Raw genomic sequence first — 61,849 nt, forward strand, 5'->3', positions numbered from 1 at the left:
TAGTATGATTAGTTTTTCTATTTGAATTCAAGTCATTGTAACTAATTAATTATGATACGTAAAGCAATGAAAATTTTAAGGTACAGCAACCTGTACCTTGCTTGGTACAGACAAAAAACGTGAAACGAACATGTAGCTATTTTATAAAGAACATATAGTTATTTTATAAAGAACATATAGTTGTTTTGTAAAGAACATCCAATTTTATGTATTTTTTTTTTTAATATCTAAAGAACATCTGTTTTTTTGTCATGCATTGTTGGGCGTAATAAATAATGTTTATTACATTAATTATACCCAACAACGCATGATTTTGTCATGCATTCTTAACTTAATAATATTTTAACCAATATAATTATTCCTTATCTAACGTTTCGGGGCGCTCGTTAGTAAGATTCAATTTAGTATTCCGTATTACTGTATTAGTGTATTTATACATAGTATAAGACAAAAGTGGGTAAGAAAACCATAAAAAGCTTTCAAGAAAACCAACTAATCAAATAACTAGGACAGATATTTGATGTAATAACCTTATGTGAACTTTACATACTGTATATTAATGGATACAAAGATATATAACTATTATGATGACTACCATTCCAAGATTTCCAACCATGGCAAACATCATATTTACCAGTCAAGTTATGCAGCACGCAAAGCCCAGGTTCGTATACTTTCCACCAACATTTTACCGAACAAATATGGGCATCTCTATTCTCGTCATATATATCAAACCAATGTAATATGTCGTCAAATAAAAACCCACAAAAGAATAGAGTATCTGCCCAAAAGCTTACCTTAAATTGAAATTATGAGTATGAACCGTATTGAAGTTTATGCACCCCTAGATCGTCGTTCTTTGATTTGCAATGAACTTGCATGTCATGCTTTCTTTGATTTGCAATGAACTTGCATGTCATGCTTTTTATATAAAAAGTTAGTCATTCGAACATGCACTTTGTCCGTCAATTTCGGTGCCTCAATTGTACGAATATCACCTAATAACATCAAAATTATTACGATTGAAGGAATAATAACATTTTTGTAGGCTTCATTATCCATGATTGATAGATTAAAGTTTTTGATGAGTAACTTTGTTTGATATTTTGGAGATGAAGATTTATCTCACATTTTATAGTCTTTTTTTTTGAAGCAACATTTTATAGTCTTAAACTAACACACATCCTAGTTAGTTACTTTGGGAAGTTATATATTCATTAAATGCATTTATTATCCAAAATCAAGTAAGATATCTTCCCAAAAGTCTCCGCTTATTGCTGATGGTCTCTCCATTTTAGGGAAATTATAAAGGTTATGCTTACTACTCCATACTAGTCTTATAGGACACATGTATAAGGGGTATATGGATATATTACGTATTGTTTAGGTGTTATTGTTACTCCTTCTGACCTTTGTGCTAGAATAATGAACACGTTTGAATCTTTTTATTTCACTATTCAAAAACAAACCTTGATGATGAAGATACACTCAAGGTTAATTTCTATTCATTTTAAAATCTTAACACGAGTTATGGCGTTAGCACTTAGCAGTCTCGTGGGAAAGAAAACCACGGACAAAATTTGATATTGAATCTTAAGTACTAATTCAAGAATGCAAGTTATAGATCGTTAGATCATCTTAGATCGAGACTATAAAGTATAGGAATTAATGTGTCATGCATTATGTCATTAAAAGGGCAAAGAAACAAAATAAAAGAAAAAGGAAGAAAGCAAACACATTTATTTATTACTTGTATGATTTACTTGTTTGAACAAATATAAAAACAAGCTTATTAATCAACATGCACCTATAATCCATATCAATTACATCCTTAATTCCTCGAGTTTAGCAAGTTTAAACTCCTGATGTTCGTAAATTTTCCACCAACATTTCAAACAACGATCTCTATTTTGAACATAAATATCAAACCAACGTAAGTTGGTATCAAATGTAAAGCCACAAAAATAAAGGGTGCTATCCCATATGCTATCTCGAAATCGAAACTCATAGTAAGTGTTATATGGTATTTGTTGCACCCCAAGATCGTCATCCTTTGATTTGCAATGAACTTGTAGATTATGCTTACTATCTAACTCGTTAATTATTCCAACTTGATTTTTTTCACGAAATTCTATTGCCTCTATTATACCTCCACACAACATCATAATTACCATGGTTAATGTAATTATAGCACCATTTCTATAGGCTTGATTCATATTTTATTTAATAATAATTTGATGAAATTTTTTGGTATGTAATACTTTGAGATTAAGAGGATAGGAATTAGGAAGAGGAATGTTAGTTTGTAAATCATACCTAGCTCACTTTTTAGTTTTATAGTCTCCAACTAGTGCCCAAATGACCACTTTGGTTTTTTTGTTTATTTTTTGGTTTTTTTTTTTTTTTTTCCGTATGAATTTTTACTTTGGACAGTTCTAATGCATGCATTGGTTTCATTAGATGCATTAAGTTTCCTAAAATTAAGCAAGATATTATTCCCAAAATTTGGTTAATCAGTTATGTTCACATCACTTATGACACAAGTCAAGATATATAATCCCAATTCCCATACATATATAAAATGCCACCTCATAATAACCCTTGAAAAATACGGGTTTTCGGAATAAATAAGGGAAAGGGTCGAAGGGAGGAGTAAACTATTAGTGTTCAAACTATGGAATGTCCGAAATTTTTCTGTGTACTATTTAGATAAATACAATACTTGAAAATTTTAAATTAACCAAAAAATGGTAGACCTTACCAAAATTGAAAAAGATACTCCGTATAAAAATTGACATTTATGGCATACAAAAAAAAAAAAAAAAAAAAAAAAAAAAAAAAAAAACTGAGACAATTACTCCGTATAAAATACAATTGCTTTGTTGATGTCAACTAGAGTTAGAGTCTTCTTTCAAAAAAAAAAAAACTAGAGTTAGAGTCTTGGGTGGTAACCGACCCATAAGGCCATAAGAAAGTCAAATAATTATTAGGAAAATATTTATCATAGGACAGTTTTGCAATGGCCACAATAAAATTGTAGCCATTGTAATCTTTCAATCTGTACCTTTAAAATTTGGTATCAAATCTTGACCATTCATAAAATTTGACTACAAAATTATTAAAATGATATATTTGTATACAATAAAAAAATTAATAGTTTTATTTGAAATTAAATTAATGATGATAATGGATATCACATTTTAAAAAGTCGATCTTAAAGTTTGTTTTCAAATCCTTTCTTCCATTGATTTGTTTGATACCAAAACTCGATTTTCTGTAGGATGTATTTCGTATGACAATAGTGTTGGGTTATATTTATTTTTGTGGAAAAGATGATACGGAGTTAAGGATAGAATATCTAATATTTTGATTCTTGATGATTATACAAATTTAACAATGGTAGTATGCTGCTGTACCATTAATGGAGATTGAGAGATTTGCTTGGTAGAGGAAGCGAAACTACTTGATTTGGCGACAAAAAGAGGATTTTTTTAAAAAATTTTTTTATAAAAACAAGTAGTTTTAAAAATAAATCAGTTTTATTATTCAGTTAAATATTTCATCAGTCAAATAAATAAATGAATAGGATTTATCCTTAAAGTTTTAATGGTTGAGATTGAAAACAATTACAATGGCTACATTTTTATTGTAGCCATTAAATATGCTGCCGTGAAGAATAAATCTAGTATCTTGTTTCAAGTTCTTCCTAAATTTTTTCTTACATGATCATACATTCAACATACATTATGTTGAAGCTTTATAGTTTATACTCATAAGAAAATATCACAATTTTTTAAAAAATTGACGAGAAAAATAACAGAAAAATGTAAAAACATAAGCATTATTGGAATTGTGTATGAATTGGAAGTATATTCTCAAGTAATAAATTACATGTCATTATACCATGTATATATGTGTGACATATGTACAATGTACACGGTAATACATTGTATGATGCTAATTGGGTCTAATCTTAAGAATTAATCTACTCTTAAAATTCAATTGGTTACCTACAAAGAATCTGGTATAGGTAAAAAAGATGAAGTAAATAACGTACCAAAGGAAATAAAATCAATTAGAAGCCTTGAATATGGTACCTATATAAACATACAAGGCTTGTTTTTCTCATAAAATTCATTAATCCCACAATCGTTAAACAAAGATGGCTAAACACACTAAACATTATATTATCATGATATTCATGGTTTTTGCCATATTTATCTACCAATATGAGGCAGTAGATCTTCGAATTTACAACGCATTGGAAAACAATAAAATACTTCAAGTGCATTGCAAGTCCAAGGATGATGATCTTGGATTGCATCAACTTAATTTCGGGGAATTCTATGAGTTTCACTTCCTCCCTAATTACTTATTTCCTAACACATTATTTTTCTGTGGTTTTGTGTTTGATGATACTTTGCACTGGTATGATATCTATAATCAAGTACGTGATCAAGAACGTTGTCCCGATAGTTGTTATTGGACTATCAAAGAGCCCGGGCCTTGTTTACTTGATCTTGGGTATACTGCTAATTGCGATGTGTGGAATAAAGGATAATAACTTCATATGGTTAAAGCTATCGTAAAAAATGTTATTGGGTTATCAAAGGGATCAATGGAGCCTTGTTTACATGTATGCATGTGTGTGTTTAACTATTTTATAAGTGCAACTATCACAACTATATAAAATAAGTATTTTATTAATATGTGTGATACACTAGTATATATAATATATCGTACAGTACAAATTCTAACAATATCTCGTGCATTAGCAAGAGTAATCGATGAGTATTGATGAATATTTTTCAATAAATTCCATTAAAATGCCAAGGAAAGCAATTATCATATTGTCCGGTTGACATATTGAGCAAACAAAGGCCAGTTTCATAAACCCTCCACCAACATAATTCGTTGCAATTTACGTAGTCAGGCCCCGAATCATAAACATTAAACCAGTGCAATTGGGCAGGCTCATAGTCGTCAAATACAAAGCCACAAAAAAATAGTGTGCTCCCCCCAAAAAAAATCGGAGTGAATTCAAATTTATAAGTTTCTCCCGACGGAACTTGGTGCACTCCTAGATCGTCGTCCTTCGATTTGCAATGAATTTGAAGGTTTCTACCATCGCTCAATGTATTCGTCACCCGTAAATCGACTTCAAATAGTGCTTCAATAACCGGGGCATCAAGAATTAGCAAGATAAGTAACATAGAAATTGGTACATATGTAACTTTGTTAAGTATACTCATTATTCTTGAATTTTTTTTATGGTGGAACTATATTTGATTTGATGAATAAATCAAATTATACTGCTAATAAGTATTTTGAATAGTATTATGTAAGAATCATTTTGTATGAATTAAGCCAAACTATGGCATGGTTTTTATAGCCTCATGGAAACATTTTTTTTTTTCCATAATTGAATTTTAATATTTATGGTCTATAATAATATAATTTCGGATAGATAATGGCTTGGTAATCTTTAAGGATGCTATTCAGTGTATTCACCTTATTTTGAATAATAGAATTGATTTCGCACGTAAGTGTTACTATTTCTTTCTCATTTTATTGATGATTTTCTTTCCTTATTATTTACATAATCATTTACTTGGGGTGTAATTTATTTTAGGCAAATTAATTTAAATTTTCCATATTAGCAGATTACCCTTTTTTCTTATATTATGTTTACACATTCACTGTTTTGGCTCTTCTCCAGTCATATGTGAGTTGTCTGTATTCTATTGTACGGGGTAATGAGTTTAACACTGCATCAAAGTAAAAACAAAAAACAGTGCACTCGGATGTATATAACAACGTTTATGAGTAAATCTCTTTTATAATTAAATTACTTATTAGCCTTGATTACAATTAGAAAATAATATAAATTCAGGCATAAACATATTATAATAAAAATCCATCACTCTTAATTATCATAGAGGTTCATTTATCTAATATAGAATGATAACCCTTATTATTTTAAGTAAATAAAACATACATACAATAAATTAATAAACGAGTCACTAATTCTTAAGGGGTCGCCATTCAAAATCTTAGCTTAATCAACCCCAAGTCTAAGTATTAAGCACTAGAAATCAGAATTATGTACATATTCAAAATCAGAATTTCAATCTATGTTTGTAAAAAATCACTACTAAACTTGATGATCGTATAAAGTAAGTAACTTATGTAAAGTGGAAAGCAAGCAAAAGAATCGAAGTAGGCACACTCAACGTAAGCAAAGCCAAGGCACCAAGGGCAACACTTGGTCGAGTATTCATCAATTGAGTTTGAACCACACCTAAAATCGCGCATATACACTCATCATATTGACCATACATTTGTTTCTCCCATACCATCCATTCCTTAGGAGGCTCGTAATTTCTCTCAATCACCTTCATTTCATGGATCCTTTTTCTTAAAACGATCATATTTTCATCCACTAGACGGCCTTCATATTGAGACTCGTAAGAGTTACTCCTCCGAAGAGCTGAGACTATACTAACATTATTTTTGGTATTTCTCGAGTTGAGTTTTGAAGTTTTGGCTAGGGGAGAAAATGAGTAGAGAGGATTTCTAATTGAAGAAGAAAGAATTGTAGTTTCCATGATGCTAACAACTTTGGTGTAACAAGTTTGAAAAGGCTAAAATGTTCTTATGATCATATATCTCTTGGAACGGTCCATATATATAGGCCAAATACAAAGAGAATGTATAAGCAATCAATCCAAAAGTATTAATATTATATTGGTTAATCATGGTTTATTATATTAGCCGACATTTCAACGCGTTGAATTGTGATTTGTGTTTTTTGCATCGATATAGTTTGATGGTAGTTAATAGACGGCTTGTTTAGCGTAATTAAGAAAATAATATTTGAGTTTTAAATTTTTAATAATTTTATATGAAGATTAATCATAGAAATTATGAAGCAAATGCGAAGAAAAAAAAAATTATTGAAGAAATTTCCTCATCGGTGATGTATATGGTTCATTAGATGCGGCGAACAAGGCGGCATGGCATATTGGGATGCATCGATCACATGGAAGGAGGGCTTAATTATTTGGAATTAGTAGTTATTGCAACAGTATTTTGTTTGTTTATTTAAGATAATGTACTTTCTAAATCATAATTAGAGTATTGCCTTACCACAAAGTCGTAGTTGACAATCAACATATGTGGAATCCAATCATAGATTCGTTGTAAATAATTTTTGATTACGAAATACTCTTCCATTTGAGAGTTTGAAAAAAAGAACAAATGTAAGAGAGCTTGTCAATCATCTTCATTTTATAGACTAACAAATGAATATATACAACAGTATCGAGACAACTGCTATGTTGTAAGCCTGTTGGGCACTTTGACACATACTCGTGCCAGACATGGGTACTCGACAAAGATTGTATTCTAATATGTTCAGACATTTTGTCCATTGCTTGCATTAATATTCACAATTGAACGCTACAAGTGCAACAATGTGCTCTTACCCAGCTCCTTTACAAAGGTCAAAAGCTTAATTCAGTAATGATCTTAAATTTGCTGCAGGACTATCAATCATCATAAGATGAATGAGGGGCTGATGTGCATCCGCGGTCAAATGCGTCTTCTGATCCACAACAATGCCAGTACTGCAAAACTTGGCCAGAGTTAGGGGTGTTCATCGTGCCTCCTGTGTAGACGCTCTCAAACTTCCTTTTTGTCTCTCCTGCATAAGGTGATGAGAAGCAAATAAGGAACAAGAAGGAAAACTGATAGACCAGATAAATATTCAATGTTATTTCAAGTCTTCTTTTTTATCAACCTTCAGGCTTAAATTACACCAAAAAAAAAAAAAAAAACAACATTGCCTGCATGAGGAACTCATCTTTGTCATCAAGGAGTACACACAAGCACCACATGTCCACATGTACGTCCTCAGCAGCATACAAGGCATACAGAATTTTGCAAGAAAAAAAAAAAGAGAGAGATAGAGAAGAGCCTAATCACGTCATTTACAAAATCTAGAGATAAGTTAGTGAAAAAGTAAGTCTTAGGTATAACACTCCTGCTTCATCCCAGGCATCCAGCATCCAAGACTTTTCCTTTTCAATCCAGAAGCAACAAAGTCAGAGTCGGCATAAAAGTAAGCAAAAATGAAGAGGGGTTTGACTTAGCAACATGATGTTAATGAAGTCACCAACCGATTTCAAATAAAAGTGTAAAATGGAGAAGTCTGCTAGTATCAGTAATGAAATGGGAATAATACTCTCTTGCAGACGGGAGTACATGTAAAGCACAATATGGGAACAGGAGCCTAGCTCTGATGCATATTTTTTTTAGTAGTGTAACAAATTCACTTAGAACAAACTTGAAGCAAGAGACTATATTTGCTGCCATCGTAAACTAAAGAAAGAGTACATAAACTCTTGTCTCTTAACTCTCAAATCCATATCTTCTTGATATGCCTGATGAAAGAACTGGGAATACTATTCAATAATCTTTAAAGCCAACAATCTATCAAAAAAACAATCAAGGAAATGGCTCTCCAGATACATGAGGGGACACGAACTCTCGGTAGAACCTAACATATCATCAACAAGAGTTGCCCTCAATCCAAGGATCATAAGCAGTCCACAAAAGATGCAACCAATGTCAAAATTCAATGTTTATGCCTTATAAGTTTTAAGGTAATACATCCACAATTACAACTTATGGATCATATTATTGTCTCTCCCCTATATGTTAAAATAACACGCTTTTACTAATTCTGCTTATGATAGTTGCAGCATCCTTAGCTTCTCTCCATCACAAGCTCATCGGAGCTCTTCAAACGAATGAATGAGCAAGAAATACTCGGCGTACTCCTAGGTGTATAATGGAATCTCTGATAAATTCCCTACAAATTGAGTAGCAAATATAATCCTAACTTAATATATATTTGGGCTATCCTAGTGGAATGAGCATTTGCATTGTAAAATGTGGTTCTTTTAAGCAACATAGACACATTTCTTAAGCACCCCCAACAAATTCCTGCAAAAGTCAAGAGTTTGAGACGAGTACTGAAAATAGCAGTCGCAACAAAGGTACAATAGGAGTTTGGACATTTGGTAATTACTGTAATCATATATAGTTTGCATCTCCAATCCTACATCATCTTGTTATCTATACAGTTTCCCTCATCAATCATTCAACTATTTCCACAAATATAAACACCAAGATTCAATTGAAAATACCAATTCTATACAGAAAATTAACAGCATTAAATAATTTGATATATGATTAAAAAAAACCCAGAAACATGAAGAAGAAAAAAAATAGATAGAAACAATTAAAAAAAAAAAAAAAAAAAAAACTAAAAAATGTTGTAATTAAAAGGGTACCTCCAAAATGGGCAGTGTGAAATCGGCAAGCAAGAGGGTGATTGAGAGATGGATCGAACTGGGTTTTGCAATTTTTGCAAGTCCTTAGGGTTTTAATTTGTTTTTCGGAACAACAATTGATTTTTTGGCGGAATTTGTTCTTCGTTTTTCCAGTGGGAGATTTCAGAGAATTAGTCACTAAGCAGGTGGAATCTAGTACGAAAAATGGAGGATGAATTCTGGGAATTGAATGGAATTTGAGGGTAGAATTCATTGATGAGTAAGAAAAAGTGTGTGAAGTTGTGGGCATTTCGGATTTGCGCCAATTTTAGTCGTGGTCTTACAAGAATGCAGCTTTAGATGAGATAATCAACTCATGAAAGGATTTTTTTTTTTTTTTTTTTTTATTGCTCCAAGAAAACACGGATTCAACAAAATTGACAAAATTCTGGTACTTACATACCGAGTATATATTGAGAGACTTGAGACGATTCCAATAAGTTTTCATACAACATTTAATCATAAGGCACAGGCATTGGTCAAAATGATATACAATACAAATACACATTAGCATACATTTATACGAGTTACTCGATACCTAAAATGAAGTATGTAGTAACATAGAGTGGGAGGTTTTTAGACAATAGAATGGGGAGACGAAACTAACACCAATAAAATTAATATGTACTAACTCCGTTCCTTAATCTTCTAACATTTTACCTTTTTCATGCTTGCCAAGGCAAATTTTTAACCATAAAAACTTTAAATATAAAACTATAAAAATTGATATTCTGAATGTACAAATTGAGACGAATCTAAAAGATCCTACATGAATATATTATTGCTAACAGCAGTGGACTTAATAGCAATGGAACAACTACAATACAACAAAATAAGATCAATTTCCTCCCAAAAATTGCAAAGTTTTTATCATATATCTCAAATGCACTACTTCAGTAGCACAATTTGGATAAAATAGTGTACACCGGGCAATTCTGGGTTGTAGCCCCTAAACTGAAGTTGGAGTTTCCTTATCTTGCTGAGTACCCTTGTCCTCGTCGCTTTGGCTTCCAGCATAACCATTCCTTATCATCTTGAGCTCAGATGGAAGATTCTTCCTGGCTTTGCGGCTACCCTCGATCTTCCATTGATCCCACACCTTTGTTTTTGGTGGTGGGGAAGTATCTCCAATGGGTGCAACCAACCCTGGCTTACCATCATCGATAACATCGTCTACTAGTCCATATTCTTTTGCCTCCCATGGGTTCAAAAAATTATCACGATCAGTGTCTTTTTCGATCTGTAAGGAAAAGGAATATAAAAGACATGTTATAGAACTCTACACAAGATGTGAAGGGTTAAAATTGCAGCTAGATCTCTTTCATATTACTAACCTGCTCCTCAGGCTTTCCCGTAATTCTGGACAAGATTTTGTTTAGCTTGACTTTGTGATACGCCATTTCTCTTATACGTATGCTCATGTCTGTTGCCTGGAACGACAATCGAGTAATTATCAACGCTCATGAAAAAATACTATGCATAAATATCGACAGCACAAGGACTAATGATTAAGCTAGCTTTGAAATTAGAGAATTTAACAGATTAATCGATAACCATAGCATAAGATGTTGAAAAATGGAAAAGGAATACAACAATATGTAAAAGACAAAAAAAGAGTAGCATCAAGTGCATTGTGCTAAGTTTGTATACAAAAAATAGACAAATCATATCATTAAAGCCAACTGGAAAATGAGTACCATTTAGAAGTATAAACTCTTTCTTACTGGGTTATAAATGGATAAAGGGAAATTGAACAATGTATACTGCAGACTTGCAGCAGTTTTGCTGCATGGCGTTTTCTCTAAAAATATACTCATGCTACTCAAAAAGAAGCAAGGTAACTAGAAGACACAGCAAAATCAAGCATTCAATGACATGAAGTTCAATTCTCTGCACAATAATCACATTCTCTTCAACTCTACTTTAGCTTGAAATGATAATAAAAATCAATGGTCGTTTGATTCAAAAAGCTAGAATATATCTTGAGAATCCCCATACTATGCTAAATTGTTTGGTTTAAACTAGAAAGGATTTGTATTTAGTTAGAATTTGCAGGAATATATATATATATATAGGGCGTTTGGCATGAATATTGAAATTGGAGTGGAAAGGAATCATTTAACTCTTACCTTTTTATTTGTTTGGTTTAAACCATGGAAAGGAATTACTTAAGCCTAACTCCTTTCTTTTTGTTTGAGGAAGGTAAGGGTAATTGTTACCATAGGTTATAGAGAGGTAACAAATAGCCTCATGTATTTTGAAAAGCCAATGTATGGCTGTTGTAACTAGAACAATATGGAATCAAATCTTTAATTCCTTTTCTGTCATTCTGCATATTATGCTGAAGTTCTTCAAATGATGAACCACTTCACCTCCTCCGCTACCTTTGAGGTTTAGGCATGCATCTCCTGGCTTTTCTAGACTACTAGATGTAGTGAACATCCTCATTTGACTGCAAATTTGTGTACATCTTAAATATCTACTAGTTTTTTTTTAAGTTCTTATCCTATGTAAACCTATAAAAACACTTTGTTTATGCCAGGGGGTGTCACGCCATTACAAAAAGTCGAAAACTGTTACATTAACCAGCCTATGAATTGATAAATTATACTTGTAATAGATTGAATGAAATAGGTGGAAATCATTACACCTAGGTAATGGTTATTGTTACCCAAACATTTTAATCAAACATTTGGTAATAATAATGGTTTAATTGAATCCGTTTCCAACATAAACACTGTTACCAAACATGCTCTTAGAATCATAGGGGGTGAGATGGGTACAAGATTATAGGGGGTTGGATGGGTACAAGAGTTAGATATTAATAGTATGAGGTTTCATGGACAAAATTGCCTAGCCAAACATTGAAATGGATTCTACTCCATTTCAACTCATTCCAAAAGGCCCAACCAAGCGCCCCTTCAATTTATCACTTAATATGCAGACTAATCCACTATATCTGAAACCTAAACCAGAAGAACATTAAATAAAGTGTCCACAAAATATCAAAGGTCTAAATAGAGGATAAAGGTTGAAGTGTTACTAAAACAGAAAAACATTACAGCATCTATAAAGACAGAATAGTTGACGATCAAGATGCAAAACAAAAGACCAAAATATTTGGAAGCTCAGGGAAGAACATTATATAGAAAGAGGATAAAAGAGTCACATTTTCCCAATTAGAAAGGGGGTTTATTCCTTATTGGAATACTTGAATCTTAAAACAAATAGAAGGCCGGAAATCTACCTTGCCACCAGCTGTTCCAAGAGGTTGATGGATCATCACTTTTGAGTTTGGCATGCAGAAGCGCTTGCCTTTACTGCCAGAAGCAAGAAGAAATGCTCCCATGGATGCAGCTAATCCCATGCAAATAGTAGATACATCTGCCTTGCACTGTTTCATAGCATCATAAATTCCCATCCCTACAAAAGTGAATAGACCAGCTGAAGAAATTAACTGGAAACAAGAGAAATTAACTGTTTCATAGCATCATAAATTCCCATCCCTTTACATTATAAGTAGAGTGATCTTCTCGACTTTTGTCCTGATTTCCCACTATTGGTTAAACAAGAGATAGTTTCTAAATTGAGCAGATTAAAAAATTTAAAAAAAAAAAAAAAAAAGGCCAGCCTGTTGTCAGCATAACAATTTGAAGAGACAAACATCTGAGTAGAGTAAAAGTGTAATACATAAGGTGTTTTCACATCATTCTCTAGATACAATCATACAAAACTTTTAAAGAAGAAAGACAGTGATTAATTAATGATACATGGAATAACATTTTCGCTGTTACAGAGAGTTTGAGCAGTTAACAAGTTCACCAAATATGGCAAGTTGCCTTCATACTTGATCAGAGCAACAGAGCTACCAGACCTCATTGGAACCATTAGCAAGCTCAAAGAAGTACCACTTTTGACTTTTCTCATGCAAGTAACCAAATTATACTCCACATCATCACCCCACAGTTCCCACCCCTTCTAAAAAAAAAGTGCTGAAGAGAAAAACGAGCTAAAATTTCAATTGTTACAAAAGGATTCTGGGACTACTAGCTGTCTAGGTTAGTCGAACTAAAACAATCTACAACATAATACAAAGGATAACATTGCTAAAATGGTAAACGAGTCATACCTGCAGTCACCGATCCACCAGGAGAGTTAATAAACAATCTAATATCTTTCTTGGGGTCTTCTGCATCCAATAGTAAGAGCTGGCTTATGACGAAATCTGCTGTAGTGTCATCAATCTGCAGACCATCACATCAAAAAGAAAATTAGCTTATCAGCCTACAGATTTTACTCTGTAATTTTATATCCCAATATAAGCCTCTAGCTTTATTCTCAACCCTGTTGAATCCATAATACTTGAATTAAGGTTGTACTCTATTCACCTGATTTTCACTTTGTAGAACTTATCTTTACTAATTTGAACTAATCTAAACTTCGGTAGCCCCCTTATATACAGGGAAATATTCGGGGGTGGTGAGGAGAGGGGAGGGGAGGGGGGTTACTAAGCACAAAAATCAAATCACATCATGAGCTGCCAAGACTATGGCACCTTGTGAAAAGCAGCTTACAAACTCTTGTTCTAAATGTTGATAGCCAGCCTCCTAGCAACTATCAATTTGAATCTTGCAGCCTTCCGTTCCACTCCATACAAACTTCGGTAGCCCTTATATTTCTTTAACTTCGCTTATTTAAACTTAAATTTCCTAATGTTATCTTCTTTCAACTTATTTTTCCTATGATAAAGTGAAAATAAGGTGAAGAGAACAAATCTAATTCTCCAACAATTCCCCCCTTTTGTCCCCTCCAAATCAAGAAGTTTAACATCAATAACAAGCTCATCACAAAATTCCCACAAGCAATCCCAATATTTCATTAAATTTCAACTCAACTTAGCACACAATATTTCATTAAAACAAGCGAAAAATTGAAAACTTTGACATGAAATTACAAGCAAAATCCCTAAAACCTTATCAAGCAAAACAACCTTCATCACATGTAAAAACCCAACAAATTTCCAACCAATTATTCCATAAAAAGATAACAACAATAAAAAAATTAAATTAAAACAAATAAAGGGGGATAAAGTTACGAACTTGAGAACCCAAAAAGATGATTCTTTGACGAAGAAGCATATTTGTAATATCAAGTTGTTCAAATCTGGGCAACCTGGGGGCAAGAGTGGCTGAAACATCCCAATTAGAAGACAAAGTATTGCGTTCAATTGATCCTTTTAAGGAATTAGCTTGAATTAATCTGTTTCTGGTTTGATTGAATGACTTAATTCCAGAAAAAGTTGAAGGCTTGAACTGTTTGAAACCATGGTTGAAGAAAGTGAGTGGTCTTGTTGAAGAAGATGGTGTTGTGAATGTTAAACTGCTCAGTTCCATCTTTCTCTCTCCTCCTCTTGCTGGGTTGGAGTGAAGGGGTATACACAGTAGAGGAATTTTAAGAATTTGGGTAAACAAAGAACGTTTTTGGTACTACTAGATGATTTTTTTTATTTAGAAAAAACTGTATTATAGCCTATATTTTGGATTTGTTTTTATTAATTATTCACAAAATAATATGCATAACTTGTGGTAGAAGTGGTAAAAGAAGCTTTCCTAATCCTACACTATATCAAATTACTATAAGGGGCCGTTTGGTTCGCATGAGGGAATCGGAATGGAATGAACAAAGGGAAAGGAGAAGAATGGAATGAAAATACCTTTTTTTGCTTTGTTGTTTGTTTTTAAAACAAAGGGAATCAATCCCACCACTACACCACCACACCACCACCACCACAACCACCACACCACCACACATTTCATCTTTCTCAGCCACCAAACTCCTTGTCGGCCTTCCCCTGCCCCTCGCCGGCTCTCCCCCTCCCCTCGCCGCCCTTCCCTTCCCCTCGCCACCACTAGTTGCGTGAGCCACGACCTCCCCTCCCCCGAAAAACCTCCCCTAGCCCCGACCTCCCTTGACCCCGAAAACCGCCGCCCAGCCTCCCACCACCCTCGAAACCCTAGCGGTGGTGGGAGGCTGGGCGGCAGTTTTCGGGGTCAAGGGAGGTCGGGACTAGGGTTTTACGGGGCTAGGGGAGGTTTTTTCGGGGGAGGGGAGGTCGGCGAGGCTCGGGGGAGGGGAGGGCGATGGTCGGGGAGGGGCGGCGGTGGTCTGGGTAGGGGCGGCGGTGGTCTGGGATGGTTTTCTAGTGGTGATGTGGTGGTGTGAAGGTGGTGATGTGGTGGTGTGAAGGTGGGTAGGGAATGGGAAAGTCTTAGGGGGGGGGTGGGGAATGAAGTTGGAAGGATTTGGGGTAATGGGGAGGGTAAAGGGAATGATTAAAAGTGGTAAACAAACATCAACAAAGGGAATCGAGCCAGTTGATTCCGATTCCCTTTCCTGATTACCCCCAACCAAACGGCCCCTAAATATATCTTAGAATATCGTTAAGAGTCTTAAGACATATTATTATCCTAAATAAATAAATATATGTGGGAAATACATCACAATAATATAATTTCCTATATTCCTAAATCCTAACACTAGGGTATGTCAAAAAATATACTTCATATATCATATCTAAAAATTGATCCAAATCTAAATGAAGAAAACATAATTCATAAATCAACTTTTTTATCAACATAAATTGAAATTAACTCGACCTAAATACCCATAAATTTACAATCAGGCTGATTCAAAATTTGGTTTAATATAAGGGTAGTGCTATATGCAATCCTTGGTTCAAGTTAGATGATGCAATGGTAAAATTTGGTTTAAAATTTGGTTCAAGTTAGATAATGCAGTAATGCGATGGTAAAGCACTAGAACTAACATATGGTCCACGCGAGATCAAGTCCCTTCATGTAGTTTGTTTAAAAGATTTTTAAGATTTCTTTATTAAGTATTTGGATGTTTATTTGTCCCCTAAATTTAAAAATTCTGATTCCGCCACTGCTTTTACCCTTCCTCCCAACTTTCAATAGACCTAGTTAATTAATCCAATGTACTGGTTGCGTTTTTTTTTTTTTTTTTTTTTTTTTTTGAAAGGAAGTACTAATTGTGTCTTGTTCCGTTGTTATCAAAACTTAACTATATTTGAGTCATCTGACCTTGTTCGTCATTTACCAACCTTTTAATTAAAAAAACCGAAGATTAATCCCACTTTTAACGCCCCCCTTTCCAAAAAAAAAAAAAAGTGAAACGTGCCACCATTACCGCCACCACCCCCTCCAATTTCTGTTTGTGGGTTAATCTTAGAAGTGGAATTGAGTGTACCCTTAAATGGCGAGATTCTCCATGAATTCCAGAGACTCCTACTCCGACTCCGACTCCGGCGTCGTCCTTCTCCGCTTTCCTAACCCTAAAAGAACAAGAACTTCCCACACTTCTCCTGCCTCTTCTTCCTCTACCTCTAGTCCTGCCTCTTCTTCCTCTAACTCTGATCATCAACAATCATCACAACATGAATCTAATTCCGATTATGCAGTCGCACCCACCAATCCACCTGTCTCGGTACCCACCAACCCGCCTGTCTCGGCACCCACCAAGCCGACACCCACCAAGCCGACACCCATCAAGTCGGCACCCATCAAGCCTCCTGCCTCCACTTCTGTTGTTCTAAGCGACCCGGATGTCTTGGATTGCCCCATTTGCTTCAACCCATTGACTGTTCCTGTTTTTCAGGTATTCTTCTATTCAAGCTTTAATCTTTTCTTCCCTTTTTAGTTCATTTTGATTTCGATGATTGATTTTTGTTAATGGGTTCTTAGAAATGATTTTGCTTTTTAGGGTTATAATCTGCATTTTTAGGTCTTGTGTTATCTTAATTAATGAGAGTCTGCAGGAAGAATTGAAATTATGTATTGGGGGTTTTTGTTTTGGTTGGGGGTGTGTTGGAAAGTTTCAATTTTTAAGAATTATTGCTTGCATTTGGTGGTAATTTGGGTACCAGAAGTGGTATGAATTTTCAATTGGTTATTGTGGTATGGTATAGGGATGGAGGTGGTGTCTCAACTAGTTATTGTGGTGGTATTTAGGAGGCTGGAATGCATTTGGTGTTTAGCCAGGAGGAACCTATCAAAATAAACAAGTAACTTTTTTGGGCTTGTTTGTTGAGGATTAAGGTTAATGCTATGTGGTTTTATATAGATTAGTTTGATTTTGCTCTACTTGGGTATGCAAAATTGCAAATGCAACATAATGAATTTGATGGTGGAGTGGCAGTGTACAACTTTCTCTTGTAAGTTCAAAAGGACTCGTGATTGGTGCCTTTGTGGACTTTATGGTGTGAAAGATAGAGGAGGGTTGATGTTCTGTGGTTTCTTGGAGCATGCATCTTTTCTTGGTCACGGACAAGTTATTATGGAGGGTTTATGTCTTAGGATAGTTGATGGTTGGAAATGTTAAGACATGGACAAAAATATTAAGATTTGTAATATAAAGATTTAATATGATGTTAGGTACTTGGACAATGATTCACTCGGGTTATGTACTTCTTCCTGTTATTATTGGTTATCGTGTATAGTGATTTACAAGCAAGCTTCAGTATCATGCTCAGGCTATCACTACTTTAGTAGTGCAGGAGTTTCTTCCCTTAGAATGACAATGCCTTCTTGTTCTCTTGTAGCATTGAATGAGTCGCAGCATTTATTCCATTAAGTAATTATTAAAATCACTACAGTGTGATTATCTTGAAGATATGACTTAGATCAGATTATTGTTATTTACCCTTGTGTGAAGAGTATTATTCTAGGATTGATCTCAAACATGAAATTTTTGTTCGTTTTACTATTTTAGGTGCAAAATTGTGATTTGGCCGGATGAGCTGTAACTTGTGGTATCTGCAGGATTGCTTTCTTTTTTTTTTTTTTTTTTTTTTTTTGGGGGGGGGGGGGGGATTTGTGTGTATGGCTGTTACTTCACTTCAGGGTTTAGACTTTCCAACTTTTCGTGACATACTTGTGTTGCTGTTTAGTTGTGTTAGACATGAATAACTGGAGATAGATTGTGCTTGCAAGCCTTTTATTATATGACGTAATATTGTTTGCTTGTGCAGTGTTACAGTGGGCATATAGCATGCTCCTCATGCTGTGTCAGCCTTAATAAAAAATGTCCCTCATGCCGTGGGATAATTGGAAGTATCCGATGTCGGGCCATTGAAAAGGTTATTGAATCAGTACAAGTATCATGCTGTTATTTAGGGTACGGTTGCAAAAAGAGTATCAATTATTGTATAAAACATGAGCATGAGGATAAGTGCATCTACGCACCGTGCTCATGCCCTTTTTCTGGCTGCCTCTTCCGGGGTTCACCTATGAGACTTTCCAGCCACATGTCTAAAGAGCATGTTAATCTTGTGACTCGCTTCCGTTACAACTCTGTCTTCACTGTATCTCTGGGGACGGATAAAAAATTTCTTGTTCTTCAGGAAGAGAAAGATGGCTTTCTGTTCATCTTGAATCAAGGAAACTCAATAGCAGTTAGATGCATTGATCCAAGCCCATCAAATGGAAGATTTGCATATGAACTTTTATCAAGGGGAGGCACCACCTCTCTTAAATTTAAATCTTTCACACATTGTACCACAAGGCATTTCAGTGATCCTCCTTCTGTAGATTATTTTCCAATTCCTGATTATTTCTACCACAGTGGTGGGTCTGATGGCTCCCTCAAGTTGCAAATTTGCATACTGAGTAAAGCTGCCTCTCGTGAAGTCATCACTGGTTTTGGCCATTTAAAATAACTGAGCTCAGCGGGTTATCTGGCAGTTAAAGGATGCTAACAGTTGAAAATTGCAAACATGCTAAGGTTAGTGTTCTGTGCGGTACTACATTCAATTTGGCCCCCTTCAAATTTTAGGCTTTTAGCTGAATTCTCAAGCAAGGCTTTCACAGTTTGCAATTTACGATCATTTTGCATCCACACTGCTTTATTATGACTAGTTGGAGTGCGATGTTTGATATAAAATCTCGATGACTTTGACATAGCTGGAGTTTCGAGCACCGTTTCACCTTCTGCTTGTTCTATGATTTGTGCCTTTGCCTCCCCGAAGAGGGGGGAGGGGTGCTAAGGGTGATTTTTTTTTTTTTTTTTTTTGAAAAAAGTAGTGAACTTGATTTCATGCTCTTTTAAGCCTTACTCATTTTGGGAAAGCAGTGGTCCGACGTTCTTGACTGTTTGGCGTAAAATCTACAAGTTTTTTTTTTTTTTTGTTAGGAAATGGATATGTATATATGTTATATTTATGTACTAGTAATATTTATGAAACCTTCTGGATCAATGGAGAGACAGAATGCTTGTCGTGTATGTTCATATTTTCTAATAATTTAATCAGTGATTTAAGGCATGTACTATACTGTTAATAAGCCTGCACTGAAGAAATTTGCATCTTCATTGTTAGCTGACATTTTCTCCTGGTAGATTCTCTTGTAAAGCTATTTGAATATGCTTGGTGACAAGTTTGTTTGCTAGTGAAGTGCAGCAATTATTTGCTTGTTTTAACGAAATTAGAAATACTTCTTGATAATAAATTAGTAACACATGTTCTGCCAAAGAGGTTTGAAATGAGGCTGCCCCTACCCACCAAAGAAGAGATGAAGAAAGTTTGAGATGTACTCACAGGATTAGCATGAACATGATGCAATGAAATGCGTCAAATTTCTTAGTTACAATTCTCATGAGACGTGTTTTGATAGGTAAATATGTAGCAATGGCTAAAGGAGTTAACCCATTTTAATTTTTGAAATGGGGTTCTCAAAGGGGTTTTTTTTTTTTTTTTTTTTATCATAGGTGCCCCTCTACAAGTTGACTATCTTCTTTGCTCAGATATGTGAGGAATTTATCTCTATGTTTGCTGATAAAGATTTGAATTATGACAACCTCAAGGGAGGTAGTATGTGTGAATCTAGAAAGTGAGGGATAGTTCAAATGGTTAATTCTCATCATCCGTTTTTGTAGCTCTTTTTTTTTTTTTTTTTTTTTTTTTTTTGTGTTTTTTTTTTTAAAAAAAAAAGTATGTGAATCTAGCAAACGAGGGTACTTGTATTTGCTGCCTCGCTTGTAGAAAGTTTGACAAACATGAGCTCATCTCAAATCAAAGTTCTCTTCTAAAGCCAAGGTGTGAATTAGATTAGATCACAAGTTGGTCTTCGGTAGCCCCTTAAGAACATCGAGAAACACCTCGATGCTTAACATTGTCGAGTGTGACAATGTGTCGAGTGTGACAATGTTCTCTGGAGGACAAATATGAAAGTTTTGATATATGAAATAGTACCATTTTTGGAGATTCAAAACCCTGTAACGAAAGTTGAAATAATGGCAAGGGAAGCGTCTCAGGGCCTATAACATTGTTTGAAACTACATACAACTATTTTTCGGTCACATATGGGCATGTGGTGTCCTTGTGTTGTTTAAGGAATAGTTAACTGGATAGGTAAGAAGTAATGTGGATGGTTCTAAACTTCTAACCACCTAAATGGTCTCCTGGAGTCTCGTTGGATGCATGAGAAGCACCTCATTCTCTTTCCTTTCCGAGCCCAAAAAATACAAAAATTGAAGTCTAGAATCCATGCTTTTGAACCAAATTCATGAAATTTTTCCAAAATTTAAGTGAATGTAAGGGGTGTCCACTGATGTCATAAAAGTTGGCTTGAAACCATGACAGGTCTATGTATTTTTGAATTAAGGTTGTTGCAAAGGAAGTTAAGAGGTGCAGGAGATGATTCCAATAAACAACCAAATTTTTTTTTTTTTGACAAAGGATACAAACAATTACATATTAATACTAAAGCAAATAGAATTAATCGCCGCTTCTCCAGCAATTAGATGAGCTCTCTGAACGCGTCGACGATCCGCCTTATGGATACTAAAAACCCGAAAGGTTGAGCCAAGTTGTAAAATCCTCTGAATGAGCCAAATGTAAGTGACATTACCTTGGCCCTCCCCACGAAGCAGGGTAACAAGATTATATGAATCGGTAAAAACCGTGAGAGACCGAAACCCTCGATCTAAAGCCCACTGTAGCCCATACATGCATGCCAACGCCTCCGCGTGTAAAGCTAAGGAACAAACCCCAAAGTTACTACCACTACTGATCCGATCATCTAGTGGGTCATCGTTATCCAAGCACCATCCCATTCCTGCTTGTTGAGAATCTTTGAACCAAGAGCCATCTATTTGAAGAGAAGGCAAAGCACTCCCATGGGAAGTCAAGCCAAGTTGAGCAATGTAAAAACCCGGCGGAGAAGAGGCCCCTCCATCTGTTGCCACAACATTAGGGGAACTAGCAAGGCCGTCCAAGTTGACAAAGATTGTATGATTATCCATAACCTCCGCAAACAGAGAATCAAAGGAACGGGAACGCAGAAGAATCCCTAAAGATTCTGGAATTACGACATAACCACAAACTCCAAAGCGTACCCACGAAGGTACCTAAGCGAGTACTAGAAGGTCCATCATGACTAATAAAAAGTCGGATATAATCTTGGACCCAATCTAAGAGAGAAAGGTCTCCATTAAATTTTGAGCGAATGCCGAGGCATCCACCCCTCCAAATTGATCGCGCACTATAGCACATTCTAAAGAGATGTTGTAAATCCTCTGGTTTCGAACGACAGAGGTCGCAGAACACGTCTTGAATCAGGACCCCTCTATGATCAAGTTCCACCTTAACAGCTAGAGCGCGATATTTGTTGATTATACAACTATTTCGCTTATTTGTTGCAATGGAAGCCAAGAAGTGCAAGAAATGATTTCAATCAGTTGATGCATAGTGTCGAGCCATTTATTTATGTTACTTGCAATAATGCATTTGCGCATATTGTCTTTACAAACACGCATATTGTCTTTATAAGCACATCAGATTTTAAGACAATTAGTTAGAACTTGGCCTTTAGCATATACTGTACTTTGTTAGCAAGCTCTGCAGATCAGTTATTAAAAAGAATAAGAAAAATCTGCTCCAAAATTTTTACATCATTGCCTTCATTGGTACCGTAAAACTCAAAAAGTTTAACAAAATTTCAATATTGTTGCTCTCTTTTCCACATTGAAGTAGAGCATAACTATAGTTTTGTGTATGACTTTCATTTTATCTTCTGTTTGGCTGATGACTTTTCATCCACGTACGGGTATTCAGGAGGGGCAATCCAGAGCCCCCATAGTATTACCAAGTGGATGCAAAGAAGAATGCCGGATGAGTAGCTGTTTGACGGATAAACATTCAAACAACACTCAACTCCCACAAACAACGCAACGCTGCAATATGAAACACAGAAAAGTAGATTAGATGCTGGCTTCACTAGTCACCTTGTAATCTAAACAAAGAACAAATAGATACCGCAACAATGTAGGGAAGGGTGTCTTCCACAACAAATAAGGCACGCTGAAGAAGTACCTATGACAAAAACAAATCGTCGTGATAAGATACACTGCTATATGGACAAATTTATACATAGACATCAGATTATGCAGAAACTTACCAAGAGTAGAACTGATAATGTAGTGAGCGGGCACAAACGATACCAATGAAGTTGCCAACAAACATGGTAGTTACGATATCTGAAATTGAAACATGTGATTCAGTGTTTAATTAATTATGAAGATGACATTTATCGTGTCCCATCAATCCCAGAGAAAGCCAATTGCATGGATAACTTACGCTCTTCCTTTAGTGTTTTTGAGGTTGTGCCATACACGTAAAGTCCCTTGAGAGGGAAGCAACTTACAGTAGAAATGTAAGCAGAATGCAACGCTTTCAGAAGTCCACCCTCATGCCTACAAGACAGTAAATGATTTTCAACACTCCTGATCCTTAAATACTCTCCATTGTCAAACAAATACTACTTAAAACTGCCACTACATTATGAAAAACATGATTGAGGTTATATTTCTAGGAACAAGGCAGAGCAGATTTCTCTACAGCTCTACCCCAGGCTTTTGTCCAAGTAACAAAATCCTACGATACGTTTAGTGATTGAATTTAAATAGCCCAGCCAGCAAACACAGAACATCAAGCTAGCCTAGAATAGTCATTAATTTCCATTATATTAAATGTAGGGTTGTAACAAAGAAAGTTCATGATTTAGCATCTCATCGGAAATCAAAGAGATATTAAGACCATGAACACCTTTCTCTACCAGAAAAGCAGAAAGTGAGTTCTTACTTGCACCACTTCTTGTGAGCAAAAATAGCCAAGAGTCCGAGATGTAAAATCAGCAGTGTAACTGCAAATGCCTTTGAAACAAAGACTGGCTCTGGAACAAATTTGAAGTTAACAGACCTGAAAATGAAGCATAAGATTGAGGAAAATAGCATTAAACAATAATAGATAGAATTACCAAAGGATCGCGGTTTAGAAAGTAAACAACGAACACAATTTATCATATTTCAACTATCAACATTGTAGTGAATAAAACGTACATACAAATCCAGGGAAAAAATTATGGGGAGGGAAAAAAAAAAAGGCATCAAAGATATATAGTGCGTCATTTGCTAACATATGCTCAGAAGAGAAAGGGGCACACATCAGGATGTATATATAACAGTAAACAAACACTCAATATACTTCCTTCGTTTCTATTTAGTTACACTCGATATACAAGACATGAAATCTGAAATACCCTGTCAAATATCACAGTGAAGGTTATAATCCTCATACATTTAAAGCCTATAATCCATCACACCAAGACCAAATTACAACCCCACTAAAGGTAATAGTCCATGAATGAACAACCCACCAGAATGGCAATTCTGCATAATCTAAAATCTCACAGGCTTTCTAAATACATCCTAGTGTCCCCTCAAAAATCTGTCATCCACCTAATGGACCACATTATGAAGGCTATATGTCATGTTTATGAGACACTTCCAAGGCACATGGCAACTGTAGACTCAAATTGCAGGTAAGCCTCCTGTGGTATCTATCATTGGGTCTGGAACTCTGGATGCCACATTAGACCAAAGATTTATTTCCGGCTGCAAAGGCCGTAAGTCATGCCCAGAAGACAAGACTTAAAATCAATATCGGAAAGCTCGACAGAACCCAAAATGGAAATTTCCTAGAAACACAGTCACAGACATCCTCTCTGTCACCCGCGGCCCAAATTTTCCATTTGGACAACAAAAAACAGCCTTGGTAAACCCTGTTTTAAAAGCTGTAACTCATGTGCAACCTTTCTGAGAACCCACAGGAATTGTTGATGCAAGATACTTCCTTGATTTGCCTAATAGTCACAGGTTTATCTTCACATTTGAGTCAAATAAACCCCCCCCCCCCCCCCCATGTAGACAAAAGTCATATTAAAAAGACCCTTTGAGAACAGTTTAGGAAGTTTCAGTAGAAAATGGATTTAGAACTGGCTAATTAAAGAAATGCCAAAAATTATGATTTCCTAAGCCACAAAAGTCACACCTTGTGTTGTGTTTAATAAAACATCAAGATGAAGGAACACCAATGTGAAAAAATACCAGACTTTGATGTTCAAGTTCTTATTTTTTATTTTTATGGTGCCTTCTCCATGCCAAAAAAAAACTAAGAAAATACTGAAGGAACCTACCTCCCACAATTCTCAAACATAACTAGAGCAGTAAGCCATGGATTCTCAGCAACATCTATCCCTTAACCCAATACTCAGCATTAGGCAAAATTCCTACTGGGTCTGTCACACTTTCTTACCTAGCAAGCGAGACAGCCATACATATATTAATGACTAACAAGTGTGGACCTAATAAATATAATAACTAGTAAAATCAATATTTTATGGATCCCAGTTTCTAGCATGCAGCTAGGCATGTCTTTCTCATGTGAGCTTCCGTGAAAAGGTCCATATAATTTCAACAGCAGTTTGAAAACGTACCAAAAGTGAATGAAAACACGTCCAAGATTGAAGGCTCTGGATATGTAAGCTACTGGATATGATACTAAAAAAGGAAACCCAAGCAGGATCTGCAGAACCATCATGAATTTGAATGGATTTATCATTTGAAATCAATGCACCTGACACAACAGCAGCAGCACTTGACATCTTACCTAACAATACATAGCAAAAGCAAAAGAAAATTAAGCACATCCCTATGAACAGAATCTCTAAGAGAATTTCTTGAGCAGGAAAATAATCAGTGGGGGAAACAATGGTTTGAAGTTTGATCAAGTTCAAGATTGGATTGTTTTGGTAACAGAAAACCAGTATTTGCAGTTTTATTGCTGATTTACTCTCAAGCAATACAAGCTTAAGCACATTAATAAGAATTATCTATTGTTTGACCGCATGGTTGAATATGTTGTATTGCAATATAATGCATGAAACTGATAGGAAAGCACGAACTTAGACCTCATGATTGAAAAGTTGGTAAAGCATTCCAAAGTATTAACAGAATAAGAACCGGCAGTTGGACAATCAAATTAATAATTAACATAAACTGAGGTTGAAATATCTGCTAAAAGCACTCAGTAAAATCTTGAGATATCTGGATCCAAAAATCAATCAATACTATGACAAATACCAGTATGTGGCTAATAGGTTAGAGCAAGCACCTGAACTAATCCTGCTCCTCCAAGAGCCACTATTGTTCCACTGATATCCATAGCCTGTGGCAAAAGTTTCTTAGCTTTTAAGCAACAGAATATGAGATTAAATAGTAGAACATAAGGTATGTATCTACCTTCAACAAGAGTAGTAGTAAAGAAGGCGCATAGAGTAGCACATTCATCTTTATTGACACAGCCAAGCTGCACAAATACAAAGGACATAGTAAATCAACTCATCTCAAATACAAAGCCTCACATTAGTAAATTCTAAAGTCTGAACTCTGAACAGAACCTGAATATAATTAACCCCAGCCACCACCTCTGATAAAGAAGAATTGCTAGTGCAGCATGAAGAAGTGTTGTAGCAATGCAGTCATTGAAAAGACGAAGTACAAATATGGAATGCACCCTCTTTGATAAACAAAGAAGGCTAAGAGCCCACCAAGGAAGCTGTACAAAAGTAGCAGCACAAACTCAGATTAATATCCCATCAAAAACATATTTCATGTTATAGACCCAAAACTTTCTACAAGTCAGTCAATACCTCATCAAGTCAATCTATCCATAAAATAATTGAAAGGAAGACTAGAGCATAGTACAAACAAATCTGATGATCTAACTCTATCAGATAAACATGATAATCTCCTGAGACAAAAGCCTTCAGTGATTTCAAGTTCCCTCATTTAAAACACCACACCAGCATACCTAAGTCTCTTTTAAAAAATTTCAACAAAATAGTTTAACTATCTGCTCTCCTTTAACTACTGACTCGAAAGTTCAGCCATACAAATGAAAAGACAAGGCTACCAATATGTAAATCCTCAAGCCACGGTGTTTGGATGTGATTCCTTCCTAGATCAAAAGGCTTGAAATCAACTAGGCATTTCAGTGCTTTCAAAGTACTCCTCTAATTCAAATTACAGGGTTTAACACTTTAACAAGCATGAGTCGTGTTCAAAATTATTTAACTTTCTGCATGGGAACAACTGCTCGTCAGCACAGATTAATTCAGATACATTATTTCAGAAGTAAATGTAAAACCCCTCAAAACAATGAGTTAAATGAAACTCTAAGTCTCAAATCACATTTTACCTAGGTATTTCAGTGTCATTTCAGATTCAAAAAACATACTAGTTTACATGCCAAGAATCGCAGTTGCTTCCAAATTCCACATGAAGCAACTCAGTTTAATATTTTGAATGACAAAATTTTGCAATTTGCTTTTAGCTCACGACTATTCCCTTCCAATTTCCCCCAATATATTAGCAAAATAGCAAGTCTAGCAGATATGGTGAGTAGAGACAAAGTAATTCGAAGTCAACTTCGAAAGCAAATTAACTTCCTCCCTGTGCTCTAGAATTTCACAATAATATCATCAAAATAAGCTCAGGAAAACAACCTGTAAATTTTAGAGTATGATACCTTCCAGCCATAATTTGAACACTTCAATCTGTAAAGGAGCAAGTAGCCTAGAGTTCTCAGAATACGGATATGTAAGGTGTATCTACAACTTGTTGTTTAAACAACTGGTCTATGTATAAGTTTATGATACTTCAGTGGCCAACACAAAACCAATGATACATAGCAGAGCAAGCATTACAGTAGTGTGGGGTACAAAGTTACAAACGTACAACAGGAGGAAGAATTATACCACATCAGTTTTGATATAGATGAACAGCACAATTGCAAGATTAATAATGTACAGAGCACCAAATAAAATCTGCAAAAACAAGAAGTTCAATGTCAGTCAGTAGTACAGTAGCACAAAGCAAGAGATGAGGAGAAAAAAATATTTAAAATGATTGAATACTCCGTATTTGATTTGCATCCTTATAATATATTTTCAAATGGTTTCAAATTATAATTAACAGATTAAAAATTATTTATTATCTCAGAGATTGTGAATGAAAGCTTTGTCTTAAGTTTTTACATACAATATTCTTCCTTTATCCTTAGTGGTGGTTGGCGGACAATTGTGCTACAGAAAGAGGAAATGGATACCAAATTCTAGCACTGTTACAGTATGCAAATGATGAGCCATGATACACTCAAGACATCACGGACCTTCCTCAATGCCACAAAAGACTCAATAGCTCACATGATCAATGACCAATTAACTAAGATGACACAGAGAGGGAAGCACCTGAGCAGGATGGACTAGTCCTCCTGTGATGTACTGAATAGCTGAATATACATAAAGAAAACCAGCCGGATAGACAAGAGGTCCCGTGTCACCTTCTATGTTACTATAATCTCTCTCTCCATTTAGAAATTGTGATACCTGTTTGAGAATATTATAAGTCAATACTGCAATTACTACCAAAAAGTCGAGCTAAGCTTCTTAAAACCACATTACTAAGTTCATGCTTTAAACATACACACCTGTGACATGTAAGCATCCCAATCAATTTTTGTGTCTGACAAAGAAACCGAAATCTCTTAGAATAGCCAACCCAGCAAAACACACAACAATGTAGCAAGAATTTAAGATGAACTTACAAGGGACGTAAGCAATTATACAAAAGAGGAGAACAGCATCGAACACAAGAAGCGCACAAGCAAAGATCACGGCTATATTCTTTTTAGCTCTATCCAATAAATCCGGGGGCGTTGTCGATAGCTTGTGATCGGTCACAGGACTAACTTCAAGGGATTTTCTTGCTTTTGATCTTAACTTATCACCCATAGCTCATTCACCAAATTTCCAGCAATTGAATCTTCAGCTAATTATCACATTACCCAATAAAGTATTAGGTTTTCATAGCCATTAAGCTTAAAATGTCTGAATTAATCATAATTATTGCCAAAAAACTGAAACAAACTCCACCCCTCAATAATTCGGACTAATCTAACCAAATCAACCACGAATTTCTTATTTTCGAGCAATATAATGAGGTTCAATTCAATTCACAAACAAAAAGAACCAATCTTTAACTTCTAATACATAAATTAGAAACAAACCAAATCAAATCAATCAAAATAATTATACTATATGATGAGCATGTTCTATATGAATTACATAAAAGCAAAACATTCGGGAAAAAAGTTAGCGGAAATTACAATTATGAAAGTTACAATCAGAATAAATGAAATTAAGTAAAGAATGATGAATTAAAAAGCGGGTATTAGAAGGGAAGTTGAAAACCTGGAAATTGGAGAATTCCCAGAAATCTTTGCTGAGAGTTGAACTGTAAAGTCTTGAGCTTTCTCCGTTTCGCTACTTTATGTTGCTTTAGCTGCAAGTATCTAACATCTGATTGAACTAACTAAACTTCTTAGCCAATACTGATAGTCGTACTCTATAATTTAGTTGTAGATTGAACTTTGTAATCCTTTCACAAATCACAATCCTTTTGAAAACCTTTTCTTTTAAGGGATCTACGTATGTCTTATTATAAATTTGTAATAGTAGTTCGACTTTGATTTTGTACTCGGTTATGGTCATATTATACAATTGTACCAATGTATAAAAATAAGTTTTATGTCCGATAGGGTAGAAATACTGCTAGATTACATATAGAAATATATGGATACCATATGCTTCGGATAAGTGATGCATATTTAGATTTAAATTTGCTTAGGATTTTCCTAATTTCCCAACAAAAAAAGGTATCTCCATTGATTCAAAATTCCTATAACGATCACAATTGTATTTAAAAAGATTACCTCATTTAATTTAATAAAACAAACCAAAAGGTGTCCAACTTTTCAAACTAATTGGTCTTTTTAATCCAATTTCACCAAGCTAATCGACGTTTAATGTGTGATTTACTGTTTCAATTCTTTCAAATATTGTGAGATTTACTTGTTTCAAAATTTTCAAACTTACTTTCGCATTTTCGGTGTGACATGGGTAAAGAGGAGGTATTGTCATACATATGGATGGGTTGGGTTGATAACCCAATGATAATGATGTACGATAGACTACCAAGTCTTGCAGATCATAATATCATATTGTTTATCAACAAAAATTATCCCTCTAAAGTACCAAGCCCGAAATGAGTTCAGAATTCACAGGCAACTATTGTTTTTGTTAGGAAATGCAACATTTATCTACCCCCAAGGTAGAGAATACCGTCTCATGACTCCTATCCCAGTCTACTCTATTCACCTTCATTCATGTTTCTGCTTGAAGTTTACTCGTAACCAAAATTGCAAGCTGATAAACGGAGTACAATTTCCAGAGAAGAACCCACTTTATTTATGGACTTGCTAAAAGCTTTTATTAAAAGCCGAGTATAACAAATTGAAGAAAATACACCATCACCGAGCACAAAGCAAGAAAATGTGAATAAGTAGATGAATAAATTTTACAAAGGCCATCTCTCTCTCTGGCCATAGTTAATAATGATACACAAAATAGCAGAAATTTCAACTTTCAACTCGCAAAGCCGACCTTCCTCTTTGTTTGAAATCTTTGAACACCCTGGGAATCGACATCCTAGTACGAATGCTGCTATGCTACAAAAGGGGTTGTTCATGCGAACAATTTATCAAGACTCTTGAGGAACCTCAAACCTTGAAGGAGTATCAATGCCCATCATACAGCAGAGGCCCGAGATTAATATTATAAGCAGGACTATAGCCTGAAATTAAGAGGAAATTTTTTTTATCAGCAAACAAAGATTTAGCACAAGAAAGCAAGTCAGTTGAATCTTCAGGTATGACTAGTACAAGTATTCTCTTGACCTCTCCCTCGAATCTTAGATTTAGTTTGTCCAGAAGTATAGCAATCACTTCATAATTCACCACTTGAGAATTCATAGCGCTGGCTATCTTAAGTCTTACACAGCTTTCCCTGTTAAGCTAGGAAGTGTCCAAGTTTCATGGACATCTAATCATTTTTCTTATCATTGTTGATATAATAAAAGAGCAGTCACAAGTGGTGAATTAGGAGACACATACATAAAAGACAAAAGGTGGTAGAGGTAAAGCAGGAGCAAGTGAACACAAATCATAGTTTCATCAAGCAAAACTGGTGAAGAAGACTTACAACAAAAACTGCCTCTAGAAGGGTCTTTTTAATTTGGCAAACCCCGTCACAGAAAACGGTAGAATTCAAAGAAGCATTTCCAGGAGACTCAGCAAGCAACCTTCCTATTTGATGGCTGGATGGATACTGAATGGGGTTATATGGATCAGAAACATAAAGGACGGTGTACTTTGCTCCAGAATGGTCCAATGAACTAATCAACTCCGAAAAATATTGACCTGAAATGTTGATACACTTTAGACCTTCCAGATGGAGAAAATTTAGAATGCTCAGGTAACCATACAAGAATAAAATTATATTTATATATATAAATAAATAAAGCATATTATTTCAAAGAATACCTTCAGAATGCAGCTTGTCAAGATTTTTCAATGAGCTGAAGCCTCCACGACAAACCACAAGCAAATCAGTTTGTTCCTTGGTTCCTTTCTCCATTGTTGCCAGATACTCCTGCAAATTGATCAAGTTGGGAATACGTTATAACAGAATTGAAGTAATACTACCAAGTGCCAATGTAGCAGATTAGAAAGATTAACCTACCTCCACCGCATGCATGTCTGCAAGTTTGGAATATCCTTTGTCCTCTACCAAGCAAGAATCAGTGACAATAACATTGCCAACTCTCATTTTATGGCCACAAGATTCTTCAAACTCTTCAATCAAAGAATTTTCAAAGGTCTCCTCCTTTACCATTGATGACACATAAGGATACGCCATTGAGAAATTGGACTGTGTGAAGGAGTCCTATTTTATACATAATAAAAAGAAAAATGAATTACCATAAGAAATGGAATATCACAACGATTCTAATATGATGTCAAGATTTACTTTAATAAATTAAATTTAAATATTACCTTGAGCAAACCCACAAGCGAAGCATCATTCAAACTGTTTCCAGTTATACCTGATGATTCCAACTACAGATTGAAGGACATTATAATCAGCGACATTTAAACATAAATTACACCAGTTAAATACAGATTGGGGTAGTGGGGACTAGATGATTGCAACGCGAACACATTAAAAACCTATAAACAAGAAAGTAAGAAACATTATCTGCCTAAGCCCAAAAAAATAGTATTTCTCTGTTTTTTTTTTTTTTTTTTTTTTTTTTTTTTTTTTTTTTTTTTTAATTTCCCGAATGACAAAGGCTATGGTTCCAGACAACAGAATCATACCTAAATTTGTACACCTCAAATCTGATGCAAGAATTTATATCATGCTTACTAGGCAATGACATGAATCTAATTCTTAATTTCTTATTTACTCACCAAGCTCAAAGGAGTGATAATACTAGTTCCTTTTAATAACATTCAACTTAAGCCAATGTCTCATATTCTGAAGTTTGTGAAACCAAACCCAGTTCCACAGCCAATACTTCAAGGTTTATTTTTTTGCCTCAGCCGTGTGGGTAATAACATTCTGTGCTTATATGGTTAGTTTTGATGTCAAAGCCATGGCAAACAACAGATGTAAGGACTAGGGAAGCAGTTCCTATGTGTAAAATCAGGCAGCTGTCAGAAAAATAGATCAATAATAAAGCAATTAGAACAAACCCAATACCTCTTTTCCAACAAATACTACGGCAATGTCCACTTGTTGATGAGATTGTTGGCCCTCGCACTGCAGCAACAAAACCAACATAAGAATCCAAACAACTCCAAGAACAAGTGACGATGGTTTCATGAGGGAAATAATTATATCACTACAAAGTGCCTACAGCAAAAGAAATACCAGTATGTTTGACCAGCCACCCGCGGACATGACAGACCTTGCTAAATCTCTTGAGGAAAGTGTTTGATAGTTCACCTTTTCAGTCAACTCCCTATTTGAATGCATAAATACAACACAATATAAGAATAGGGAAAACAGCAACTATTACAAAACAAAAACGCATATCAATCCCCTGTTCGTTGCAAGAGGTAATTCGAAAATTATTATTGAAAATGATTATAATCAACAACTGCCCAAAAACAAAAACAAAAAAAAAATCCTGAAAAAATGGCTTACACAATAAAGCAAGTCCAATGGTTCAAAAGCAAGCACCAAAAAAAAAATTAGCATTCAGAAAATTTTATTTGATAAAAATTAGAAAACCAAAAAATCAGAAAGGTGGGAAAAGTTTTATAAGACAAAATTCTTCAATATACTCACAACACTCAAATCAAGATGCATTTTCATCCCTTGAGCAGGTGTGGTTCTTCAAAAGACAACATAAATTCTCTTCATGTCAAAATTTTAAACATATGCTTAAAAAAAAAAAAAAAAAAAAAGGGCAAAATGTCACACAAAATTGCTCTGGCAAAGTCATTCATTTTCAGAAACACGATTATAATTCGCGACTAAAGTAAGACACAGCATCACACAAACAAAGCATAGCACTAGTATTTCAATATGGGACGTTCCAATCTTCAAAAAATAAACATCAACTATGAGTACATAACATATCCATACATGTTGATATGAGGAGACCACATGAATGCAGGGCCTGTTGTTTCCAACGTCAAGACAGAGCACAGTTGGGATATGATGACCGTAATTGTAAGCAGTGTCCGCCCATACTTCTTCATCTTTGCCACTCTGCGATCAATGTAACGGACCCTAATCAGCCTCAAAAGCATTTTCAAACTTGCAAAAAGTTCAAACTACAGATTTGACAACACTCACAACAGTGTATAAATAGTCAAAAACTTCTAATTGAGCCTAACATAGAAGTTCAACAAATCATAGTATTTAACTACCATGAATTCATAACAGAAGCCACAATGGCATATCACTTGATCTTCCGAAGAAACACATAACTAATCGAAGCATTTTACCTATTATTGACAGAAACCTAGTCGAATCAAAATGGTTGAAAATCGCATTCAAAACTATTACTACCATTACCATATAGATAACTATACTCGAAACCTCACTCAAAATTAGTTCAGATTTCGTTACAGAATTACATCTGATCGTTAAATTTTCACCAAATAAGCAACATTATCAAAATTAGACAATAACAAGTATGAATTAACATCAATCAACATGATCTAAACTGCTTGAATTAATCAACAGTCACATTATAATCATCGAATCGATCAAATCAGGGTACAAAATCGAATCAAGCTGAAAATCCTTAAGAAAATTAACAATAATTGCAACAAATTTCCGAAATAGTGATCAAAGCACTAACGCACGAAATCAGAAGACGAAGTTAAATGTATCAAAACCCTAATTGAATGATTGAAGCTCCAAAATAACAAATAGCACGTAGATAATTCAGAAATAAACCCTAATTTAGACAAAGGAGAAGAAATTGGTAAGTGAAAGATGATTGAAATTGATAATCGTACCTAATTGAATCGAATTGGCAATGAATTTGGCGAAAGGATGTGGAAATCAATGAGATCAGTCGTGCAAATCACAATGAAAGCTGATTAGAGAGAGAGAGAGAAAGAGTCTTCTGACCTCAAGTTCCCTTTCTAATTTGTATCTTTGTTTTCTTCTGTTGCCTCTCTCATCCTGTATTTTTTACAATTCTACCCTATCTTTTTCTCCTTTTTTTTTTTTAATTATTTTAATACGAATGTATAATTATTATACCGTATAATTAAGGCAAACAAGTAGACAAATAGCCTTAAATCTACCATGCTCAAGGCACAACTAGTTGAACGTACTAAGAAAATTGCCCTGGCGCTCAATATGACTTGTGTAGGTGTGTGGCATGCGTGCTATTGTTTTTGTATATTTTCATGACATGTGTACTTTTTTGGGTGTATTAATGACTTGCTATGAAAAAATACTTAAGAATTAAATTTTGAATTATTAACGATCATATCCTTTTTACTTTGTATTATGATTTATGGTCCATTGCCATCTAACTCAAAAGACAAGTACAAACCTATATGTGAATAAACTACAGTACAGAGTACATGTTCGCCAAGGTAATTAGTAGGCTCGAAATAAAAACAAGTCTTTTTAACACTGTCAAACATGAGAACTTGGGTTAATCTTGTATGGAGAATTTACATTCATAGGCCAACTATTAGTATCCCAACTATTTTGGTCATCATATCCCAACCATTTTGGTCATCAAAATAAAAACAAGTCTTTTTAACCCTATATTAGTGAAAACCATTTTGCATTCCATCCAGCGGCCAACTATTTACATTGGCAGTTAATCTTTTATGGAGAATTTACATTAGTTTCAACCTAAATACAAATGAAAACTTCGCATTTTGGACATGAAACTCCCTTGAGCTATAGTTATAATCACACATACTATCTTCAATCTCATGCCTGTTGGTATCCTAGATTATGTCACGCAACATCCCACAGAACGACTGACTTCCATGGTAATCAGAGCCCGTGTTGTGATACTCCTCAATCCTTTGCATTCCGGCATTGGCATCTATCTGCAGATACTGCCATAAATCATCTCAAGCTAGTGCAACCTTATGCTGACCCCCAGACTCAGTATGAAGTATCTCTGAGGAAGAAATCAAGAATAATCGGACCCCAGTTTCACTCGGTATCCAAAATTCTAAATATGACATTAAATTGTTCCTCATCTCCTTCGACTATAGAAATGTCCACCACCTGAATGATGGTGGTACCGATGACGTGATCCAGAACCTCTCCCACCACTTCCATCCCAAGCACCACGACTAGGTATTCGGCCAATCCCAGATTGTGTCCAGCCCATTATCTGGTTACCAACCCCATTAAGTTCCTCCTCTTCTCTGTCATTGTACTCCAAAACCAATCTCTTTATGTCCTGCTTCTCCTCGAGCTCGGCGGCTTCTTTCTGCTTTGTGCTCCTCACAAGGGAACAATCTTGAGGGATGGACATTTGTTTGGTTTGTTGTTTGTGCCCTCGCTTCACAAGAACTTTTACACGGACCTCTCGGTTTCCGCCATTCTCTTCCTCCAATGTATCCTCCCCACTTTCTCCTTCAAGCCCTCTTCCATGATGATCCTTAGAAGAACTCTCTAAAATGCTCATTGGTATCATCATGTCAAGCGTTGGGCGGGACCGCAGCTCCAGCTTACGAGATTCCAAACTCTCCTGCATAAGAGCTTTGAGCTCCCGATCAAACTCAGACTCTTCCTTTGGATCCCGAGTGGGTGCCTTCTGTCTGACGTGAATTTCACCATCTTCATCAGAAGCAGGACCGACATCATCATCATCATCGTCTATCTCACTACCTGCATCATGATTCTCATCATCCAAGTCATCATCGCCATCATGACCCCCATCACCAATTGAGCCACTGCCTGAATCCGATTCACTATCCCCAATTATATCCTCATGTCCCCCACCATTTTCATCGACACCATTTGCAAGGCCTTGACCATTTACAAGATTGTTTCGAGAAATACTGTTTGAGCGCTTCTCATTCTCCGAATGCCTTTCACTACTGGCCTTACCTTCATGCTCCTCCAGTTCTGCAAGGGCAGCATTTACTTCTTCAACAGAGGTAAATCGAGACATATTGGGTCGCAGATCAGCAAAGAGATCCTGTGAAATGCAAATTTTTAACCAAAAATGAAAATAAATGAAACCTAAACATATACGGAGTACAAAGTATATGTGACCACTTATGCAAAAAAGAATTCTTCTTCCAATCTAGCCATAACCAAAAAGAGGAGAATCAATCATGGCTTAAACAAGACCACTACTATGTAGTTTTGAAGCTTTTAAACAGCTTTAACAAATAAATGATAAAGTCATCATATTCATGTTCATGACCTCATATTTTGAAAAAACAAACAGTTTAAAAATATATTTACCAAAATTTCATACAGACAGCAAAGTGAGAGACAAACCTGCAAGTCAAACTCAATATCAAGTGGCAGAACACCCTTACTCAGACTATATCTCTGGAAATGTATCAAAAATCGATCAAGTTTCCTTCTGGATGAACCTCGATCAAAGTAATGTCCACAAGTCTCAAGAAGTGTAATAACCATCCTAATACGGAAACAATCCTCAGGGGGGTCAAGAACATCTTGCTGATATGAGGAAAAAAAATCCAATTAGGAATGAAAGTTGTACTAGGAGAAGAAAAAAAAAAAAAAAAAAAACAGAAAAGAAAAGAGACTCCGTATTCAAAAAATGCATATCTGAAGGTCTAGGGTATGTCATCTATGGCATTTTGTGGATGAAAAATTCAAATTGCTCATATAGAATTCAAAACACGGCTCAGTAATCATGACATGTATCTCCAATCATCTTGTAATTTTTCATTACAGAAGATGGAGAGTGATTTTGGCAAGACCTATAGCCAGTCTGACATGTCTATACTCTGTTTAAAAGATGATCACGTCGCCTCAAGTCACAATGGGACAACATTGCCGTGGACCAAGGCTCGTTAAGAAAAAGGAAGGCAGAAAATATACTTGACCATGTCAAAAAAAATTGATTAAAACATGACCGTGTGGCCTATGAATCTACGATGGGAAAATATTGATGTGAACCAAGGCCTAATAAGTAAAAAAGGAAAACATCAAACATACTTGAACAGCTATACGTACTATAATCACTCTCGTCAGTATCATGAAGCATTGTATTTCATAAAAGAAGAGCGACCTCAAGGAGAAGTACAGTTTAATACTTTAATACCTCAGCAGTACCATGGCCAAAAACAAGAATCAAGTATAGTGTCTCAAAGATAACAGACGAGTCCACATGCTCATAGTTATATAGCTCCCCTAAGAAACGCATGTGTGCAAGTCGTCGCTGCTGCATAGTAAAGTCATTCAACTCTAATCCCAATCTAATTTCCTCCAAAACCTGAAATCCAAGTAGCAAACATCACACAACTCACTAGAGGATACATGGATAATATCTCTTTAAGATTCAACCAACAAAGTTTGCTGCCCAGTAAAGAAAAAAAAGAGGCAAAATACTGAAATAAAATGGGAGGGAAAAGAGGAGCCACAATTCGCAACTATAAAAAACTCCAAACTGTTATGCAGGTCAACGAATTGATTCCTTCCGTAACTAACACAGAAAAAGGACACTCATGCTAGGTAAAAACTTATATGAAGTATTACATGAACGGTGGCCTACAATTACCCATTTAGCTTTACTCAACACAACAGTATTAGCATCTTGTACAGTAGTATATTAATCATTAAATCTTAACCATATTTACCCTCCCCACCCCCCCCCCCCCCACCATATATATATATATATATATATATATATATATATATATATATATATATATATATATAGTAATAAGAACTACAAAGTATAAGTTTTCATAGGTTCAACACAAATAGCAGAAAAAAAAGACAAGGAAAAATATGAAAATTGGATACTGCAGAAGAAATTATGAAGATTATGCCAAGTGCTAGCCTAGAAATTAATCACTAAAAAAAACCCTACCTCATCAACAACAGCAACGGCAAAATCATCATGGTAGCGACTAAGTCCAGCGGTCAGTGATGCAATAAGGTGAATTTGTCCATATTTTCCGCGATGAACCTTCAAAAAGCATTTCAGTAGATATGGCTCACATTCACTCCATGGCAATTTCCGAAGTTGTCTAAGCACATGCTCAATGGAAGACTTGTCAAGATCTGAGAAGAGCATTTTTCTAATATACTGCAGATAACATAAAGTATGTTTTAATACCAAGACCATTAACAACGGCAAAAACATAAGTAAAAAATAACCGAATATAGATCAAACCTGATGCAAGGGAGGGCGAACTTTAGTGATTCTGGCAGATCTCTCTGGAGGTTTGCATAAATAATATGCATTTTCAACAAGAGTGCTATGACGAGGGTCCAGATTCTTCACATTTTTCAGCCGCATAAGAATCTCCAACATGTTGGCCATGCGCATTGTGGTTTCAGGGGATCGATACAAGAACCGCCCACAAGTCTCCAGAAGATTGCAAGCCACATCTATATTATGATGGGTAAATTCATCCAAGCAAGACTGGATCAACAACAAATGCCATATTATCATAAGTAAAAACAGAAAACAACATATGCTCTACATAGATATCATTTGCAGAATCTACACTCAATCAGAAAATATAACTTATCCATTGCTCAAGATTTACAAACTACAATAGCAAATATGTATCAGTTCCACACCCTGAGGTTTTACAAAGTTGCGTTCAGAACCCTAACATTTGAAAATACATATCATACACAACCCTAATGTCAAAAGAGGTCATGACCCAGAACACCCTCTCACCCATCCAATGGGTCAAAAGACCAACACATCCCTCGGTAGGCCTGAATGTTTTTAAATAAAATTGAAATAACATATGGAGCTATAAATTTGAGTCTGTTTAGATAAGAAAATTCAGAAGAAGAGAAAAAGAGTAATATTCTCCTTTTTAGATATGACATGAAGAAGGGAAAGGAAGTGAATTAAAAAGATTCAAAGTCCTATAATCCTTCCCCTCTAAATAAACCAAATCCTTCGACTTGAAAGGTAAATTTAAGCTCCTTTCATCCCTCCCTTTCCCTCTCTTTCCCTCTATGATTGATATCTAAACAATGTGATAGACCTGAGATGCATGTATACTAACTACCAAGGTTGTCAAAAATTCAGGATCAAGATCCTACTTCCAATGAAAGTATACCTAGCAGTAGACTGCGGGATCCGGAAAAAATGAATCAAAGATCGAATTAATACCATAGACCAACAGTTGTTATCATTATCATTATAATGAATGATAAATGTTCGGAATATTTATACAAAAGACATCTATTAAGAATAAATTAAGACAAAAGCCATCTAATAAGGATAAAACTCAATTATAAGTCATAATATTATGCTACTAGCTGATTAACATCACTATTGCAACTAATACACCAAAAACAATAAAGCCAAACAAAAACCAAAGATCACCTAAGATGGATTCACTCTTTGTCCAATTTCCATTGTGAATGATCAGTCTCCAATTTTGCAAATACATGAGTTATAAAAAATTCAAATTTATGAACTGCGCTGTACAACCCTACAGATCTGGATAGTAACCCTAATAGCTAAAGGTGATAATAAATCCATAGTTACTCATATACTTGTAATTCAGAGCTTGTAGCTCAGTGCCAGAGACTTTTGCATTACTGTTAAGCTGTATAGACAATAATCCTCAGCTCTAACAAGAAAGAAACATTACAATAATAGACTGAAATCACAGTTACTATATACCACCTAACAAACAACCTCAAGCTGGACATAACAATAATAGACTGCAATCACAGTTACTATATACCACCTAACAAACAACCTCAAGCTAAAAAAATATTTATATACCACAAAATTACCTTTAAGCAGCTAAATACAAGTGCAGCTGGTGCTATTTTAAATTTGCACAGTTCCCCAATGAATCGGATATTCCTGATCTTTGTTTCAATGTTCATTTGATCCTGGAGTAGGTAAGGTAAAATAAGAGAATTTTAACTTTCAGTACAAAGAAGACAGGAAGGGGGAAAAAACACAAGCTAACCATGCCACTAAATACATGTAGAAACTCGAGAATAACCTTCTTATTAATCAAGTAATTGAACTCCTCTTCCAACATCTGAAGGAGCATTGAAGAAATATCCTTCATACAAGTAGACAATGTGGCAACCATTCGCGAGTAATATGGAAGCAACTCTAAGGAGGTTCTGGGGACATTGAACAGTGCCCTCACAAGCTTTTTCCGATTACTCTTTGAGTTCAAATAGCAAAATTCTACCTGAAAAAGGAACCATCAAAGCATATCTTTTTATTAAGAGGCCATCTAAGATGTAAAATAAAAGTTGAAAAACGATAAACTTCATCAATCTTCAAAGCAGCGCAATACATACAGTTAACTGATCAATAAGGTCACGGCTGACAGAACCTGGAAGCCGCTGTAGCAAAGTTTCCAAGTTGGTACCGTCAAGTCCTTTGTGTTTTTCCTTTTCTTTATCTCCTTTCTTATCTGCATCTTTTTCTTTTCCTCTCTCTTTGTCAACTTCTTTACTCTTCTCTTTCTCCTCTTTATCTTTTCCCTTCACTTCTTTATCCTTCCCTTTCTCCTCTTTATCTTTTCCCATCCCTTCTTTATCCTTTCCTTTCTCATTTGTTTTACCATCCTGCAATGTTGGAGAATCTACAGAGGGTTCAACATTATCCTCAATGGCTATGTGACACTGATCAGGTTCTGAGGCAGCATCCTGATTATAAAACAATCAAGTTATTAAATGGACATTAAAATTAAATGCAGAAATCAAAAAATGCATAGATTCTTGTGTTCATAGACACATTAACAAGTATCATCAAAGCTGGACTAGTTTAAGACCCTATGAGATGATAACCAAACTTCCTACTTACCCATGACTAAAAAAGACTTTTGGATTCTACTTTCCTTATCCCTCACCCATTAACTCTTAGCAAACCCCTAAAAACATCAACAACAGTGAAGAGAACAAAACAAGAGGATCACTATTCCTAAAAAAACTCCATCACCTAAACTCCCTGACTTATGAGATGTTTTCATCAACCAAAAAGAGTGACGCGACTAGTCAATTAACTTTTAATATCTAATCAGTACATTTTCAAAAATCATCATTTCATATCAGTAAAAAATAAATGACAATATAGATTATAGCAGACCTTTTTTAGTCTTATACTCTATCAAGAAAATCCAAGAGTGTTGTATTACGGGATCTAGCTCCCTCACATAATTCACAACAATGATATTAGTCTATCGCCTGATTAACGCAAAATCAACAGTAGAAGTCAAGTTGAGGGTTAAAGACTTGTTTGGACAATAGCACAAATTAGAAATCAAATCACATTAGCTAAGATTACAGAATCACTTACATCTGATAATCGAATCAACAATCAAGGATTATGCATTACTAATAACAGAATCACTTACAGATGACTGGTCTTGCGCCTTTGCGTGTTGCTCACTGGATTTGGAATCAGCTTCCCCCAATAAAACTGCAGGAACAAATGCTCTGGAAACAAATTAAAAAAACAATCATTCAATGATTGTCTTCTAATCAAAAGCACTAGCTAAAAAGACCATCAACTTCCTAACTCTATTTTTACACCCCTGTTTCTTTAGGGTGTTCCCAACGGAATGAGAATGCCCACAAACAGACAGCTAAATCAGCTAGTTCAAATGCAGAAAAAGATAATAAAAATCAAACCTAAGATCAGGCAAACACTCATAGAAAGCTCTAGTATCTTCATCATCCCACACAGCTTCAGCAGCAGAAGATTCCTTTCCAGCAGAAGAAGAAGAATCATCCCCACTAGTTACCCTCGTAGTATGACCATCCTCAGGCATCACTGGAGGTTGCATATCAAGGGCTTCAGCTAGACTGACAAGACCAAAGAACAAAAACTGTAATCTGAATAAAACACTTCAATGAAAAATAATAATAATAATAATAATAATAATAATAATAACAATCAAGATATAATCTCTCCATCCCATAGAAAAGTTTACATCTACTGAACGTCTGAAAGATAACCCGCATTAAAGTACACATTCATCTTTTAGCAAAATTTTCCACTTTACATGTTCTTGGGCCTCACACTCTTTTTTACTCTCTAATTTCTCTCATTAACTTACATGCCATTTGTCAATAACTTGTTATTGGACAGAGGGAGTAAATACAGCAATAAAATGGTGAGAAACTTACGATGATACACCCCGATACAAATGGTCATAAGATTTTCGCAGCTTCTCGTATAAAGATGCATTATCATCACTAAGCTCCCCTTTTGCATTCAAAATTTTTGCATTCTCATGCTCCATCTGGCGAAGAGACTGAAGAGAGGATTCAATCAAGAATCAACAGAAGTTCCCAGGTGGGGTGGAGGGTAATTAACAATCAAAGGGAATTAAGGTGTGACAAACTGCCCAAACAACTTCTGATGAAAAGAAAGAAAATATATTGAAACATTACCTATGAAGTGAAAAGTTTTAGCAGCACACAGCAAACTTAACAATTATCAGCATGGAAAATGGAAAGTAAAATTGATGAGAGAAATAAGCACATGAAGCTAACACCAAAAGCAAAGTACTCAAAAAAGTAAATGAAGAGAAGGATAGGGAGTAAAAGAGGAAATGCTACTTTCTTACTCCCTTGTAAACATTCCCACTTATCAAGTTGACATTTTGTGGCCTTAAAGGAAGAACTATAACGAAGAAATTCTCCTAACTTATGCAAAAAGTTTTTAACTTAAAATAGTATTTCAAAACTCTATAAGAAAATCTTGACATAAGATAAGAGCATCTGAAATCGCCATATTTTACAAGAATCTAACCCCACTTTGAGTTGGAAAAGGTCATATAGAACACTATATGCAGAATAGAGGAAGTAGCGGAGTACAATATGCGCTTCAAAGCATAATATGATAGCGCTATACTGATATGCCCTCTAGCTTCTCAGTACCCCAAATAAAAAATGAGAATAAGCCTATGATAAAGCACACAATAGATACAGCATCCAAAAAATTTTGCACGAACAATGCAACCTCAGCCCAAATACTATGAAAAAGACACATAATAGTGAAGCTGAATGGAAAACAGATAAAATAGATGGGGTGGACAGGTATGGAGACTTACAGCATGCTCAGTATGCAGAACTTCAGCAACAGCATCATAATACCCATGAAATGCCTTCTTGAATATTTTCTTCTGATCAGCAGTGACATTTAGGCCTTTGAAAAACTGTTACAAGATACAAGTGTTCAGAAAAAAATGCACCACAGGATTAATAACACTTGAAATCCAAAAATGTTATTATCGTTATGATAATCTAAACAGCAAAAATACATAGCCCTCTTTTTCCATTTTTCTTTCTGGAGTGGGGGTTAGTAAAAGAACAAGTGGGGTGGAAGACCAAAAAAGAGTTGACGTAAGGACCAAGGGTGACATGAACATCAATGCATCAGAAATTCATAACGAAATGAATTAAGGAGGTCAATTAATGCTCACTCCAATTAACTATACAAATGAATTAGAATTTCCAGCAGTACTTCAATGAAGTAATTCACAGAACTAGAAAAAAAGTTCTTGACACAAACAACGGAGTATTTGCATAAACGCTGACACAGGGAACATAAACAAAAATTAATACATTTGAAAGATGATAATTCAGCATTGCCTTAGCTCTTTTAAGTTTACGATTGCACACTACCTTATCTTGCTAGGTCAACATTTACCACTTTTCCAAGCTAGCTAAAATGTACTCCACATTTAGGGAAACTAACTCAACAGCATAAGAGACATGTAAGCAGCAGTTTTATGAATTTTGAAGTCCCATTGACAAAATTACCTCTTCACTGGCTTCTGGTCCGGATAGTGGAAGGGCCAGGAAAACTCTTCCTTGTCGTGCAAATGTAGCAAGCAAAGACAGATTAGTCTGAGTAGCATCTCGGTCCTTCAGGTGTTCCAAGCTTGTGAGATCTTTAATGATGTTAACAAAAACGCTACTGTCTTCTATGACACCAACAAAGAACAATTCCAAAAGAAGCTTCAAAGAGCTGCGCTTCTTCATGGCTTTTGAATTTTTATCCGTTTCCAGGTCTTCTGTTCCTTTCCCAGAAAAAAACACTTTTGATAACCCCTGGGTCAGGCTTGATGAGAAATCCAGGTATCTTTGATGCAGCAAAGAACAAATCTGTCAAATGTTGACCATTTCAGATGTCTCATATCAAACAAATGAACATGAAGATCTACTTAAAAGCCCCTCCCTCAGCATATTTCTTCTTTTTCATTCTTCATCCTTCCACCAGGACTAAAACGAGGCGTGGGGTATAGACTCTAATACTATAGAGGTATCAAAAATAGTTCTATTCAGCCATAAAAAAAAATAATAATAGAACAACCTCAACCATATGACAAGATGAACACAACTTACTGGACAGGAAGCCCAAAAAAGTTGCAAAGAAAATAACTTCTTTCCATAAAAGACGAGGAAAGGCGCTACGAGAAAGGTATTATCTTCCCTAAGTAACTCAGTACTCCTACTAATTGTGTGTAAGGAACAGTGTTATCTCATACGTTTTTCATAATACGCAATTCGCTCAAAATGGGCCAAAAATAGCTCAAAATTGACTATAATACGCTTTTCATAATACGCAAAACACAAGGAGTTTAGCGTATTAGGTAACACTGGTACGGAAGCCTGAGGTCAGAAAATTAGAATTTGTATGATTAGCAGTACAGAATTCCTGTATAAACATCGACATGGAAACTAGTCCAAGAATCGAATATATGATTCATTAGACAGATAACAAAGAAGTAAAATATCAAAACTCAAAAGAGCTGACCACATTAATCCAATCACATAGCAGTTCGCCAACAGATAATTCATACTAACGACAGCCTACTGATAATGTACAAAAAAACAAAATAGGACAATAACAATATTCAGGGCAAAGACTCAGTTCAACTCCACAAACTATGCTACCTGAACAGCAGCCTGAATGTCTGAAGTTTTTAGCTTTGCATCACATATAGCTGCCACTGCCTCGGTCACAAATTTACTAAGGTTGACACCTCGCAAGTCCTCCATCAACCCTTCACGTTGATCATCACTTATCTGTTTAAGCTTTTTAATAACTGCAGTGTTACGTTTGATGCTAGAATCCAGCGTCCTCAAAAAAGCAGGATCTAAAAGCAACAGGAAACAAAATCAATAGTCACAAGAAGATACCAACAATACCAAACAGGACACATGCTTTCAAGTTTCATTAATTCAATATACAAACATATTCATGGCCTACTCATTAGATAAAAAAAATTAACTCCTCCAATCGAAAAAAAATAAGCCAACTGAACTATTATGAAGTGTGTTAAAAAGCTGTCATAGTTTCAATGATAATAATAATAATAATGATCACTAAATGGAGTTCCCGAATAAGTTCAATTTACAGAATTTATGGGCCTTAGATCAAAAATTTAGGCCTTTGCATTTCAGCCTTCTACGTAATGAACAGCTGGGCACAAATCCAATTCTCCTCCAAAAATAATAGATAAAACATTCTTCGTATCTCATAAAGTCATAAGAGTACAGCACCTAGAGCTCAACTTCCCCACAAAAATCCCAGGATTATCTCCATCAAATGACCTAAATCCCAGGAACATATCCCCTCAATTGCCTATCCACCATCATTTCCCAAACACCAAATTACAATTTTCTATTCGATTGGCAAGTGTCTGCAGTCATTCAATCAACAAGAGAACAATTTCATAAAGAGCAAAGGCGAAACCAAAAAGTTCTCGTTCACTAACCAGGTCTTTCAGGCTTCAAGTTACTTTGCCGAAGAGCCAATTTTGCCTCTACCGATTTCTTTAACTCTTCAACACGGGCAACGGCTTCCTGCATCCCAAGGGGATAATTTGTTTTTTTCAGGAGCACTAAACAAATAATCTTTCCACAAATATTGCACACAGGAAAACTCATGGTACCATATAAGCTACATACTAAAATATCAAACACAATCAAACAAACCGCATCTTATAGCCTATTTTCCATAAATCCAATCACACCCAAAACTCAAAATAAGAAAATTACAAATGGATTAGATTTGCAAGTATATGGCATTGATATATATCAAACAAAAAATACAATTAAAAAGTTTAGTGAATATCAAATTTTGAACTACAGTTCCCAAAAAAATAAGAAATTTTTCAAAAAAAAATACCTCCTCATCATGTTTGTCATGTTCACCAGAAGAATGGCATTCCTGTTGTGATTGTTGATCCATTTTTTCCGTCATATTATCTGTGTAAACGAGGCACTGAAAAAAAAAAAATATGAGAAAAATTAAACAAACATAAACCCTAAATAAAAAGGGGATAGAGAAATTTACCGAATTAAAACTGCAAAATTAGTGGAACCAACAGAATTTGGTATCGAATAAATGAATAGCGGTAACAGAAAAAGGATTCGACAAAATTAAGATGTTAATTTTGCATTCAGGTGTGTAAATTGGGGAAAACTGAAACCCTAAATTGCATCAAATAAAGGGAAAAATGTTCGAAATAAAGGAAGACATTATTACTCAGAGAAGAGAGAGGTCTTTACACAGTTTAAAACTATACAAAGGTCAAGTGCTTGAATTTTAGCAAAACGTCGTCGTGAATGATGTTTGACGAATTGATGGTGGATGGGTGAATTGGTGAACCGCCTCAGTCTCGACCTCTCGGTTTTATCATTCATAAACTCTTACGGAGTGGTCTAGTGATCACGGGTCGAACTCGTCTTTAGACCCAAATAAAGGTCAATGCATGCTCGATATAGTTTGGATGTGGTTTGGTCTTTTGGGTTGTTCGGGCTCTGCAGCTTCTGGTTTGCTGCACGATCTTTTTCAGTATTTTGTTATCTTCGATCTTCTGGTAATAGTTCTTAGTATGTGTAGGTTTTTGTATTCATGTCTTAGTTCGTTTAGATTGTAATTCTGTTTTTCTTTAATTGTATCTTTTGACAAAAAAAAAAAAAAAAAAAAAGGGTTGCTCATCGGTCTTAGACCAGACCGGACCAGATTGAAGACCGAAATTTTTAATTTAAAGAATCAAACACCTGACCGATTAAGCTAAGACCGAATCCGGACCGGACCGAAAAATTCGGTCCAAAACCCGGACCAGACCACTTTGGGCCAATTTTAGAATTTTATTTAAAAAACGCTAAATTTTTTATAATATTATGGAAAACTAAAAATAAAGTATAGGAAAAATTCTATTGTAGCATCTTTTTTTGTATCTTAAGTACAAAAAAAACTCATATAATTAAAGTTTTCAAAGGTTATTAAGAATAATCTTAACCATTATCTAAGATTTTATGCATAAATTTAAGGAAAAAATCGGTTCGGTCCAGGACCAATTTTTATGGGGTTTTGGATCGGACTGGACCAAATACCGAAAAAATAAATTTCTAGACCCATAGATCGGACCGGTTAATACGGTCTGGTCCGGTCTGAGGTCGATCCGGGTCATTTTTTCAGTTCGCACCGATTTTTGAACACCCCTAATCAAAAATGAATAAAAATAATTATGTCTAAGCTTAGCAAAACGTCGTCGTGAATGATTTTTTGACGAATTTATGATGGATGGGTGAACCGTCTCAATCTCAGGTTCTCATTCATTAACCCATCTATTGTAGTTATTATTTGGGTTGAATTTGCTTTTAAATATAAAAAAATAAAAATAAATAAAAATAAAAAAAGTCAATTTCTTAGCCATACTCGATAGTGATAATGGGTTGAACTTGCTTTTAGACCAAAAAAAAGTCAGTTAATTTCAGGCATACTCGATAGTGATCATAAAAAAATGTTGGTCAATTGCAATATCATCCTTGATAATCGATAAAATTTGATTTTGAAAAAGGCGAAATATATATTTACAAAAATATACTACTCGTAGTAATAATTATGTGCATCTATACTAATATTTAATAACAGAAAATTTTACAATCAATATATGCTACCATGTGTTCCACTCTTATTGGTACATTTTTTATTTTTTATTTTTTTCCCTTTAATTATTTATTTCTTCATTTCTTGTATGCTGTTCACTAAAAAGACACTTATATTTTGTGATTATCCTCTTTACAAACATGTAGTTAGTTTCTTTCAAAAATACAATTAACAATTCATTTGTGTCTCTTGGTTGGTTCTATCAATTTATTATATAATAGGAGATAATTAAGTACAAAAATACAAGTATTAATTATCACTTCATATATCTTTTTGCGTGGAAATATGAAAAATTCAAAATATGAAAAAAATTTATTATTTTTACTACTAATCTTTTATTATTTTATTACTATGTAGTATAATTTTTTAAAGCATACACTTATTTTGACTTAATCTCTACCTTGTAAAAAGTTCAAAAGAACTCTTATGAATAGTGTGATGCCTTTTTTACCCCTAAAAATATTTATTTACTAATATACCCACTTATGTCATATTAACTTATTAAGTGTGTTTATGGCCTTTATGATTCTCATACTTGTTTCTCTTCTTTAGTCTGCTTTCCCTTCCAACCTTTTCCTCTCTTTTAAACCCCCTTTTTCTCTCTCCTTCCTCCTTTACTTCCCTACTCTCGTTCTCTCCTCCATTGAAGCGAATGAGTCCTCCATTAAAGCGCCTGCTGATGGATAAAATCCACTTTGTTACTATTTTTTTAAATTAAATTAAAAAAAAACAAAACAAAAAACATTCACGCACACGAACCCGTCGAAATCACTCCCTCTGTGTTTTACTTACCTCATCACCTAATTAGACATTTTTCTTTTGAAACTTTCTCCGTTAACTTTTAGTTGCAACATTTTAACTTTCACGCTTGTCAATGCATAATTTTGATCTTCCGTATCTCTGATTATAGACGTGTAAAAAATCTAAAGATTAAATATTTAAAACATATATATAGTGATGAATCTAATAAGATCCCACATGACTATTTTGCCCAACAAAAAAAGTCAATAAAAATAAAGATCAGTCATAAAAATGTGAATAGTGTATATATATTTTCAAGTGTTGCAACTAAAAGTGACGGAGGATATATATTATACCTCGCAACAAAACCCATATTACAACACAAAAAAGATTACAACTAAAATATGAATAGTGTATATATATTTTTAAGTGTTACATTTCCGTATCTATGTAAGGCTATGATTGTCAACGATTTATTTCTTAGTATATGCGTTCATAAGCTTAGCCAATAAATTTTGGGTGTCATGACAAGCTATTACAACTTGATCATTTAAACTAATTATGACGCGCGCGTAGGCTCCCCTAGTTCCAATAAAAGAGAAATGTCAATGTACAATCAAACAACTCGTTATAATAATCATTTTAGCAAAAAAAATTAATCTGTGCATTCACACGAGATAATTACTAGTTAAATTTGAAAATCAAGTTGAAAGTTCTACACATGCAAACTCTCTCAAGTCTCAGTCACTAAATGCATTATGGCATGACTCCAAAATGGTAGTTATCAACGTGAATATTGCTATCAAAAGCTGACACGACACGATAACCCAACACGAAATAAACGGCTTTGGGTAAAAAATTCTCGACCCGTTTATATAATTGGGTAGACACGAACACGACACAAAATTAAACGGGTCAACCCGAAACCGACACACACAACCTGATTATATAAATGGGTTGAACGACAACCCATCAACCCAAACCCGATTCGCTTAATCTATTGATTAAGTAGTAAAACAAACTGAATTTTTTTATTCAAAAGTTGTACTTTTGTAAATTACGTTGACATTATTTATACATTTTGGTAATTTTTTGGCAGTTGATTTGGCGAAAAAATTATAGTTTTTATCTTTTGTAATTAAAATTTAATTTGGCAGTTAATTTGAGACAATACTTATGTATGGTTGTATTGTTAAAACTATTAGCTTTATACCCTTGTGGTATTTTTTGCTAAAACTACAAAATTTAAACTGTTGTAGTATCTTTAATGAATTAATAATGTATGTCTTTTTTATTTTTGAATTGAATATTAACTAGTTTATTACATACTATATGGGTAAAAAGTTACTCAGGTAACCCGTTTAATAAGAGGGTTAGGTTTGGGTCAAGGGTTTTCAACCCGTTTAATGAACGAACGAGTTAGGTTTGGGTCAAAGGTTTTTCAACCCGTTTAACATCTACATGAAAACGAACCCGACACAAACACAACTCGTTTGACAGCCCTAAAAGCGAGGGATAGCTCAAGTGATTAGACATTCCCTTTCGAATCTAGGTTATCTTATGATTGATTCTCTTTACCTATCCTTGTGTACTTTAAGGGGGCGTTTGGTATAAATTCCATAAACGGAATGGAAAGGATTTATATAAGGGAAAGGGTAATGATACACGTTACCTTTAATATATGTTTGGTATCTTTATGGAATGGAAACAAATTGAGGAGTTTATGATTGAGGAGGGAAACACATTTTGTTTCCACTAGTTGGATAAGGGTAACAATTTGGGGGATTTTGTTACCCTTTGGAAACGGTATTTGTTACTTGTAGCTCAAATCAAACTAATAGAAATGGAAACACTTATTTGTTTACGTTTCCTACATTACAAATTTTCATACCAAACACCCCCTAAGCGTGAACCTTCAACAAATCTTTTGTTGTATTGATGATTATGTGAAGCATTTTATCGAACCTCATTACAGTCAACTCACCTCAAATTAGCACTTTTATTATAGCATGTATATCAAGTCAACACACACACAACCCTTTTAAAGTTAGGAGTAGAGGTGTCAAAACTTAACCCGACTCAAAACCGGTCGGCAAAAAATCTGATTCAAATTTCGATTTGCATGGACACATTAATTATCATGACCTAAGTTTTAATTTAGATCCAATTTGACGACCCAACCTCATCAAATCCAACCAAACACCTAAATTGACACCTCTAGTTAGGACTGTTAGAACTTAAAAGTGGGTTAAAGGTAAATTGGGCGCAAACAAAAGTATTACTAGGGGTGTAAATGAGCCGAGCCAAGCCAAGTATTACCTTGTTCATATTCAAGTTCATTTAACTTAGGCGAGTTCGAGCATGATCCCGAGTTTTCAAGCAAGCTCAAATTTCTATTCAACCTCGGCTCATTCAGTACACTATATGTTCACGAACGATTCGTGAACAACTCGTTTATGTAACAAGTCTTTCATGAACGAACTTAATAATAATCGAGCTTCTCCAATAAATGAACTTTGTACTTTTGATATTTGAAAATTTCAAAATAAGCATAATAATTGAATCTAATTATAAATTTAAAACTAAATTAACAATTGTAAATAAATCAATAATTCATGAACATATAAATAAATGAGTAGTTCATGAACATAAATAAAAGAGTTGTTCATGAACTTATGTGAATAAGCATATTTATGTTCGTGTTCAAGCTCGTTTATTAAACGAGCTTTAAAATTTGTTCAAGCTTGACTCATTTATTAAATAAACATACATGAACGAGATTCAACCGAACCCGAACACGAATAGTTTATTGATCGGCTTAGTTAATTTACAGCCTCAGGTATTACAGACTAGAGAGTACAAGTTTAAAACTACACAGTAAAATCGTTGATTAAACACTTTAATCAATCAATATTATACTGGTACTTAAATGGCATCAAACCTTAAGGTTACTCTGCAACAATGGCGTCTCCTCTATTCCCACTTCACTTTCCTACCTCCCCTCTCTTTGAGCTCTACCTCCTTAAGGTCCTCTTTCCCCTTTCACACTTATAATTTTCTGGGTTGTTTCAATCAAGTGAATAATCGCACTATTTTTAATTTCTGATGATATCTTATTCTTCTTATTTTCAGGGCCAAATTTCTTGCTGATTCATTTGCAGCTAATTCAACATTAACCCGTGAATCTTTACATGGGGTTTCTCATCCCCCATCATTCTATTTCCAAGGTAATTAATTTCATTATTTCTGGTTATATTAATGTTTACTTGTTGTTGTGTATTTGTTGCACTCTATGTGTTTGTTAAAAGTCCTCAATGCATCAATGATTGAATTACAAGAAAAAGCTGCTTGCTTTCTGTTATTTTTTTTTATAAGTATTTGTAATTGTTGAAAGATTCTTTCAGGTTTTGTAACATAGTGTTGGGCTAATATAACTATATAAGTACGAAATCATTACTGCTATAAGAACAGACACTGATTTAACAGAAACATGTTAATATGCTAATACTCAGACTCTCAAAAATTGCTGCCAAAACTTATTTTCTATAAAGGGTAAAGTTTTGGTAAGTTTTAGAGCCCTGATTGGTTGCATCAATGATGTCGTCCATTAACAAAATCATCCCCTACTTAATAAGGTGGCACAATGATTACTGAATAATTTTGGTGTGAGATACAAATCATACTATTATGCCCGCTACTACAGCGATACCGTCAAGAGTGTCAACTAGTGGTGGATATGTTTGTATGTATGTTGTCTGTATTACATCAGCTAAATTCATCAGCTTCATTCTTTGGACTCTTGAATCTTGAACTTCTGTTATTTCTACTATCAATTGAGTCATTTTGCAATTCTAAGAAACGTCGTACTATCTGATGAATCATATTGTATATTTTACAAGTATATAGTCTAAGCTATGTTTGATTACTAGATTTGGGTAACAATTGAATCTGAATGGACTCTTTCTGCAGCAAGATCATATGCCCGAGGTGATAGAAAGCAGTATGATCTTTTTGGTCAAGGACCACCAGGGAGTAAAGAATTTAGGAAGGCATGGGCAAGGCAACTAGACGAAGAGGACTGTGTATGGACAGCGAGTGAAGATGAGAGCGATTCTGAGAGGAAATCAAGCCCTCTTGAGAAAGAAATTAAGAAAGTGAAGCAAAAAGCGAAAGAGCACTCTGATCGTATAGATGCTGATGACAGTGACGAGCTTTGGAGTGTATGGTCAGGCAGTGATGAGGAGAAAACTCTATGGACAGGCAGTGAAGAAGATGATGACGATGATATTCCCACAGAACCTTATCCAAATGAGAAGAGTGATGCGTATATAGATAAGTTATTTGAGTTTGAAGAGACTCCTAAGTATAGAACTCTCTCAGAGCTACTGAAATCTGAAGATGAACCAGAAGAGTTGTCCCCTGGAAAGAAAGCACGAAAACTTGCAGTTGAGAATGCCCTAAAGAAGTTGAAAAAAGGGCCGGATGGAAGGTACACTAATGTTTGGGAAGTGATGAGTGACATAGATATTCTCATTGGTGCATTTGAAAATATTGTTTCGGGGCCAGAGTATGCTGAACTTAGGCAGGGAGGTCCAAAGCAACTAAACATGCAATTTTTCAAGGACATTCAAGCAAAAATGAGGGATCCCAACTATAAGTTCACTCCAGAACTGAAGTTAAAGCCAAAGAGCAAACTAGTCCGAAGGAAGAAGTGGCAAAAGGCACAATCTAGGAGGCGGAAAGATCAAAAGCGGTAATTGCCACTCTGTTTCATATTCAACTTTTCTTGATTATGCTTGTAGGCTACTTTTGTCTCCCTACATAGTCATACATGTGAACATGCTAATGATCAATTTTGTAAAGATATACTTTATAAGTTTATATATATATATATATATATATATATATATATATATATATATATATATATATATATATTTGTGTGTAGTGTGTAGGCTGTGTACTGTTGTTCAGCCGTGCTAGTGGTGCTACAACTAATTTAATGTGAAGTGAGCCTTACTGTACTTAATTTGGTATCTGATAACTTTTTAGTATTTCTGATTTCTGTTTTATTTTATCTATTGTTACTTTATTAGGTACCGGGAGGTGGTACGGGTGGAAGGGTTGGGGGGGGTATATATTGTACACAATGAACTCTTCAACTGAAAATATACAATGACTAGATTAAGTTCCTGAAATTCTTGATTCTGTAAACAGCTTTCCATTTGCATTAATAGTCTATATAACATAGTACTTTGCCAACTTTGGTACCTTGGGATTGCCCATCATCATGTACTACATACTCGATTATAACACATAACTAATACAGAGTGTTGGCTATATCATAGCTGCAGCACTTGCTGTTTATTACACTGGTGAATTTGGTGATGTCTCTTCCTCAGCTAACATGTTCTTTTCCTTCCTAAATAGTAGGCGTATCTCCATCTAGTCTCTGGCTGCGTGTACTACAAGGCTATATGGTAATTAATAGCTTAGTACTGATTGTACATGCTGAGATATCCATCTTGCATCTTGCTATTATTGTTCAGGATTGCATGCACACTCTGAGGGTTTGTACTGAGCCATTTACCGTAAAGATTTTGGTTGTATTGGGTTCCCAATAGGTTTTCTACCATCAAGGGTGATGGTTGCTGTTGCTGATATCCATAAACTGCTGGTCCTGCTGGATAGTTTTGGAATCTCTGGAACCGACCCGAGTCAAAAGAACCACCCACATCATATCCATGATGATGATGATAATGGTCATGATACCTGTTACGCTGACCATGATCATGATGCCCTTGAATGCCCATCATTGAGATCATGGAACCAATATCATTTTCATAGTTTCCATCCCCAATAATCCTGTTGGCCATGGGATCCATATAAAGGTTTGCCCTCTCCTCTGCCAGCTCCATGTCTTGGTCTGCATGCCCTTCAACTCCCCACTCACTGCCGAATGATCCCTCACCATGTAGGTTAGGAACCAATTGGTCCAATGAAACCGCTCTTCTGGAGCGGTTGTTATGGTGATGAATTGGGGTCTTGTTTTTGGTTTTGCCTTGAGAGAATAGCTCCTGGTTCAAGTCTAGCTGCTGGTACTTTGGAGTCCACAGCTCTGCATGTTTGCCTGACCTTGCCAATTTCTTGATCAATGTATCTGGGTCAGCAATTCCTATAACTACGACTCTTTGCTGTTCTGCATCTATGTTTACTGCATAAACCCCTGATTATTATTAAAGAAATCTTATTAGTACCAAATGTCCAACTTCTTACAAGTACCATTAGCCAAATGATTAGATAAGGAATCCTACTGCAAATTGTTGTACTCAGAAAGCTCACACTGCAAAAAGTTCTACAGGAGAATCACAGATATTTTTTTACATAAAAATTCTGAAATAGCTACAAGCATTAGGCATTGTAGAGCTTCTTCTTCTTTTTCTTTCCTTGTTTTCTTCCACTTTCTCACTTTTCTTTGTTTAGTTTTTTCAACCTTTCTCTTTACTTTTCTTGTTCAATTTCACGTACGGTTCCTTGTGACGATTCATATTAGCTGACCCCAGAAACTCATTTTGGGACTTGAGTCTTTGTTTCTATGTTGTAAGGACTACTAGTGGTTTAACTGTTTAGGTATGTTCACTGGTTTAGAGTACTAAAATTCATGGCATTTCCGTAGTGTAGAAGTTCAGACAAAGGTTTTTATATCACAGAAAAAATAAGTTGTACAATGCATTTTGTCATAACAGAAAATCAAGGTGAAGTAAGTATTAACAGTAAGCGAAAATGGAAGATGGGGCAGTGTAAAACCTTCAATCTTTTTCAGAACTTTCTTCACTTTTCGACGACAGCCATGGCAATTCACATTCACCTTAAGAACCACAGTCTGTAAACAGAGAGAACTAATGAGTCAGTAATTAAGCTAGTTATTACACATAGAACTAATCTAAATTAAACAAACAAGAAAAAGAGAAAAACTGGATAATATGATAGCAAGGAAGTTACAAACCTCCATGTTCAGGGATTGGTTTTGAGCAGTTGGCATTCTGAAGACTTTAGACTTATCTTTGCTGTTGAAATGGAAAAACCCTTTACTTTTCCAAGTTCCCTGTTATAATATATTACTGTATGTTTGTTTTGGACATTTGGCTTCTTTGGCAACATGCATAAATAGTGCATTTTTAGAGTAAGAAAGAGGAGAGAGAGAGAAAGAGGTTGTGAATTGACTAAGATCAGAGTAGTTCAGGCAAAGATACAGAGACAGACATGCTTCAGAAATTAGGAGTACACCATTTCCTCGTGTAGGTCAAATCAGTCATCTATCCATTGCTCCTGATTTGGTTTTGTTTTGGCTTCACGAGATATTCCCAACTCTAGAAAGTACTGCTCTGTATCCAAAAGATATGATAATGATATACTCTACCTCAACAATCATTTCTTTTTTGCTGTTTTTTGCTACTCCTTATGATGTTCTAAATAAGTAATTCTTGAGTTTATTTAGTTGTTGATCTGGGTTACAAAACTAATGCTTTTGTCTCATTACCATCCGTAATTAGAGGTTATAAGGTGCATCTCGAGGTAAGACGTGAAACCTTTTCTTCCCGGCATATAGATAATTCAGCATTAAGTTAGTGTTTATTTCACCAAGCTAAACTTGGTCTAGTAGGAAAGATTGTATCAGGTTGGGGGTTCAATTCCCACTAGAGGCACTTTGAGGATGGGGATCCCTTATTCTTTCCCCTCACTCTCAAAGTGTCTAACTCGTAAGTATCGGACCAAAAAAACCGTGAGGATTGAGGTTCAATCAGGGTCCTTCTCCTTACCGTAAAATAAGTTAGTGTTTATTTCGCTAAAATACCCCTACTCATTTTGAACCCAAAATTGTGTAGAGACACTATGAAATGTGTAATATGCAATGAAGTGGTGGTGCTTCTGTCAAGTGTCAACTCAACTATTTAGTTTCAGGATTCCTGAGTGAAACAGAGAGCTTTAGCTGTTGAACTAGTCAAATTATTCAGAGATTCCTGATCTTTACAAATGTAGATAGTTGAGTTGAAGACTTTTAAGCTTGTGAAACTTCCAGTTTAAGTTTGCAAGCTCAACATGCTTGCAAATTTACTCTCACACATACTCCTTTCCTAGCAAGCCACCTCATTTTCATGAAAAACACTATAAGGTGAAAAGTATACTCTCTTTGTTTTTGGTTTTTTTAATACCCAAGTTTATCTGTACATTTGTCAATTTGAAAATTTGATTGACATTTTCTTTAATTAAAAATAAGTATAAATTATAAACGATTTTCAAATATTATACTACTACATTGAAAATATGTCATGATTATGTTAGATCTTATATGTAAAACAAAAACATTGGCCAAAGTGATATATTGCATCAATGTAGTCCGAAAAATCAAAGTGGAACACTAAAAAAAAAGGAGGAAGTGGTTTTGTAAAAAAATGAGCACACATCCATGAGGGTGGATGGTTAACACATCCACACATATGTTTATTTGGAAAACTTAGAAACTTGTTAATTTCTTTAATGGCTTAGTTAAAAATTCAATCGCCATAACGAATTAGATTAAAGACAAGTACAATGCCAACTAGGTATTAAAAAACTAAAAAAAATGGTTAAATCAAATATAAATTATCTTATGATTTTAAAGATTTTATCTAGTTAAATGTTAAATGAATGAAATTCACAAATATTATACAAAAACCTTAGGGTAAAAAAGAGTATTATAGTTATATATAATAATCAATTCATTACATTAATTAGGAAATTTCAATTAGTACAAATGTGACAACTAAATCTAGACGAAAATTACATAATGGAACAAGCATCAGTATTATCGTCACTAAAAAAAGTAGAAATGTTATCTTGAGGTCCATTGTAAGAAGGGTAAGCTTGAGGAACATCTTTAACATAACCAGCAGGTGCCCTCTTATCATAGGCTCCAACAACATAAGGATATGCTACTAAATTATGCTCAATGTAGGGCCAAAATTCTGCTCGTTTTTTTCCAGTGTCCTTCACTTTCTTTAGTACTTTGTTTGGATCCACATGCCCACTTACTGTCACCTTGCTCTGCTTCCTTATTACCTCTACTGATCTCACTCCTACATTAAAATGTCACATTAAGGCAGTGATGTAAACGAGATATCATATAAAAATTGTTACGATATTCATCATAGAGTTATATGTGAAACGTAACCATACACGATTTAGTCTCATGAAATTATGGAAAAATTACTTAGTCTAAAGAAGATTATTACACGTGTAACTGCTACGGAGTATATGATTAATAAGACGAATATGTGAAGTACCCCAAGTACGTACAACTCAAAAATTAAATCGCATATTCAAGTAATTATGATTATAAACTTATTGAGGTGAGAAAATAGGAAGAATTCAAAGAGGGATGGATTATGAAGAGAAGAGAACCTTTGAGGTTGGTGACAGCACTTCTTATTCTTCTTTCACAGCCATCACAATCCATTTTGACTTTGATCTCAACTGTCTTATGACAAGAAAAAACACCACCAAAATCTCATCTATAATGTACTAGTGATACTTCATATCATATACTAACTCCGTCTAGACTTAAAAGTCACAATAATAACGTGACTATTAATTCTGGACATACAGAGGGTTTAATTTAGCAAAGTGTTACCGGAGGCGCTTACCTGAAAAGGCCTACGCCTGTTCCTTGTGCTGGTGACAGTGCAAAAGTCCGCAAAATAGTCAAGTGCACCCATTTTATCTTGCTGTGAAGAAAAGCAAAGCATGTATGCACTTCAGGCAGAAGACTTATATAGGGTGAGAAAATATATTGTACATTTGTACTATATAATAGTTAAAATTATTCAAATGTCACATAAAGTAAGTAGCCTTAGTTGTATGAGAGGTCCAAACCTTAATTTATCTAATATATTTACAGAATTTTGGCCAGCTTACAGTATAATCACTTTGTGCCAACTTTCTTTATAAAGAAAAGGTAAGATAGGTTATTGCAATTAGATTTTAGTATGTAGGATTATCATTACAACAACTGTCTCCAAATGTTTTAACAGTATTTCTAATTATGTATTACAGCTTGGGAATATTAGTTAATCTACTTAATTAATCTTCTTCCTTGGATTAAATATTCTTGGAACGTATATGAGCGATCATACATGCTTCTAACTTTGTGGCGTTAGAGATAACTAGATAAGGCGAGCTTAACTATTTACAAATTTATGTTTATCTGGAATTATAACAGTCGTGTCTTGATTAAAACATTGTCCTAAACTTCAAACAAACTCGTATTTGAACAATTGAACCATGCCTTTTTCTCCAAGGATAACAACTTATAGACACAAATCACGTCAATTTTAGTGTTTAAGATAAGATATTATTTTAGGAATGGTATCCCTTGATTGCGTGATCTTAACCAAGAGAAAATGAAAAATCAAATATACTTGTTCGATGAAAAGGAGGTTGAATGATTGATCTAATTTAGAAATTAGACCAAATTTATGATCAAAGATGCTCAAAATGCATGATATTATGTCTCGATATTTTAACTTTATGAGTGAGTGAGTTTGCTTTTTTGGATATTAGAATTAATTAATTATTGATTAGGCTAATGGAGAAAGGATTTTTGAAGTGCTTTTGTGTTTTGCTTTCATTTTTGTTCGTTAGGTATGGCTTTGCTTTTTAAATCGTTCAATTTTATAATTAAAAATTAGAAAAGGGGCCAGAATAAGTCAATAATGTCGTAAAAGGTTAATATTATTCGTGTAAATAGCAAATAATTTTGTAATAAACTGTGAAATAGTGAATTTCCATCCCACCGCACACCACATTGAACTAATCTTGTTCAAAGACTTAGTAAAATAGAGATGATATATATTATACGGAGTACGTATATATTAATTACGAGCAAGGTTCTGTTTTTAGCGATTAAGGATGAATTCTACTAATCAAAGGTTTTGTTTTTACAGATTAAAGCTGAATTTTACTGATTAAAACTAATTTTTGCGAGTTTAGTGTATATAAGAGTCGCATCACGGCTTGGCTGGCCTATAATTGCTTCCAAGGGTGATATCGAAATTGGACCATGATATCAAAATAATGCCTTCTAATAATTGATCAACCCCTAATTACCAGGTTTGAAGATAGGGAACCACTAATAAATAATGCCCAACCTCACTGGAGCAAGCCTTTAATTTAGCTTTCAAATCCACCAAAAAATTTTACCTTCAAAACATTTTGTGGGAAAAAAAAAGGTATAGCTTTTGAAAGACAAAAGTACTAGGACGTCTAGGAGTATCATAAAGACCACTAAAAGTATGTGAGAATTAAATGAAAAAAATAATATTTTTTTTTTTTTTTGACGGGAAAAAAATAATATTAACCCTTAGTACTTAGTAGTCATTTTATTAGATTGTTAGGATTATTGGATTAATGAAGTTTCTTGATCAATAATAAACTATATAACGGCCTGTTTGGTAGGTGGTAATAAGAATTAATTTGTATATAAATATTAAATAAATATAAATGTTGCAAGCAAAATAATTATTCATTTCCTAGGTAATGCTAGTTCACCAAAACATTTTTGGTTCTTCATAAATTCTCATTAGTCACTACCACTCGGGGGTGGTATTGGGTGATAATGAACATTTATCCCTACCTTATAAAAAGTGGAAAATTACACTTATGAATAGTGCACGGACGTTTATGACCTTCAAAATGTTTGTTTACCTTTACCTTATTTTGTAATTTTATTAGGGATTTTCATTTTTGGTTTTTCACAAAACACCCTTAGACCATTAGATGGATGAATTTGAAACATCTACTCAATTAATGAGAAATTAAATGGAATAATAAAGTTTAAAATATTTGATTTTTATGAAATGGGTATGATTTTTTTTTGGTACCCAAATGCTGAAATACAAGTATCCCACGAAGAAGAGTCAGGTAAGCAATATGCATTAGTATTATTTTTATTTTTGGTTTATTATCCTATGAAAATAGAATTAGCATCATTTGTATTCTAACTTCCGTTATTTCTTTGCAGAAATAATACAAAAATAATTATTCCTTACACAATATATTGACTAAACCACTTATATAACTTTTCATAAGAAAACTTTTTTTTTTTATTATAAAATTACCTAACCCAAACTTATGCAAATCATTAACTAGATAATTAATCTTAGGAAAATAAAGATAATCTGAAAATAATAGTGGTCACATTTAGCATTTTCTACACCCATCTAGAGTTACCTACTACAATCTCTATATGAACGTATACTTGAGAGTTGTAGGTAGTTTTGACATACTATCTATTTTCTATATATGCCATATTCTAAACTATATGCGCTTGCTTATTTACTCTAAAGCTTGCTAAAGTTGCCTGAACTAAATGTCTAATAGTAGTAGCTTCTTTGATTAACTCCATTGTCTTTTCCCTTAGCACATTCACTGTATTACTGGACAGGGTGATTGATTGGAATTTGAAGCAATAGCTACCAAGTTAGCGACTAAGCCCATGTTTTTCTAGATTGCACCAACAACTAACCTGAATAGAATCTGGGCTCTTTTGAAAGCCATTTCCTTTGAACAAGCTATGCTATTGCACTAACATGAATACTTACACGATGTGGCCTCTTACAAGAACATTTGCACAGACTATACTTTTTGATTAGCTTTTGATACCCATGCATTGCGTATACTAGCAACACTAAACTTTGCTTATGAGCCATCAGTTGTAATAGTTGCTTTTG

General features: G+C 34.8%; 8 protein-coding genes across 11 annotated transcripts; 2 read left to right on the forward strand and 6 right to left on the reverse strand.

Moving 5' to 3' along the window:
- Positions 1-10,080: 10,080 nt before the first annotated feature.
- Positions 10,081-14,902, reverse strand: LOC145591297 (ATP-dependent Clp protease proteolytic subunit 3, chloroplastic-like). The gene is made up of 5 exons (XM_081647715.1): positions 14,498-14,902; positions 13,528-13,642; positions 12,646-12,821; positions 10,733-10,828; positions 10,081-10,638 (listed from the first exon to the last, which is right to left on the reverse strand). The coding sequence occupies exons 1-5, from the start codon at positions 14,789-14,791 to the stop codon at positions 10,348-10,350; spliced, it is 972 nt and encodes a 323-aa protein (XP_081503841.1). The 5' UTR covers positions 14,792-14,902; the 3' UTR covers positions 10,081-10,347.
- A 1,766-nt stretch (positions 14,903-16,668) lies between these two features.
- On the forward strand, positions 16,669-20,082 carry LOC145592833 (putative E3 ubiquitin-protein ligase SINA-like 6). The gene is made up of 2 exons (XM_081649336.1): positions 16,669-17,075; positions 18,448-20,082. Exons 1-2 carry the CDS (start codon positions 16,674-16,676, stop codon positions 19,132-19,134), a joined length of 1,089 nt encoding a protein of 362 aa, XP_081505462.1. The 5' UTR covers positions 16,669-16,673; the 3' UTR covers positions 19,135-20,082.
- Positions 20,083-22,216: 2,134 nt separating this feature from the next.
- LOC145592834 (dol-P-Man:Man(5)GlcNAc(2)-PP-Dol alpha-1,3-mannosyltransferase-like) lies at positions 22,217-29,343 on the reverse strand. The gene is made up of 14 exons (XM_081649337.1): positions 29,063-29,343; positions 28,417-28,640; positions 28,300-28,334; positions 28,061-28,198; positions 27,569-27,637; positions 26,210-26,367; positions 26,052-26,118; positions 25,924-25,977; positions 25,247-25,335; positions 23,554-23,670; positions 23,050-23,165; positions 22,871-22,949; positions 22,729-22,785; positions 22,217-22,646 (listed from the first exon to the last, which is right to left on the reverse strand). Exons 2-14 carry the CDS (start codon positions 28,601-28,603, stop codon positions 22,475-22,477), a joined length of 1,338 nt encoding a protein of 445 aa, XP_081505463.1. The 5' UTR covers positions 28,604-28,640; positions 29,063-29,343; the 3' UTR covers positions 22,217-22,474.
- A 751-nt stretch (positions 29,344-30,094) lies between these two features.
- Positions 30,095-34,409, reverse strand: LOC145591298 (uncharacterized). The gene is made up of 9 exons (XM_081647716.1): positions 34,249-34,409; positions 33,365-33,490; positions 32,645-32,735; positions 32,474-32,533; positions 31,765-31,827; positions 31,451-31,654; positions 31,252-31,360; positions 30,911-31,128; positions 30,095-30,503 (listed from the first exon to the last, which is right to left on the reverse strand). The coding sequence occupies exons 2-9, from the start codon at positions 33,478-33,480 to the stop codon at positions 30,411-30,413; spliced, it is 954 nt and encodes a 317-aa protein (XP_081503842.1). The 5' UTR covers positions 33,481-33,490; positions 34,249-34,409; the 3' UTR covers positions 30,095-30,410.
- Positions 34,410-34,887: 478 nt separating this feature from the next.
- On the reverse strand, positions 34,888-47,073 carry LOC145591299 (regulator of nonsense transcripts UPF2-like). Of its 4 annotated transcripts, none has more exons than XM_081647718.1 (17): positions 46,955-47,073; positions 46,572-46,667; positions 46,159-46,246; positions 45,335-45,537; positions 44,198-44,542; positions 43,486-43,590; positions 42,557-42,684; positions 42,059-42,232; positions 41,782-41,863; positions 40,724-41,074; positions 40,414-40,611; positions 40,196-40,297; positions 38,598-38,849; positions 38,292-38,510; positions 37,521-37,691; positions 36,725-36,910; positions 34,888-36,416 (listed from the first exon to the last, which is right to left on the reverse strand). In XM_081647718.1, exons 2-17 carry the CDS (start codon positions 46,644-46,646, stop codon positions 35,463-35,465), a joined length of 3,633 nt encoding a protein of 1,210 aa, XP_081503844.1. In that variant the 5' UTR covers positions 46,647-46,667; positions 46,955-47,073; the 3' UTR covers positions 34,888-35,462. The 4 variants fall into 4 exon arrangements, with proteins under 4 accessions (XP_081503844.1, XP_081503846.1, XP_081503843.1 ...); XM_081647720.1 differs by having other exon boundaries at positions 46,932-46,963; XM_081647717.1 differs by lacking the exon at positions 46,955-47,073 and adding an exon at positions 46,740-46,925.
- A 4,901-nt stretch (positions 47,074-51,974) lies between these two features.
- Positions 51,975-53,919, forward strand: LOC145592835 (uncharacterized). Its single transcript, XM_081649339.1, has 3 exons — positions 51,975-52,109; positions 52,215-52,309; positions 53,052-53,919. Exons 1-3 carry the CDS (start codon positions 52,012-52,014, stop codon positions 53,837-53,839), a joined length of 981 nt encoding a protein of 326 aa, XP_081505465.1. The 5' UTR covers positions 51,975-52,011; the 3' UTR covers positions 53,840-53,919.
- Positions 53,920-54,478: 559 nt separating this feature from the next.
- Positions 54,479-56,206, reverse strand: LOC145590578 (uncharacterized). The gene is made up of 3 exons (XM_081647009.1): positions 56,089-56,206; positions 55,890-55,965; positions 54,479-55,308 (listed from the first exon to the last, which is right to left on the reverse strand). Exons 1-3 carry the CDS (start codon positions 56,122-56,124, stop codon positions 54,575-54,577), a joined length of 846 nt encoding a protein of 281 aa, XP_081503135.1. The 5' UTR covers positions 56,125-56,206; the 3' UTR covers positions 54,479-54,574.
- Positions 56,207-57,829: 1,623 nt separating this feature from the next.
- Positions 57,830-59,016, reverse strand: LOC145592836 (heavy metal-associated isoprenylated plant protein 21-like). Its single transcript, XM_081649340.1, has 3 exons — positions 58,766-59,016; positions 58,524-58,599; positions 57,830-58,198 (listed from the first exon to the last, which is right to left on the reverse strand). Exons 1-3 carry the CDS (start codon positions 58,865-58,867, stop codon positions 57,903-57,905), a joined length of 474 nt encoding a protein of 157 aa, XP_081505466.1. The 5' UTR covers positions 58,868-59,016; the 3' UTR covers positions 57,830-57,902.
- Positions 59,017-61,849: the final 2,833 nt, after the last annotated feature.

Source organism: Chenopodium album, chromosome 18, assembly GCF_948465745.1.
Source record: "Chenopodium album chromosome 18, dcCheAlbu1.1, whole genome shotgun sequence".
NCBI classification, from domain to species: domain Eukaryota; kingdom Viridiplantae; phylum Streptophyta; class Magnoliopsida; order Caryophyllales; family Amaranthaceae; genus Chenopodium; species Chenopodium album.

Coding starts and splice junctions, on each gene's coding strand:
- LOC145591297 (XM_081647715.1), bottom strand. CDS start 14,791: ATGGAACTGAGCAGTTTAACATTCACAACACCATCTTCTTCAACAAGA. Junction 10,829..12,645: donor TTGGAACAGCTGGTGGCAAG/GTAGATTTCCGG, acceptor TTGTCGTTCCAG/GCAACAGACATGAGCATACG. Junction 10,639..10,732: donor CGGGAAAGCCTGAGGAGCAG/GTTAGTAATATG, acceptor TTTTCCTTACAG/ATCGAAAAAGACACTGATCG.
- LOC145592833 (XM_081649336.1), top strand. CDS start 16,674: ATGGCGAGATTCTCCATGAATTCCAGAGACTCCTACTCCGACTCCGAC. Junction 17,076..18,447: donor TGACTGTTCCTGTTTTTCAG/GTATTCTTCTAT, acceptor TTGCTTGTGCAG/TGTTACAGTGGGCATATAGC.
- LOC145592834 (XM_081649337.1), bottom strand. CDS start 28,603: ATGGGTGATAAGTTAAGATCAAAAGCAAGAAAATCCCTTGAAGTTAGT. Junction 28,335..28,416: donor TATAATTGCTTACGTCCCTT/GTAAGTTCATCT, acceptor TTTCTTTGTCAG/ACACAAAAATTGATTGGGAT. Junction 22,950..23,049: donor AAAAACACTAAAGGAAGAGC/GTAAGTTATCCA, acceptor TTTCAATTTCAG/ATATCGTAACTACCATGTTT.
- LOC145591298 (XM_081647716.1), bottom strand. CDS start 33,480: ATGAAGAAGTATGGGCGGACACTGCTTACAATTACGGTCATCATATCC. Junction 31,828..32,473: donor TAGTATTTGTTGGAAAAGAG/GTATTGGGTTTG, acceptor TTCAATCTGTAG/TTGGAATCATCAGGTATAAC. Junction 31,129..31,251: donor TGACAAGCTGCATTCTGAAG/GTATTCTTTGAA, acceptor TCAACATTTCAG/GTCAATATTTTTCGGAGTTG.
- LOC145591299 (XM_081647718.1), bottom strand. CDS start 46,646: ATGACGGAAAAAATGGATCAACAATCACAACAGGAATGCCATTCTTCT. Junction 46,247..46,571: donor ATGACAAACATGATGAGGAG/GTATTTTTTTTT, acceptor CTTGGGATGCAG/GAAGCCGTTGCCCGTGTTGA. Junction 38,850..40,195: donor TTGTATTTAGCTGCTTAAAG/GTAATTTTGTGG, acceptor TTGTTGATCCAG/TCTTGCTTGGATGAATTTAC.
- LOC145592835 (XM_081649339.1), top strand. CDS start 52,012: ATGGCATCAAACCTTAAGGTTACTCTGCAACAATGGCGTCTCCTCTAT. Junction 52,110..52,214: donor TTGAGCTCTACCTCCTTAAG/GTCCTCTTTCCC, acceptor TCTTATTTTCAG/GGCCAAATTTCTTGCTGATT. Junction 52,310..53,051: donor CCCATCATTCTATTTCCAAG/GTAATTAATTTC, acceptor CTCTTTCTGCAG/CAAGATCATATGCCCGAGGT.
- LOC145590578 (XM_081647009.1), bottom strand. CDS start 56,124: ATGCCAACTGCTCAAAACCAATCCCTGAACATGGAG. Junction 55,966..56,088: donor ACCAATCCCTGAACATGGAG/GTTTGTAACTTC, acceptor CTCTGTTTACAG/ACTGTGGTTCTTAAGGTGAA. Junction 55,309..55,889: donor AGTTCTGAAAAAGATTGAAG/GTTTTACACTGC, acceptor AATAATAATCAG/GGGTTTATGCAGTAAACATA.
- LOC145592836 (XM_081649340.1), bottom strand. CDS start 58,867: ATGCTTTGCTTTTCTTCACAGCAAGATAAAATGGGTGCACTTGACTAT. Junction 58,600..58,765: donor ACAGGCGTAGGCCTTTTCAG/GTAAGCGCCTCC, acceptor TCTTGTCATAAG/ACAGTTGAGATCAAAGTCAA. Junction 58,199..58,523: donor TGCTGTCACCAACCTCAAAG/GTTCTCTTCTCT, acceptor ATTTTAATGTAG/GAGTGAGATCAGTAGAGGTA.